The 72,089-nt window shown below is 39.3% G+C and overlaps 6 protein-coding genes across 6 annotated transcripts in view; 4 read left to right on the top strand and 2 right to left on the bottom strand.

The window, feature by feature from the left end:
• Positions 1-8,858, bottom strand: part of itga1 (integrin, alpha 1) — a 65,060-nt gene extending 56,202 nt beyond the window's left edge. Inside the window, exon 1 of the mRNA XM_083568682.1 lies at positions 8,673-8,858. Within this exon, the coding sequence (XP_083424808.1) occupies positions 8,673-8,715 (43 nt within the window). The 5' untranslated portion in view covers positions 8,716-8,858. The remainder of the gene's footprint in view (positions 1-8,672) is intronic.
• Positions 8,859-33,391: 24,533 nt separating this feature from the next.
• Positions 33,392-42,778, bottom strand: LOC310741526 (insulin gene enhancer protein ISL-1-like; the record flags this gene model as incomplete). The annotated part of the gene is made up of 5 exons (XM_083569436.1): positions 33,392-33,855; positions 35,067-35,350; positions 36,484-36,743; positions 38,355-38,547; positions 42,685-42,778. The coding sequence occupies 5 exons, from the start codon at positions 42,776-42,778 to the stop codon at positions 33,673-33,675; spliced, it is 1,014 nt and encodes a 337-aa protein (XP_083425562.1). The 3' UTR covers positions 33,392-33,672.
• Positions 42,687-48,580, top strand: LOC310741212 (Golgi phosphoprotein 3-like). Its single transcript, XM_083568844.1, has 4 exons — positions 42,687-43,135; positions 43,781-43,912; positions 45,448-45,562; positions 45,689-48,580. The coding sequence occupies exons 1-4, from the start codon at positions 42,926-42,928 to the stop codon at positions 46,111-46,113; spliced, it is 882 nt and encodes a 293-aa protein (XP_083424970.1). The 5' UTR covers positions 42,687-42,925; the 3' UTR covers positions 46,114-48,580.
• A 3,281-nt stretch (positions 48,581-51,861) lies between these two features.
• On the top strand, positions 51,862-58,432 carry LOC310741551 (uncharacterized protein; the record flags this gene model as incomplete). The annotated part of the gene is made up of 9 exons (XM_083569473.1): positions 51,862-52,009; positions 52,104-52,159; positions 52,268-54,393; positions 55,099-55,626; positions 56,164-56,502; positions 56,662-57,150; positions 57,208-57,366; positions 57,550-57,915; positions 58,328-58,432. Exons 1-9 carry the CDS (start codon positions 51,993-51,995, stop codon positions 58,430-58,432), a joined length of 4,185 nt encoding a protein of 1,394 aa, XP_083425599.1. The 5' UTR covers positions 51,862-51,992.
• A 3,039-nt stretch (positions 58,433-61,471) lies between these two features.
• LOC310741550 (uncharacterized protein) lies at positions 61,472-64,836 on the top strand (the record flags this gene model as incomplete). The annotated part of the gene is made up of 6 exons (XM_083569472.1): positions 61,472-61,642; positions 61,724-61,779; positions 61,891-63,080; positions 63,288-63,858; positions 64,165-64,746; positions 64,805-64,836. The coding sequence occupies exons 1-6, from the start codon at positions 61,626-61,628 to the stop codon at positions 64,834-64,836; spliced, it is 2,448 nt and encodes an 815-aa protein (XP_083425598.1). The 5' UTR covers positions 61,472-61,625.
• Positions 64,837-70,524: 5,688 nt separating this feature from the next.
• Positions 70,525-72,089, top strand: part of LOC310741549 (uncharacterized protein) — a gene marked incomplete at its 3' end in the record, with an annotated part of 15,153 nt that continues 13,588 nt past the window's right edge. The window contains exons 1-3 of the mRNA XM_083569471.1: positions 70,525-70,686; positions 70,768-70,823; positions 70,935-72,089. The exon at positions 70,935-72,089 is cut by the window's right edge and continues 35 nt beyond it. Of these exons, the coding sequence (XP_083425597.1) occupies positions 70,670-70,686; positions 70,768-70,823; positions 70,935-72,089 (1,228 nt within the window). The 5' untranslated portion in view covers positions 70,525-70,669. The remainder of the gene's footprint in view (positions 70,687-70,767; positions 70,824-70,934) is intronic.

Below are 72,089 nucleotides of genomic sequence, written 5' to 3'. Positions count from 1 at the left end.
GAAATCAGATAAGATATTTTTAAATACCACAACAATATAAAAAAAACTGTCCTGGTGATTCGGCCATGACGTGATGCTCAAATCGTTAACGCCTCATGAAGGGCTGATTGTGATTGCAATGTTTGCGATTACAGGAGAAATAACAAAGATTACAGAAAAATCCAAACAAAAAGGAAAGACAGAAGAAGCTAAGAAGAAGAGAGAGTTTAGAATAAAAGAATAAGGAAAGAAAAGAAAGTAGGAATTGTGAAAAAATCAACAGTAAAATAATTTTGAGTAGAAGAAAGTAAATAAGTACCTAAAAGAAAGAAAAAACAAAAGAAGGAAAGTAAAAAAAAAAAAAACAGTGAAGATTAAAGAAACGAAAAGCATAAGAGAAAGAGTGGATGAATAAATACAGAAAGAAAGAATGAATGAAAGAAACAAAGTGTGGGAGTAAAAGAAAGAAAGTGTGAGAGAAAAACAACAAGTAAATGAAAGTGTGAAAAAAGTGTGAAAGAGCAAAAGAAATAAAAGAGAAGGAAACAAAGAAGAGTAAAAAATAAACAGTGAAAGAAGTGAAGTGATAGAGTGAAAATGTGAAAGAGTGAAAGAAAGTGAAAATTTTTGAGTAAAAGATATTGAAAAGAATTAAAGAAAGAAAGAAAGAAAGAAAGAAAGAAAGAAAGAAAGAAAGAAAGAAAGAAAGAAAGAAAGAAAGAAAGAAAGAAAGATGAAGCAGGTGGTGCGGAAAAAAAGTGTGTAGCGTCAGTGTTGTGTTTTATGTTTATCAAAGATTTTTGGTAAAAGATATTAACTGTTGGTCAGGTAATAAAAAAAATCAATAAAATAAAAAATAAAAAGTCCTACAGGAAAATGCAGCATAAAGAAAAAAAACAGCCAGGGGTCAGAAGCAGAAAAAACAAGAGCTACAGAAACCTGGAAAAAGGGACAAAGAACACGTTTCAGGAAGTCACGCCTTAAATCGACTGCACAAATACACAAGACTTCACGAAGTGCAAGACAAAAAGAAAGCAGAAACAGGCGGAAACAATCAGCAGGCGACGCGACTTTGTTCCTGAATAACCAACATGGGCACATGGCTTCCACCAATCACAGAGCAAGACAACAAGATGCAGCTATCTTAGATTAAATCCAATAACATTAGCAGATTTTAAATATTTGCCAACGCTATCTACCTTGTGTGATCGACTTATTCAAAGTGTTAAGGTTTTAAAACCTTTTTTTACTTTTTATATATATTTGATACTGGTGGACAAATCCCACTGATATTAACAGCAAATGCCCTTATCCAGAGCGACTTATATTTATCACATTCATACAACTAAGCAGCTATGGGGTTAAGGGCCTTCCTCAGGGGCCCAGGAGGGCCAGCTAAGTGTGGGCTGGGCTTTGAACTCACAACATTAATACCCAAAATCCTATGCCTTAACCACTAAGCTACCACCACCCACTGACAACATGGTCCACCATTTAAGGAAACATTGTGACGGTGCCAATAATCATTAGTATTCTGGGATTGGATGCAAACATGATCTCATTAATTAATTATGCATTCATTCCAGCCTTTTCTTTTTAGTAGTAACGTACGCAAGAAAAGGAAAGAAAATTGTGACCAATATGGTAAAGGGACAAAAATGTAATAAATATAAAAGATGAAGATGATATGATAAATATGATAATTATGATTGGACATATAGCCACAGGATCTTAAGCAGATAATAAACTATAAAAATAATATATCTATAAATAATAATAATAATAAATATATAAATAATAGAAAAATATTTAACTTGGTAACATGAGCAACATTTCGATGGTAACATTATTAATTAATTTAGTTAATAAAATTTATTTATTTATTTATTTATTTATTTATTTATTTATAAATAATAATTATATTTACAATATAATTCAGCTCAAATTTATTTGTATATCACTTTTAATAGATATTGTACCAAAGCTGCTTTACAAAACAATAGATTACAAACACATTTACAACACAAGACAAGATTTTTTTAAATGAGTGAGCAACAGTGGCAAAAAAAAAAAAAAAGTTCCTGAGATGGTATGAGGAAGAAACCTTAAGAGGACCAGACTCAAAAGGAAACGCGTCCTCATCTGGGTGTCACACAATGTCCATTCATCATACTTTTATCATTGTTGAGACTATCAGCTGTTTACTGATGCGACTTGAATGAAAAATCCTTGAATACTGTGAATTTGATTATCGCCACCAAGGCTGTTGGGTTCACAGGTCAAAGGTCACTAAGATAAAAAACGTTCACCTTTAGGGCTTGTGTCCTTTTCTTAGCACTAAATTAGCTTTTTAAATCAGTTGTATTCTGACTGCTGGTTTAGCTGTATTGTGATATCTCCAGTATGGCTGTCGCAACGGTTCAGAAGATGCAACTATTACAAAAAAAAATAACAACACTGGCAGCACAGCTAAAGACTGACATTTTGTCAATAAGTAGATTAATGTAGTGTCCTGGAAGTAGCTTAAGGTCGTCATGAACTGTCTTAATGAGTAAAAGCCACTCATAGACACTTAAACAGCTCATCTTTATTCTCTTTATTCTTTAATGACGTGGGCGATAAGCCAAAAGATTTTAAATGTAATTCTGGTACTTTTCTCTGGCACAGTCCCACCTGGTAACGTGTAAAATCTGCTGAGCAAGCACAATCCAGGAAACCATTTATTTCTTAATTCCTCATTACAAGTATTTCCACTAATTCCAGAAAGCACTAGACTCTTATCATGTATATGCTATTATGGAGTGATTTCAGATCGTCACAAAGACCTGGACTGAATCGGTTAGTGACAGAATGGCTTTCATTAGCAACAAAGTATGGGAGAACATGCAGGAACTGTAATGAATGGACGTTCGATGCCACCCAGATGAGGTTCTCTTTTGAGTTTGGTTCTGTTTAAGTTTTCTTCTTCATGGCATCTCAGGTAGTTTTTGCCACATTTGCCATTGGCTCACTAATTATAGGTAAACTTACAATTAGAAACAAATTTAAAACAATATACACTCTTTTATACAACTTTATAACCTCTTTATCTCTTTAAAGCTGCTTTGAGACAATGTCCATTGCTAAATATAAAAATAATCAAAATCGAATTGAATTGAAATTAACTTAAAAACATAGGACAGAGAATAACATTAGAGGGACAGTTGAATAATGTGGCATGAATGGTAGATTTCTAAGGCACAGACCATTTATTGCATTACATTATTAGGAAAGTCTTTGTCTCTCTCTCTCTCTCTCTCTCTCTCTCTCTCTCTCTCTCTCTCTCTCTCTCTCTCTCTCTCTTTCTCTCTCTGTCTCCTCATCTCTTCTACCCCTTTCCTGTTCTATTTTAGGAGCGCATTATGAAATTAGCCATCAAACACAGCATAGTGGGCTTGCTGCCCGCCATAAACGATGGCATGAGGAGATGAGTAAATCAATGAAATGAGGTGGTAAGTGAAGTAAGTGAGGTTAGGGAGTTCAGGTTATAAATTTAGAAGCGAGGCTTTGAAAAGACAACTTTGCAGCCTCGCGTGAATATCAAACCGAACTGATGACCGGAGCTAGGGAACAGAGCTAGCATTCCACACAGGGACCACACGTAAACACAGAAATGCTCAGTTTATCAGAGTGTGGAGATAAACAGAGTGTACACATGACAGATACGTGACAAGACAAATGATCTCAGGCATGCTGGGGTCGTCGGTTTTACAATCGTGCAAAAAGGTTTTAGTGTTTGTATCTGATTCGTTGAACCGAGAAGGGGTAGAAGCATTGCATCAAGATTAGCCCCTACAGTGGTAAAATGCTAAAAATGCTAAATCTTTACACCTTATTGGGCAAACCGGTAACGAATGTTTACTTCACATACTCATTTACAGTGAGAAAGGCTTCTAAATGAAATAACAATACTATTGTTTTCGTTACAGGACACTGTTTTAAATAGTTCCTGAAAGCAGAGCATTAGCATGCTGACTTTCTGGTGGTTTAAAGCGATTAGCTAACAAATTAGCTCATTTACAATGTCAGATTATGTAACTTTGTGACACTTTATGTAGAACTGGTGTTATATTTCTATTATTATTAGTAAAATATCTTTAGCTTTTTAAACACGAGATGAAATACTACTGCAACTCTAATCAGATTCTCTAATCTGCATTAGTACTTCATACAGGAAATATGTAGCAATCGACATGACAAACATAAAAAGTATGAGTCTAAAAAAATACATTAGAATTAAATAAAAAAACTCCTTAGTATAATTCAATATATCTGTTTTTTTTGTTTTTTTTTATGTTTTTGTTCAAACAAAAAAACTGTATAAAAAGCTTGATCCAAGATTTTCTATGAAAATAAAATGTTCAGCTTCAGTCTGCTTGTATTGTATGTGTGTGCTATTGGTTTTTACCACAGCAATTCTTTGTATGTCACACACACACACACACACACACACACACACACACACACACACACACACACACACACACACACACACACACACACACACACACACAAACACACACACACACACACACACACTATATGGCCAAAGGTTTGTGGACACCTGACCATCAGAGCAGCCATATGTGCTTCTTAAACATCTCATTCCAGATTTCTTTCCCCTTTTAATGTTATAATAAGCTTCATTTTTCAGGAAATCCTTCCAGTAGATGTTAGTGAAGAAGTCATTTCCAGATCAACCTAAAGATGTTCAGTGAGGTTGACATCAGGGCTCTGTGTAGGACACTACAGTTCGCCAACCTTTCTCAAACTTGTGGAACCAGGTTTTCAAAGATCTCGCTTTGTGCACAGAGGTCATGGTGCTGGAACTGGTTTGGGCCTAGTAGAGAAATTCATGATGTGCAATTCTATACAGTTGTGTACTTCAGACTTTGTGGCATTTTGGGGAAGAAGTACTGCACTTCAGACCTTTTCACCCAACATCAGTGCCTGATCACTTTAATGCTCTTGTAGATAAATGATCACATGTCTCCACAGCTAAAATCTAGTGGATAGCTTCCTCGAAGAGTATAACTGTAAATGAGTAAATAAGTCTGGAATGGATGTTATATAAGTGCCCACAAACTCTAGAGTTCCTTTAGAGTGTCTGTCTGAAAGAATTCTGAAAAGTAAAAAAAAATGTAGAAATGTATATACAAAGGGTTTTCTATTTATAAAAGGTTTTACCAACTGATTACTTTCCCCTCAAAAATCTAAATATACATAAAAAAATACACAGATCAGGAATAATATTATGAGCACCTGCCTAATATTATGTTGGTCCCAATTGCTTCTGCCAAAACAGTCCTATCACATTCAGCATTGCCATCAATAACTTCTTCAGCAGTTTGATCTACAGGTGCTCGCCTGTTCACGGACCATCCTTCGTTCCCAACATGCATCAATGAGCCTCGGCTGCCCACGACCCTGTCACCGGTTCACCACTGTTCCTTCCTTGGAGCACTTTTGATAGATACTGACCACTGCAGACCAGGAACATCTCACAAGAGCTGCAGTTTTGGAAATGTTCTGACCCCCACAATCAAACCCCTTGTTAAACTCGCTCAAATCCAACTAACAGGTGCCATGATGAAAAAATAATCAATGTTATATATTCACTGGTCATAATGCTATGATGTCATAATGTTATGTCTGATTGGTGTATGCTGACATACCACACATTTTTCATTCATTCTGCACTGGAAGATTTGCAAAATGAAAAGAACTTCAAGGAAAATATCACAACGAATCATAATAGAAATACTTATATTCCAAGTATAATATTTTTTACAGTGGATTGTTGCACCGGCTACTATTTCACTTTCTGTGGAAATGCTCCAACTATCGACCGAGTTGGGAATCGTCCTAATGTCCATGGTTTAGTATTCCACTCAGCATGCTTGATCGGCCCTCCCCAGGACTTTGAGGCTTTTATGCCACTCACCCAGCTTTCATTCACAAAATCATTTAGATTTAAACAGTCAAGCATCAGTAAATATTTTGTGCCTTGTTTCAATCCTTACATCGTTTTTTTCCCCTCACACACGCGAGGCACGCTTAAAAAAGAAAGAAAATGTAAACCAACTGGCAAGGGGAAATGACCGAGCACAAGTTTACACTAATCAGCATTTATAATGGCGAGGAAAAAAGAAAAACTCGAATGACTGCAAGTGAATTGCGTGTTACAATCAGGTCGGTCTGATTGCACACAGAAATTCTCTAACATGCATGCAGTAAACCAGATGTTGGATTTCTGGTTTGAAACCAAAAACCACCTGTTGAGCACTGAAGTGTGAAACCTCAGATATCACCACAGTTTGCAAAGATACATAGCATATAACGCCATACGTATAGAGTGGGTCAAAAGATATAGCCTCTGGTTGATCTGTGTGTGTGTGTGTGTGTGTGTGTGTGTGTGTGTGTGTGTTTTTCCCCCTGCGAATACACATCTAAATCAATTCTCTAACAAAAATCACAAGCCTGCATCACATGCATGACTCCAAACCAGTGAAAGAGAGAAATAAAAAATGAATGAGTGTAATGTAGAGAGAGGAATGTAAGAAAGGAAGAGAAAAGGAAGATAAAGGAGTTAAAGAAAGTAAAAGACTGTGGTCAGTTTGAACAAAAAATTCTTAATACCACGGTGCTGTTGAATTCTGGAATCGGATTGGTCAGGAGGTGACCGTAATTCTGACAGGTTTGCATTATATGTGCTCGTATAACTTTATTTATTTACATATATTCGACATTAAACCTAACTGGATAAAAGGTAAAACGTGGCCTTTAGGAATGAATGATTCATTTCATGCGATGGCAAGTCACTGTGGTGAAAGAGGAAAAGACACTACGGTTATTAGAAAATAATCAACTTGGTGTAGGATGGGAACAGTGACTCTGGTTTTTGTTGTTGCCTCGTTGCTGAATATTTTTTAATAACAACAAGATTCAACAGGTTTCCTTCCCAACTAAAATAATTATTTTGAAACAGCTCAGGATATATTTTAGTCAATCTTCAACATCTTCACGGCAGACAGGTTACACACTGAATAACAAAAATACTAACCTGAATGCTTTATTATTTACCTGAGCTTTATTATATATATGTTACCTAGAAATAGATAGATAGATAGATAGATAGATAGATAGATAGATAGATAGATAGATAGATAGATAGATAGATAGACAGACAGACAGACAGACAGACAGACAGACAGACTGACTGACTGTCAGACAGACAGACAGACAGACAGACAGACAGACAGACAGAGTATATAATGCACAAAAAAGAAGTAAAGTAAATTCTTGATTTCAAATTTATGATCAATAGCAAAAAACATGCATCAGGATCCACGTAACACTCACTAAATTTGTACGCTTTGAAAGAATCACTATAGCACCAAGACATATTTCAGTTTACTTCGTCTTTTTCTGAATCTGAATCTTTTTTTTTGACAGCGCAGCATATTACAAAGCCCGGGAATGCATGCCAATGACTTTTGTAACAGTGTGACACACCCATTATAAAGCATGGAGTATTGATTCGATTAGCTGGGTCCGCTATGCAACTGAAATATTTCTCAATATTTTTATTTAAGTAGTTGTCAGGTTGTTGGGGATTGAGCTGTGAAAATGATGCACCAAAGAATGAAAATCCACAAAAACACTTTTTCCTATTCAAATTCAGAGAAAAGAAGGTGATTGTGTCCACCATGCGAATGCATTTCGGCATTTACGACTCCCACATCAACTCTGACCTCAACTTTAAAAGGGCAGATTACACCATTGTAACAGTTTGGAGGAAATTCTAATTGGGTTTGACCACTATAATATAACATTCTTTCCATATCTGCCACTATGCAGCTAATACATTCCCCTGTGATCATTCATTCTACACCAACCCGTGTCCATTCATCTTCTTAATCCAAGGTCACAATGCATCTGGACGCCATCCAAGAGAGACAGGTGGCAAAATTCACTCCAGATAATAAGCCTGAACACTCACACACATTCCCACAATCATTCACACCTTTTCGAAAAATCGGGTTCCGACTACCATGTTTTTGCAAAGTAGAAGGAGAACCTGGAGGAAACCAAGGATCATCCCAAACTCTAAATTCAATTGATGCATCAAACTTTGGTTATGTTACTAATTCCATGGTAAATGAATGCAATACAATCCCAACCCTTAAGATTCATTATAAAGACAAAGTGGATGCTCTGCTTTGGAATGAGAATGAAATAGTGTGTGTGCTGCAGGTGTACAATGGTCAGGTGTTTTAGAAGCATGTTCTGCAAAGATACCTTCTAACCCATGCACACACATGTAAGGATTTGTCATACGCACAAATAGCTCATGCAATAGTAAGGAAAAGTGCAAAGCACGTGCATAATCAAAATGAAATACATGTAAAAACAAAAAACAACAAGGGCATCTTCAAGACCGTGAAACTGTAACGTGTAGAAGAAGGAATCAAAGTGCATTGGAAACTTATAAGCGCACGCGCTTCATTTGACGGGGTTCATCATCGCCTCGTTAGGAGCGGTGCCGCGCGTGCGTTGCCGCAGAGACGCGGCTTTAAAAAAGAAAACAGGCAAAGTGACGAAACTAAACGAATAAACAAATAAACAAATATCTAGACATATGCGTTACTTACCAAGCAGTGCTGCAAATCTCAGAAATTGCTCTCCGGTGCGCATTGTCCGGCTGTCTCGTGCACCTCGACTTGTCTCGCGCGCGTAAGAAAAAAAGATTCCTGATTAACGGGCAGGAAGATCCGCGCGCGCGCGTACGCGTGGGTGTGTGTGTGCGCGTGCGTATGCGTGTGTGCGTGTTTGTACTATAGAAGGATGTCTTGGGAGTAAATACCGAACTCAATCGTCGGACCGCGGTGCAGTTCGGGGCGGTATCGCCCCCTGGTTTTGCAATAAAGTACTTGCAAAATGTAAAAAAAAAAAAAAAACTAACAAAAAAAAAAAAAACAGGATACATCTGTGTGCTGAGAAACATGTTCTCTTTAATAAGTGACAATTCTGTGCATCTAATGATGGTTCCACATGAACAGCTTAAAAGTTCTGCATGCATGAACAGTTCTGCATTTAAGGACCCATCACGAAACACCTCAGCAATGATGGAACTATAATGAATGGACATTTGGTGCCACCCAGATAAAGATGGGTTTCCATTTGAGTCTGGTTCATTTCAAGGTTTCTTACTCGTATCATCTCAGAGAGATTTTCCCTGCCACTGTTGCAACTTGGTCACTTTTAGGCATGTAAACTCATTTTATAACCAATTTATGTCCGTAAAGCTGCTTTGGGAAAATATCCATTGTTTAAAGTGCTTTACAAAGGAATTGCATTAATATTTATATAACTGTCTGCAATCATTCGATTATTTTCTTTTAACTTTATCCTCTATGGTTGCTGGGTGTAAGACAGGACATAATACACCCTCAACAGGACAGTCGTCCCTCACGGTGGTGGATGAAGTATGTAAAAGCATGTACTTGAGTTAAAGAAGATACACTAGTTAAAATACGACTAAAAGTGCTCCCTTTTCCCTAGGGCAAAAAGACCAAAGAAAGTGTCCTTTAAATGTAATTAAGTACCCAGAATACTATTTATTATGGCTATATTGCTTATTCAACCCAGTTTATGTGAAAAGACTCTAATGTTACTCTTAGCGCACCGATCTATCAATAGTATATATATAAATGAGTTAAGCACTGATTGATATCTATTAAAATGATCATGAGCCCCAAACCTTCTTTTCATTACTTCAGATAATAAGTAAATAATTGGATACCACAAGCGGCAATTTCGAAACAGAGCGCACGCTTTACCCTGATTGGTGGATTGCTGTGCGTTTGACCAGTTAAGTTTTTATCCGCTCATAAATCAAAATGAACGACCGATTTCGCAAAATGTAGTTGAGTAAAAAGTAAAATATTTAACTTTGAAAGTTTAAGTTTCCCTAAATGCAAATATTTAAGTAAAGTACAAATACGTGTTAAAGCTACTTAAGTACAATTACAAATTACATTTAATTTGTGTTACCGTGTCCACCACTGGTAACCATTAACTTTTATATTTTCTCATCAAATCTAAAGAAACACACATTTTGGATGTCTGAAAATGGGAAATGTTTTCATGTGTTTTTCTAGTTTTCAAATAAACACTGTGGCCCATGTGGAAATACAACACTGTGAAAAGTTTGTTTTGTCTGATATGAAGGTTTTATATTGTGTAGCATGGCACTTTAACATCCTCTCACAAAAAAAAAAGCCGGTAGGTTTGAACTGTGTCCTGACACACAACTTTGACCTAAACACATCACAATGCTGACAGACACGTTTTGAAGTTGAGCGATAGCAGCAGTGTGTTAAACTTTACCACATGAAAGACCAAACACCCCAGTACCGATCCTCTCCTCCGTCACTGGAAGTCATTTGTTATTTTGACACGGACCCCGACGGAGGCCCCCTTCTCCAGCAGCTACTCACTCCATCATGGGTCAAACTTAGAGGAGATCTGCCTTCCATGTGTTCAGTGATCAGGTGTTCAAGTCTTCTGGGTCAAAACCATGGATGACTTTTTGGAAATTCACCCAGCTCAGGTTCACTAATAGAAACAATAAACATTGGCAAAAATCATATTTATACCACATCACTTTTCACTTCTCCTTTCTGACTGATGAGATAGTACTAATTTATATATATATATATATATATATATATATATATATATATATATATATATATATATATATACACACACACACACACACCCTGGTTTCAGTTGTCACTTAATTCACAGCTGTAAATTATTGTGGTCTATAGTAACAGCCGACTGTACGTTGTATGGTGGACGCGCCACATAATCTAAGAAGGTAACTTAAGTAGTGTTTAACAAAAACTTTTATTTATTTAGCATTTATAGAAGGAGTCTTGAGTGTTTTTGTACCAATAAATATTTTAGATACATTTTCTTCTTTTAGTTGACCAGTCATGCTGTATTTGAGCTACAAAGCTTATGTAGCTAAAGAACAACCATCTCAGAAACATATTTATATACACACAATTTTAAATAGGCTTGTGGAACAATGTTTTAATCTACATAACATTCAGCTTTTGTATTGTAGGTGTTGGATGTGAACAATCCGTCCAAGATGGCCGCCTTATAGTGCTACATATAAGGTGTCATATTACACTGTAAAATTATGTACATAAATTACAATAAGTGCTACTGGAAAGTGGTAGCTCAGTGGTTAAGGCTTCGTTATTGATCGGAAAGTCAGGGGTTCAAGCCCCAGTATTGCCAAGCTGATGGGGTTTAACCCTCTGTGCTCCAAGGGTGGCTGAATCATTGCTGACCCTGTGCTCTGACCCCAGATTCCTAACTCTGTTAGGATATGCAAAGAAAGATCTAGTGTATGGAAACTAGGTGGTCTGTGATCTTGCCACAGTGGTAGAAACCACAGGCCACATTATTAAGTACATTTAGCAATGGCCATTACCACATAGCAGAATATAAATAAATATAAAATACTGTATCTTACAAAAGTGAGTACACACCTCACATTTCAGCAACCATTTTAGAATATCTTCTTATGGAAAACTACTTTAGTGTAGTCAATGTACCATGTGTACTCACTTTTGTAAGATACTGTACATCTTAAATTTATACATATATTCAACACTGGTGGAAACAAACTCCCTGAGATGAGCAAAATAGAAAGCTTTATCATTCCAAGTTTTGATAATGTCCATGAAATAAATCTATACTTTACAGTAAAGGGAGGTAAAAAAGGATTAAGCCACATTAGCAAGTTGAAGAACTAGATGTAGTATGAGGGAAATATTTATGAAAATATTTGGGGCATATCATAGGCTGCAATTACTTTTGAGATAATTTAACCTCATTGCTTGAATGTTAGAAAATTAGAAAATGCCACACTGCTAAAAGGTCCTGGTTTGACATACATTTAAACTTTGTTTCTTGAAAAAAACACAAAATGGGAGAAATAAAGGGATAGTATGATGCATGTAGAGAACAGTAGAGTTTCAAGTCATATAAAGAGTACGAAGATAGGATTCATGCATATCCCTAATCCTTTGTGACACACATACACAACACATCTGAACATCTCAGGAACTGGCTGAGAGACAGTTTACACTCAGGTTTCCTGTGTTGTCCACTCCCTACATCACTGCAGGAAGTCTGTGATTAGTCACACCCATCTGACATATAATGAGAGGTTATCACTAAAAGTGATAAAAGTTATTACAATATGCCATGTTCTAATGCATCATCTGTTCTAAAGTAACAAACTCTACAGGCACAGTTATTTGAAAGGATTTTCCAGTGTCACAGGACAGTCATGGACAGTCACAACGTGACATACAAGGGTGGTAGCTTAGTAGTTAAGGCTCTGGGTTACTGATCAGAAGATTAAGGGTTCAAACCCCAGTATTGACGTGCAGCCACTCTTGGGCTCTAAACAAGGCCCTTAACCCTCTGTGCTCCAGGGGTGCTGTATCATGGCTGCCCTGCATGCTGACCCCAGTTCCTTTACTAAAAATCAATGTACAGTACATGTGACAAATAAAGGCTAAAAAAAGGATAAAATACTTGAAACAAGAGAAAACCAGAAGCTGGAGAGAAAACATCTGCTGAAATATTTAAAACATGTAAAATAATACTACAGCATTTTTAACCTAATCCATTACTTCTGAAACTGGATTTTAACCTAAAACCTAAAACAGGAAAACTATTTACTCAAAAAAATCACTATAAAATACATCCAATAAGAATGTTGTTGAATTCTGCCAATCCGGTTTTATTGAAAGCGTTCACAATTTGTTAAGTGAAAAAGTATATCTTCTGACATATAACTTCTGAGATGCCAAACATCACACCAGGAAGTAAACAAGAGATATACAGGAAGGAGGAAACCAGCTTCTGAAAACACAAAAGGGACTGGCTGGGACTGGGTTTTACTGATTGATACATGAAGATCTCAAGAACTAAACACTAGACAACTAACATTTTATGCTGTGGTCTGGATTCATCCTTTTTAAAAAAATGCACAGTTTCTCAGGTAACATAGTGCAGAGTGTATATACTGTATACCTCAACATGGAACTCTACAGTCCCATGACAACATGTCCCCTACTGTCAAATGTACCTGATTGCTAATCATCCATACCTGAGAGCAATCACACCTCACAAAAGAAACTCTAAAATTCAGCAGCTCAACAAAATTCAATAATGCTTTTTTTTTTTTTTTTTACTGCTGACTTACGATGCTTATCTTTGTTGTTTGCTGTTCTTGTTTTCGATTTTCTGGATTTTGGCCCGTCTGTGTGGCTTGCAAATTGCCAGAACTTTGCATAATACTTGGATTATGATTTAGTTCAATTTATTGGATTTGATCGACAGTGTTGCATTTAATATATTACCCTCTCTTCTGTCTCCATTTGGCACCTTCTGTAACAATCACGTGACAAAAATAAAGTAAGTAACAATGACTGCTTTTTTATGAAAAGTCATCAATACAAAGTTCTTCTGTTTGATCACCTTTATCTTGATATCCTGTATCATGGTCTTCAAATATTAGAACATTTGTATCAAAATCCCTAATTAGTTCTAAGTATCAATGAATACAGATTTAAAACCCTGAGTTTCAAAGTATATTATGAAATATCTGTAAAATCCTCATTGACCTCACCGACAAACACTTCCTATTGACGTATTTAGACTCCCAATAGAAAAAAGTGATAAAATCCCCCCAGAAAAATGTAATTAAAGTTAAACACACATTACTATATGTGTTTCAGGAACTAGTATGTTTGCTTGTTCTGGATCCATCAAGATCTTTGCACCCCTTCTCTTCCCTCCCCCCGTCCCCCAACCCCTAAACCTATTATCTGATTTCTTAGATAGTGCCTTTAAGCTGTTTTTAAAATAATAAACCACTCTTAATGTAAAAGAATAAGATGGAAGATGCAGCACAGGAAGTTGGCTCATGACAAAATAATATGTTTAGTCATCTCAAGAGTGGTGTCTGTACTTTTGTTTGTCTGTATCTGGGTTTCGTTTTCACCTTTGTAGATTCAAATGGTGTGACAGAAAAATGTCAAAACATCTGCTTGTGTAGACTGTGAGCTACGAAAATTTGCGCAATCACATAAACTTGATTAGTGAGTCAGTGTGTGCTGGGATTTTTAGGAAGGAGTAAACAGGAAATAGTTTGCAAGATGAATCGAATGCAGTGACCATGATGGGAGATAATTCGGTTAAAGGCACTTAAACTGAACTTTCTGTTTGATGGTGAGTGCATAAAGCATTATTTACTTGATTTTGCTTTACAGGGGACAGTCACTGCTCAGTAAAATGCAAACATAGGCAGTAACATTTCTTTAAATAATACCATATGCTTATGAACAATAAGTAGTGACTTTGTATTATACTTGGTAATGGACCTTCTAAGGACTCCAACATTTAGATCAAACACAGTGACTATACACCGATCAGGCATAACATTATAACCACCTGCCTAATATATCCTGCTCTATCGAGCATTAACAGCATTAACTTCTTCAGCAATTTGAGCTACAGAAGCTTTTCTGTTGGATCGGACCAGCCTTCAGTGTTATTCAATTCACCGGTCATAATAACTTTCAGCACCAAACACCAACATTTATCATCAAAAACTATCATCGATCAAACACAGTCACCATCAAGCACCAATGTTCACCATCAAGCACCAATGTTCACCATAAAACAGAAACAAACACTATTAAAAAACTTACATTCTCCATTAATTTACCCACATTTACCATTCAATATTCACTATAAACACTGACAAACATAATTTAAGGCTATTTTTCTTTATCAAACATTTGCATTCACTATTAAACCTTTGGCACTGAACACAAGCACTCACTATCAAACATGAACATTTACTATTAAACACTAACATTCACCATCAAAAACTAATATTGAGATCAAACACCAGCATTACTATCAAACTCTAACATTTTTAATGAAACACCAACACTCACAATCATACTCCAGTATTCACTATCAAACACCAGCACTCACTATCAAACATGCACAATCAAACATTAACATTCATTATCAAACACCAGGATTACTATTGAACAATGAAATTTGCAATTAAACACCAACACTTCCAATTATACACCAATATTTACTATTAAACACTAATATTCACTATCAAACACCAGCAAGCATTATCAAACACTAACATTCACTATCAAATGCCAACTCTTAACACCATGAAGTGCCATTTAACACTAAAACTCATAATCGAACCTTAATACTCACTATCAAACATGAACATTCACTATTAAAGACCAACATTCACTATCAAACAGCAACATTCACAGCAAACATCCAGCCTCACTATGAAACCTCAACACTCACTATCAAACACTAACATCCTCCCATCAAACAACAATACTCACTATAAAACACTAACATTCCCCATCAAACACTAACACTTACTATCAAACACTAACATTCCCCATCAAACACCAATACTCACTAATAAACCTCAACACTTACTATCAGACACCAACATTCTCTATCAAACAATAACATTCTTCACTAAACACTAACATTAACCATCAAGCCTAAACACTCACTATCAAAAGCCTACATTCTCCATCAAACACTAACACTCACTATAAGGCACGAACATTCACTACCAAACCTCAACACTAACAGCCCAAACACCAGCATTCCCCATCAAACACCAACTCTCACGATCAAACACAAGCATTCTTTATCTAACAGTGGTAATCATTGCAAACCAACATTCATCAGAAAACACAGTCATGAGATTAGTTAGTAATAAAGTGGAAATTCAACCACGTCATAATGCCTGATGAACTGATATTTCATGTCAGTATTGATGTTTAAGTAGAAATGGTGGAGAATGTTGTTGATGTGGGAAGTTGTTGCTCACACACCAGTTGTTGGTGTTGTTGGAGGAGTTGTTGAAGAATATGGGTGGTCTGTGTCTGTGGTAATGTGGAAATAAATGCCTATACTATGCAACAGTGCTGTTCTACTCTATATCAAAATAATCATTCATCTGAAAAATAAATTATTTGTTGGCCGAGTATTTCCTCTGAGGAAAGCTCTCTGAGTCAAAGAAAGTGCAGACATTTTGTAATTTGTTGTAATCTGAATAATTCAAGCTTTAATTCAATTTTAGAATGTCATTAAGGTCACTGCATAGTGCCCCTGAGGAATTCAGGTAGCGCTGCCTGGGTTTGTTTACAGTGGTGTGAAAAACTGTTTGCCCTCTTCCTGATTTCTTATTTTTTTGCATGTTTGTCACACTTTTTTAAACTAATTTAAATATTAGTGAAAGATAACACAAGTGAACACAACATGCAGTTTATAAATGAAGGTTTTTATTATTAAGGGAAAACAAAATCTACATGGCCCTGTGTGAAAAAATGTTTGCCCCCTAAAGAAAATAACTGGTTGGGTCACCCTTAGCAGCAACAACTGCAATCAAGCGTTTGCGATAACTTACAATAAGTCTGTTACAGCGCTGTTGAGGAATTTTCGTCCACTCATCTATGCAGAATTGTTGTAATTCAGTCACAGTGGAGTTTTTTTTAATCTTTTACTAATAGTGAAATTAGTTTGACGATCTGAAACATTGAAGTGTGACAAACTAAGAAATCGAAACACTGATTTTCACCCCACTGCATGTCCCTGACTTTGTTGTGCACTTGTTCAGCATTTGTGTGTGATTTGAAACAAATTAGATTCTGCTAAATGTGATGATTTGAGTGACGGATAATAGCCATGTAACTTACAATCGTTGTGTCTGACTAAGTGAGTGTTATTATACAACTGCAGACTGTTACGTCTGGGTCATATCTCTGTACTAAAACACCGATCTCACTTTGATCCAATGATGGACTGATAGACAGCTAAAAAGTGGAGCATGTATATTTTTTAATCTGTGGTTTACTAACAGATCAGGGTGATTGCGAATTAAATACCACATATTTGAAATGAGAACCACCTGACTGAGAGCTGTGAGAATATACTTTTCTTGCTATATTTTTGTGGTTAAACTATTAAAAATTAACATTAACATTATAAACACAGTCCTGGTTTGAATCAGAATGCTGGGTCAGGTAGTTTATAAAGGACAGACATGGAGAAGAATATTTCTGGTTCCTTTTCACGTATTTATTTAAACAATCCTACCAGGATTGTGAAACACGTAAAATGGTGCAAGGTGGGATGACCAGTATTAACATTTATTCATCATAATATACATACAATTCAAATACACAAACTAAACTTTCTTTTCGGCTTCTCCCGTTAGGGGTCGCCACAGCGGATCCTCCGCACGTTTGATTTGGCACATGTTTTACGCTGGATGCCCTTCCTAACGCAACCCTCCCCAATTTATCCGGGCTTGGGACCGGCACTAAGAGTGGCTGGGGATGGTTCCCTGACCGGGAATCGAACCCGGGTCGCAGCGATGGGAGCGGTGCATCTTAACCACTAGACCACCAGGGGACCTACAATTCCAATACAATACAATTCAAATACACAAAACATAAAATATTTACAAACTAAAAACAGCAGAGTATGAAGTACGGTTGAACCTCGATTCTCACGACCTTGACACTCGCAACCTCAATAGTTCACGACTTTTCATTTGGAACCGGAGTAACTCGCGAAAAAACTGATAGTTTGTGAGAAACTGTGAATCTCTCGAAAGTGCGGAGTTTGTACTAATAAATTACATAAATTTTTTTTGAAAAACTATATTATTGTTTTATTCATTTAAAGTAGTAAATAAAACATTTATTCACAGTTCTTGTTAAGTTTACAGTAACCCCCGTGAGTATCGAGTTTGCACAGTACATTATTTCTGTACTTGAATAAAAAGTACAAATCAAATTGCTTTTGAATAGAGTTAAGTCCTCATTAAAAGGTAAAAGTAGTAATCAATGAAAATATATACTTTCGGAAAAGTATTGGGACAGATGACTTTTCTGGCCATATGTGGTTCTTCCCTAAACTGTAACCACAAAATTGGAGGCACACAATTATACAGGACGCCTGTGGATACGACAGCATTACATTTTCCCTTCACTTAAATTGGGAGACCCAAACCTACTCCATCATGATAATGCTCCTGTGCACATAGACAGCTACATAGAGATATGGTTCACATGGTTTGGAGTGGAATATCCTGAGGGGCCCACTTATAGAGCTCTGACCTCAACCCTCTCTAACACCTTTGGGATTAATTGGAATGCTGACTGCACCCCAGGCCTCCTCACCTACATCAGTACCTGGATTTACTGACACCCTTGTGGCTAAATGAATCTCCACAAATCTCCAAAAGCACAATTCGAAATCGAGTGGAACATCTTCCCAGAAAAGTGGAGGCTATAACAACAGTAAATGGGAACTAAATGTGGAATGGAATGTTCAAAAGCATCCCAATCCCAATCTTTGTTCAGTGTCCATTCTAATGAACGCCAGACCTTTTAAAGGAGAGAATTTTTAATCGTTTCAGACACACAGTGAAAGAACCTTTAGTTCACATACACTCACACCAGAAATATGAAGTTATGCTTGTGGTCTCCAAGCAGTTTATCTTTGGATGGATTTCATTTATGTATTTAAGTCAAGTCAAGAAGCTTTTATTGCCATTTTAACCATATATAGCTGACGCAGTACACAGTGAAATGAGACAACTTTCCCCTAGAACCCTGGTGCTACATAAAAAAACATAAAGCTACATAACAAAAAAAACAAAGCTAAGGACTAAAGTAAGTCCTCGCCACGTAAAATTGCATTGGTGGAACCTGGTGCAAACAGTGCAAGACAAGACAAAAGACACAACACAAGATAGTGTAGGAAAAATACACAAAACTTAAAATAGCACCATTAGTAAACCTAGTTGTACATAAACACAAAATGTAACCACAAAAGGTTTTGCCAAAAACAATAGCAGCAGCCAAATGAATGTGCAAAAAAAAAAACAACAACAGTATGTAAATGGTTATGTAATGATAAAATAATATAATATGGGTGGTACTGAAGACATGGATGTGTGAAATGAGTATGAGTGTGTGAGTTCAGATTTATAGCAGCTCAGTAACACACAGTTGATTTTCAGTTCAGTTCAATTTAAAGTAGTAAGGAATTGCATGTTTTTCTTAAATGTATTGGAGTAAAACATATTATGCATTCAAATGTACTGAAGTAAAAGATTCTCAAAAATTTAACATTCTGATAAAGTACAGAAAACCAAGTAAAAATGCTTCTGTTCCCTAATTGTTTCCCACTGTACCTTCTGAAAGAAATTCTTACCTATAAATATATCTTTAGAGATCTATTATAACAAAATTCTGTGAATTTCACATCACAATATACTCGATTCCCACCTCCCATTGTATATATGGCTAAAGATTTTTTTTGTGGTACAGTGGGTAACAACTAGATGACTAATTGCATGCTGTGACGTTTAACAGTGTTTACTGCTAACATGTCCTCTCTGATAAGTCACTCAACAGTTCATCTAACATGTTAAACATGCCTTGATCTGACCTCCATGACCCATTGGATTGTAGAGTCCTGAGTTCAGAAAAGCTGAGATTGTAGTTAGGATTAACACTAGGTTTCAATTAATGCTTTCATCTGATTGGTTAGAAAAAGTTCATTGTTTTGTATAAAAGCATGGACTGTCTTTTGTTATTTCACTTTTTTAAAATAAAATATGCAGACAATTCCAGCATTGTTAGGACACTTTAAGGGAGAAAAAAATCAGACAGACAGTAGGGGGTCTTATCTTATATCTTCCTAGCTATGTTATTCAGCTCACTCCTATGTTTTTATACCAGCTACTCATACCTAAATTGGAACAACTTAGAGTAAACAGTTCTTAGCATTCCGTTTACGGATAAAAACATCGTCACACAGTATAATTATCCTGAGTAATAGTGCCAGACTCCGGTCAAGATGCAACTCATCACCAGACCCTTCACCCTATATAACATTTTTGTACTTCCATGACTTATTGATGTTTTCAGATTTAGTTTCAGATTAGCCTCTTGCTCACGATGCCTCACCTCAGCACTGGTCTCCAAACTGCCTTAACACACCACAAGTCAAGTCAAGTTTATTTCTATAGCGCTTTTTACAACAGACATTTTAACAGTTTTTAACAGTTTAACAGTTAAGGTGAACAATGTGCTGATGAGCAGCCGTGGCGACTGTGGCAAGAAAAACTCCCTTAGATGTTATGAGGAAGAAACCTTAAAAGGAACCCATCCTCATTTGAGTGATAGCAAGAGTATGAATATAGTCTTTAAAACAATACAAAGGAGAGTGAGAACTAACATGAGCACTGGAATGTAAGATTATAACTAATGTCCTTTCTACAGTCTTATACAGTCATTTGAGATTATGGAACCAGGAGCTACTAAGCAACTCATAAAATAGCTCAACATTTGAGATCATTACAGATCCAACACCAGCTTTTTCATGCCAAAGCCTTTAAACACTCAAATAGGTTCAATGTCCAAACTCCACATGAGGTGGAATCCAAATGGCGCTGGTTCGTCTCTAAATGGTTCAGGATGTTTGCGAGGTCGGCATCTACTTCTTTAAAGGTTCACAATCTTCATGAGGTGGGACGTGATTGGAGCTGGCGCAACCTCAGGATGCCTCGGGATGGGTAGAGAAAAAGAAGCAGTGGAGAGGAATTAGCGTAGCTGCTGTTCATAATATTAACAAGCACAAGTTGATAATATGCATGTGATTAGATGTACTGGAGCACAAGGTTATGATATGTGATGTGTGTTATGTGTAGGCCTTGCTAAAAAGATACGTTACGTATGATTCTACATTTTCAGATTACTTTTCATGATCTTACCATAATTTATTCAAATGTTTTACAATTAGCAATTGAACTGTCAAATATTTTTGTTAGAGTCTAATTTGGGTTTATCATACATCGTTACTTAGACCTTGTTTTGGGCAGATAGTCGACTTATAAAGCTAGCCAGCTTATTACTTGCTGGTATGTTACATACAAACTTTTTCCTAGTTTGTGTCAAACCAACTCTAGTTAGCAGTATACTTACACTGTTAGATTGTAATGCTAGTTAATATGCTATGTACTTTGTTTGCTTGTGATCATTTGTGGCTACCCAACCATCTAATGCAAGCTAGTGTGTTATGTACCCTGCACCTTTATGTTACATGAGCTAGCTAAGTTTGCCAATTGAGCTAACATTGTGAGATAACTAACCAAGCTATACACTCTGCCTGACAAGATTTATGATAGCTAGTCATAGCATAGCAATAGGTATTATATATATATATATATATATATATATATATATATATATATATATATATATATATATATATATATATATATATATATATATATATATATATATATATATATATATATAGCTGGTAGTACACATGTACTATGTACTATAACTTGAAGAATTTCTCTTAAGAGGACATTATTTTTTCTTATCGAGGAAGTGAAGGATGGAAGGAATGAATTAATTTATGAAGAAATAAAGTAAATGAAGAAATAAATAACTATCTTGTGTGCTTTCTAAATGCAGAAATTTGTTAAAGGATGCTGAAATAAGTAGAACAGTTAAGTGGAACAGAAAATTAAATGTTAAAAAACAAAATAATAACAACAAACACACTCATATACACACATCTGTATTAACCAAATGGGGTCTAAAAAAAATTTAAACTATTACATTTTTTTTTTAGATTTTCTTTTTAAATTGATATTGAATTAATTTACTTAAATGTATTTATTCTATTTTATTTGTCCGTAATTACACAATTTAATTAATATAATAAAAAAGTGTATTGCATTAGTTTGATTTATTCTATATTTCTTAAAAAAAAAATTTATTTAAACCAAGCAGGCATTTTATTTAAAACAGTTTTACACAATGTAAACCAATGATGGTCACAAATATGCTTATATTTATCTGTTAGAAAAAAATGTGTGTGTGTGTTTGTGCACATTTTGTTTTGCTCTAAGTTTGTGACGTGCAGTACAACTCTAGCGTGTGGACATTCGGACATGCGACCACATGTTTCTCTAGGTTCTCCTGTTTCCTCCCACTGCTTTAAAACATGACATTAGATGACCCCACTACACGTATTCTCTCCTCCCAGGTTCTATATAAATAAAGTGTGTGGTTACTTCATAAGATGACTTCAGCAGGTTCAGTAACAATCCTCTGAATGTAACATGACCTTGGTCACTGCCGTCGCATTGCATCAGCCTCGATGTTGTGCAGCGTGAAACCCAAAGCAACAGGATGGAGCTTCCGGCTATTGTGCAGTCAGTCAGCAGCTACTCGTGTGTAGCTTTTTTGATACACTCCCGTTTTCAACACCATTTTATATAACAGCAGTGAGTTAAAAAACCTTGTGAATTCATGCTGTTGACAGCGAAACGTGAACACGCAGAACAGATATGATCGGCTTTTACAGCAGTTAACGTTGTAATTACACTTCTGCTGGGAAAAAGGGATGCCTTGGATAAGATTAACACGATGGAAAGTTGACTACAGTGTATTAAATCCAGTACTGGAACATAGGCTTTGATTCCACTGCCTTATATAGCCACTGTGCTGCAGTAGTGCTTCCCAAGGAGAAGTGTGCTCTGGTTCCAGGCTTGGTATGTTTGTTCCCTTTATTTGGATAGGCTTCTGTATTCACATTTAAATAATAGCCAGCCATGTTTAGTGGAAAAGTGTTCACGGTGCTGTTTATAATCGCTATATAAGGGAGGATGTGTTCACCATATGGCTATGAGGAGAATGTAACACATGGACATGTGCCTTTTTGTGGTTGATATAATGCCCTTTAACTGGCTGACATAATAGAAGATGTGTCATGAGCTGTTCATGAGCAATTCCATTAAATCACTTTTATTTAATAAACTATTTAACTATTTATTAAGTTCTTAATGGGAATACTGAGATTCAGCAAAAGATCTGCTCTTAAATCATGCAAATGGCTCAGGTCCCTTGAGACATGCCTCTAAATCTGTCTCAGTGAGGGAGGTGTTGCCTCTGTGTCTGTCACAATAAAGAAGGCATTGTGTCTGTATCGATCTCACACAAAAAAAAGGTGTGGCCTTTGAATCAGTCTCAATGAAGGAGGCGTGTCTTCTCTATCTATCTATTTCAGTGTGGAAGGTATGGCCTTTGTATCTGTCTTAGAGATCGGTTTTAATGAAGGCGTGACCTTAGTACCTGTCTTAGTGAAGGAGGTGTGTCTTCTGTATCTGTCTTCAGTGAAGGCGTGGCCTATGTACATGTCCTACTTAAGGAGGTGTGTCCTCTGTATCTGTATGTTTCATTGAAGGTGTGGCATTTGTCCCTGTCCTTCTGTCAGTAAAGGAGGTGTATCCTCCCTAGCTATCTGTTTCTGTGGAGGTGTGACTCTTTGTACCTGTCTCTATAAAGGAGGTGTGGTTTCTGTATCTATCTGTCTCTACAAAGGTGGTGTGGCATCTGTACATGTCTGTTCCAGTGAAGGCGTGGACTTTGTAACTGTGTCCACTGTATCTAACTGCATCCATGATGGAGGTGTGGCCTCTGTATCTATCTGTTCTTATGAAGGGGTGTGGCCTCTGTATATATATATATATATATATATATATATATATATATATATATATATATATATATATATATATATATATATATCTTTATGAAGGGGGTGTAACCGCTTTATCTATCTGTCTCTATAAAATGGGTGTGGCCTCTGTATCTATATGTTTTAATTAAAGAGGTGTAGCTTCTGTATCTATCTGTCTCTATTAAGAAGGTGTTGCATCTGTATCTATCTGTCTCTATGAAGGAGGTGTCGCATCTCTATCTATTTAACTTGATGAAGGAGGTGTTCCCTTTATATAGTATCTATATTTCTCTATGAAGAATGTGTCGCCTTTCTGTGTTTTAGTAAAGGGGTGGAAGGGAGGAAGCAGACTCTGAGTGTCTCTATCGCAGTGAAGAAGGTGTTATATCAGTATCTGTCTATGAACATGAAGAAGGTGTGGCCTCTGTATCTGTCTGTCAAAATAAAGAAGTTGTGGTCTCTGTATCTTTCTAGTAGATATAACCTCAGCAGAAGCCATAACCTTTGTACCTGTCAATCTCTTTCAAAAAGGATCTGTAATGTCAGTCACAGTGAAGGAGGTGTGGCCTAAATGCTTGCTAGTTCCAATGACGGAGGCATTATGCATGCATTCATTATGCATGCATTCAACTTTGTTGACTTTACCATCATTGCTCCAGTGCAGAACTAAAGAAGAAGCAGACAGTTTTGTTTTGGTTAATAGACTGCATTTGGTCTAAGGGGGAGGTTGTGTACATTTCTATTTGAGCGACCTCATCATTTAAAGGGATCTTCATCGTCTTTGTTTTACAAGCGCCTCACCAAAAATAATGTGGAATGTCATACCACATTACAAACACTATTAAGAACAAGTGCACTGTTTTTATGAGCATTCTGAGTTTGACATAACCTTTTTGCCTTGTGTGTATGAACGATAGAATGTAAATCTATCCCTTAGTCTCAAACTGTGATGTCCGTTAAAAGACGTGGTCCTGCTCATGAACCCACTGCTGGGGGTTATACATGAACCTGGAGAGAGGCAGGAAATGGCTCTAATATGACAGGAGCAGGAGAACATAAGGTCTTTGATCCCTTTTGAGGTGATTTACACATCCACCCAAGCCTTCCTGGGTTGGAGATTGATTTCAGTAGAGTGTCTGCAAAGATGCTTAGCCAGCAGGGTGATTTTTAAATACCTAGAGGCTCGTGGCACACGGATGTAATATTGTTGATAGGTCTTTACTTATCAGTTGTGCTGAATGGTGGGAAATTCGCAGATGTTTTAGTGTTCTGACTAGAATGTCATTTAATTAAATGTAATTACACTTTTAAAGCTGTAATATGTGGATCTTTTGGGATTTATAGGAAGATTCACTGATTCGCATTTGATGCATCAATTTTTACTTAAAGCATTATTTTATTTCCATTGCATTGTATTGCATTGAATCGCAGAGGGTTGAATTGAATTAAAATCGGATCGCTCTGCATTGTAATGGGGTGAATCGTTTCACATCACATCGGTAGCTGCTTTATATGTATGTGTTATGTATCGTATCGTTGGCTATGCATCGAGATGCGAATCGCATTGGCCTCGGTTATGAAAATGCACAACCCTATTATATTTATAGAGAGTTTTCTGACAGATGCTAATCTGCAGCTTTCAGTCAATAAGCACACACTGTACCTTACTGAATCTAATCACACTGAATATCTCAGGAACGAATGAGAGATAAAACGTCAAAGCAATGCCATGTATTTGAGTCGATACAACTCTTTTGATTAATGGGGCTTTTTGTTTAGAAAGTGGAGCTTGTGTGCTGCTATGTGTCTTGTCCACTTGGATTGGGCACAACTATGTTACTGAAATGGTAATGCAGATGAAGCACTTGGCTGTGAGCATGTATGTGTGTGTGTGTGTGTGTGTGTGTGTGTGTGTGTGTGTGTGTATATGAGCATGTGCATGTCAGACTGTTTACACATGGAATATTTCTATAACTTCAGGCTTGTTCCTTAGGGGGACTCTGAAGATGGTCCATCCTTCATTCCCTGGTTTCCGCTCTCGTGCACACAGTTGTGTCCAAATCAGATTGGACTCTAAATGCCCTCATTAGTCCTCCTTCAAACGACAATGCAATTTAGATTAATTACGCTTCAGAAAGAAGAGCGGGACAAAAATGCATCCTGGCTCATTAAGGTTTCGGATGATGTTCGCATTTACTGTATATATTGGTTCGGATGCTTTTATCCAAAGCAGCTTCGAATTGAGCTGAGTGACAGGAAACGACTGACGCCGCATTGGCAGCTTCTGAGCAGAAGTGCAGAGCACGGACCTGCTGATCCACCAGGATCTTTCTTAGTTCAAATATACATAGCACAGGACCCTTCTGGTTTCTTGGTCTTTTGGTTTAATAGTTGAATAATTAAAAACTATACCAACTGTCACTGCAGCTGCAGTCAGTTTCAGCCAAAATAGCCAAAACGCTATTTTCTAGTAGACCTCTTGTGGGCACCTAAAAATTCATGTTTTTCTGTCATCGCTTTACTCACTAGAGATAGTATGATTCACTGATTCGCATCGGTGCATCGGCATAAAAGTTAACAATGTCACGTAAAATACAGATTAACATCTTAATGCTTCTGTTAGAGATGATTTATGAGGGGCAGTGCAGCTGTGGCTACAGTGAAAAGAGACTTGTTGAATTGTGTTTATTGGGCTTTTTGCTTTAGTAATAACATTCATTCTTACTGTATGAAATTCCTGTTTGTAATGCAGATGTGTTATACTGCTTTTCTATATAATCTGTATAGCAGTATAAAGATAGTAGGAAGAAATAAAGCTTGGGAGGACGTAACAGAGATCGCTGGTGCCTGAGTGTACAGGTATCTTGTTATTATCCAGCCTGGCATCAAACAATCCACTGTATATGAATGATATGATAATAATATCTAATTGCTCAAGAGGTCCTTGAATTTCTCATCTGAAACGATCTACTGGAAAATCACTATATCGGTTCTCCTAATCAGTTGCTCATTTCCAATGCTTTAGGAACCCTTATGCTTCTTCCCAGCTCTGACATGGCCTTACAGAGCCTGTTTCTTCTCAAAGTCATGTTTCACACACGTTTCTCAAACAATTTTTTTTTCCTGAACAGACCATGTATTTTTGCTGCACTAAATATGCAAAGTCATGCTCCTGACTGATGTAAGGTTTTACAGACTCAAAACATTGTTTGGAAACTTATGTTACACCAGTATATTAGACCCTGCTACACACACACACACACACACACACACACACACACACACACACACACACACACACACACACACACACACACACACACACACACACACACATACTTGAGAGAGAAATTGGGAAACCTTATTCTTAAGAGTTTATTAGAATAGATTAAATCCTGGTGTTACCTCAGCCATCATGGCCAGGCAAGCATAACTGCCTCATTAACTGACTCAGTGTTTCATCTCCTTTGTTATTATTCTTTCAGGAAAACCCTAAACATCTGTCCTCCAGTTTTTGAAAGCAAGCAGCTTCCCAAGATTGTGTTGTACTTTTGGGAATTTAGAAATCTGGGAATATTGTGTATTTTTAGATTCTGGCTAACGACAAGCACTTTTTCTCACAAGACTCATAAACTCTCTCAAGTGAGGTTTCTCTGTGAGAATGGCCAGACATGTGTGTGTGTGTGTGTGTGTGTGTGTGTGTGTGTGTGTGTGTGTGTGTGTGTGTGTGTGTGTGTCTGATGTATAAGTTTAGCTGTTGGCTCCTCTGCAATTAAGATGTCATGAAAGAATGAAGGATGGGCAGATCCTCTCTGTGCCTCTCCTCATCACTTCCTGTCCATTTTTTACTTAGGTTTTTTTAATGTCCTGTCTTATAAAGCAATAAATCAGAACTTGCAGCTCGGCATTACATCACAGGCCAGTCTCACTGAGGCTTTATCTGTCCCAGCTCAGAAACGTTTCAATGCAGAATGTCCAAATCTCTTTTCTGCCATCTAGTGGTCTTTGACTTTAATTACACCCATTCTGCTTTTCTTTCTTTCTTTCTTTCTTTCTTTCTTTCTTTCTTTCTTTCTTTCTTTCTTTCTTTCTTTCTTTCTTTCTTTCTTTGCTTCTTACACAGTCATATATATATATATATATATATATATATATATATATATATATATATATATATATATATATATATATTTATTTATCTATTCTTTATTTTTTTTAAATTCTTTATTGGTTTCTAAACATATTTTAGTTTGTTTGATTGTTTGTTTGTTTGTTTGTTTGTTTGTTTCTTTCTTTTAATTTCATGTGCCTTTTAGATTCATAGGTCAACATATTTATGCCATAATGAAAGCCTATAATGTTTGCCATTTTTTTTCAGGAGATCTAGGAATATACTGACGGGTGGGTGGATCCTATCTGAAATGTCATTTAAACAAGTTTAATATTTATAGTCCATTTCATCCATCCTTAAGGAACAGTTTTCCCTCTCTAAAAGGAAGATTGCAGATTTTACAAATGTTACAGGTACTATAAAGAACTCAAAAAACATCTCAGATCATTCATTTTTAACAATCTTTAATGCAAAACAACGTCCATGAGATCATCTGCGATGCTAACGCCTGATTATTAGCCTTATTTTCACCACCTTTTGTCTCTCAATAAATAGCATTAGCATACACTTGGGATTAGCATACACTGAACATTAGCATCCTCTTCAAGCATCCTGAATTCAATTAGACTCAAGTGTCCCATTCACATCCACACATTCCCGTCTATTCATCTTTTCTTCATGTTTCCACTCAAAACATGCTCGGTCTCACCTCAGGGCCACGACTGATGCCCCCTCAGTGTTTTTGCCTATTGACATACTAAAGAGGAGATCTCATACTCACCTCACAAGTGTTTTAAGTGAAGGAGAGCGCTTCATCAACCTACACAGTGTTGCACATCCTTGAAGTGTGTGAGATAATGCTTGTTATTAGCCCGAGGATAAATGCTAATTAGATGTTTTTAAAGCATCAAGGTTTAATAAACACAAGAAAAACAACCCTCTGATCATTTGAGTGTTTGAGGCACATGAAGTGTGGAATTGTGTGCGGTGTGTGTGTGTGTGTGTGTGTGTGTGTATGTGTGTGTGTTGCATGAAGGTGTATTTTACATATGAATCACAGACAAGCATCAGAGCACTAGTGTAACTGGCTGTGCTGTAAAACACAAAATATTAGCCTCGCTGTCAACTTTCTTTTAACCATTCCGTATTTCAGCACCATGCAATTGCGGCTGGACTGCAGCTAATTGGTACCAAATTCACCATACAACAAAACAATGACAATGACAGCTGAAGCCCATGTCCAACCTCTGTAAGCGTTTTTAAGAGAGCAAACAGCTGTTTCATGTAATGGCCTGTCCAGTCACTGCAACTCAATCCTAATGAACTGCTTCATTGTAACGTCAGAAAGAAATCTAGTGAAGAACCAGCTAGTGAAGAAGACCTTTGGTAAGTTTTACAGGAGACATAGCAAAGTATTTCAGCTCAATGTTTGTAGAAACGAACTGCCCAGATGCCAAGAGTGTGCAAAGCTGTTATTCATGCTAAAGGAGGATTTTTCAATGAAAACAAAATGGAACATCTGTACATTTATGTATTTGTTTGGTCGAAGTAAATCTTAATACTGTTACTATAAAAAAAGCTCTGTTTGTTGCATATAAACCATAAAAGACTAGGAACACAAAATGGGATTATGTAAATACATTTGATAGAATTTTTTTTTAGTAACATTATTTATCATAACTAATACATGTTTCAGGCAAAAGTTTATTCTCATTTAATTTTATATTTATATATAATATACAGTACCCACCAAAAGTTTGGACACACCTTCTCATTCAAAGAGTTTTCTTTATTTTCATGGCTATGAAAACAGTAGATTCACACTGAAGGCATCAAAACTATGAATTAACACATGTGGAATTATATATGGAATTATATACATAACAAAAAAGTGTGAAACAACTAAAAAATGTCATATTCTAGGTTCTTCAAAGTAGCCACCTTTTGCTTTGATTACTGCTTTGCACACTCTTGGCATTCTCTTGATGAGCTTCAAGAGGTAGTCACCTGAAATGGTCTTCCAACAGTCTTGAAGGAGTTCCCCGAGAGATGCTTGGCACTTGTTGGCCCTTTTGCCTTTACTCTGCGGTCCAGCTCACCCCTAAACCATCTTGATTGGGTTCAGGTCCGGTGACTGTGGAGGCCAGGTCATCTGGCGCAGCACCCCATCACTCTCCTTCTTGGTCAAATAGCCCTTGATGCCTTCAGTGTGACTCTACAATTTCCATAGTCATGAAAATAAAGAAAACTCTTTGAATGAGAAGGTGTGTCCAAACTTTTGGTCTGTACTGTATATAATTTTATATACACAAAAAAGTTAAATAAATACTTAATAGCTAATTAAAAATCTAACCTGAGCCCCTTCCGACCGGAGATTTCAAAATCGAAATACAAATGTGAAGAGTGAAGTTTGGAATGAGATGTTTAACCAGCACATAAGGGTGTGACCATCAGGTGCTCACAAACTTCTGGACATGTTGTGGATGTGTACCCCAAAATATTGAACACAAAACTATTGTTTACCTCTGTTAAGTGTTAGCATTGAAGTTATTGTGTAATATTTCTTTAATATTTAAAATATATCAGGTTATATTAGGCAGCAAATAAACAATTTGCCCTCAAAGTTGATGTGTAAGAAGCAGGAAAAATGGGCAAGCGTAAGGATTTGAGCGAGTTTGACGAAGAAATTGTGACGTCTAGACGTCTGGGTCAGAGCATCTTCAAAACTGCAGCTCTTGTGGGCTGTTCCCAGTCTGCAGTGGTCAGTTTCTATCAAAAGTGGTCCAAGGAAGGAACAATTACAATTACTGGCTTTTTTTTTTTTTTATTTGAGGTTGCTATTAGATTATGATTACAAGTTCTTGATGCAGTTGTTGGCCTTTAGAAGAACAACCGATTTTTCCTTTGCTCTTCATTTTTCTGTTAATAAGAATATCAGTATGAAATTTGTATAACTGTACAAAACGATGTGACCCACAGGTGCTCGTGTAGAGCAGCCTCACAGTGAGCAGATCATGTTCTGGATTTAGGGCTTATATTTAATTTATATTTATATTTGTTTTTTAAATGAAAATACAATTGAATCTTCATTGATCTTTATTTTTTGTTATTTTACAAATTTCACAGGATTTTGCAAACTTCCACATACAGTATGTAAACTTGTCCTTGACCACTTGTCAAACCCAACTGTATTTCTCAGAATTAAGAGTTGTATTGACTTTTAAGATGATTTTATCTAAATGGAAAATTTTTTTTTTGTAAAGTTTAGTGCTGAAACACGATGCTACGCGATCAATAGCCACTAATATTATTAGCCCGCATGTCAGTATTAGCATTCAGTGCTCATTTCGGCTCAAGTGTCTCAAAGATAATGCTATAAAAGATTTTTTTTTGTGAACGAAAGAGAAGACGTGCATTCATTTGACACTAACAAAGCCTTTGTGAATTCGCAATCACGCTCTCAAATCACCATTTTAATTGGAACCTCTTAAAAAAGGAGGCTATAATTAATATTTGTGTTACTCTTTTGAGCAACTTCACAAACCTCCTACACTGGGTTCAAAGATGAAAGCTGCGAGAGCAAAAAGCACACATTTGATACATTCATTATTTTCTTTTCGGGTGAGGATGAATTGCCCCTGGTTGAAGCGCTGAGCCTCTTTTCATTATTGGATTTCGAGAACAAAAGCTCGGTGGATATAAGGAGCCGAACTGTAATTGAACTGTATTCACACACACACACACACACACACACACACACACACACACACACACACACACACACACACACACACACACACAACCACTGACATACTGGAAAGACATTTTGCACAGTCCTATGAGGAAAAGGTGATACACAGAGAAAAAAAAACTTAAATGCAAGATACATTGATACATTGTTGACATTATTAAAATGATTTTATTTATATTTATACCATTTAGCAGATGCCCTCATCCAGAGGAACATAGAAAAGTGCTTTAAAATCTCTATCAATAAATACATTTGTCCTGTTTCATTAGGACACAGACAAAGTATACCATCAGTCTAAAACTCTGTTGGGAGGAAATATAGTGAGAAAGGGATTTCCTTTTTTTTTTATTAGAAGTGCTATTGTAAATAGCTTAGCTGTGCACCTCGGTGCAAGAAGAGGAAGGTAAAGAACATACTCAAGACTCAAGAGAACCAGGATTTAAATGGACCTTGAAACACTATAAGAAGCATAGTACAGTGAAGAGTGAGATGAGTGCTGTGAGGTAAAGCGTTACTGCCGCATTTTTCAGCTTTGTAGGAAAGCATCAGTGTTTTAAATCTGATGCAGGCAGCTACAGAAGCCCAGTGGAGTTATATGGGTGATGAAGGTTTAAACAAGTTGTAAGGCTGCATTCTGGATCAGTTGCAAATGACAAATGTCTTTCTGTAAATCTGTAAACCTGCCAGGAGTGAGTTGCAGTTGTCTAGTGTTGAGATGACGAGGGTCTGAACAAGCACCAGAGTGGCCTGTGTGGATGGAAATGCAACAAACAATCTCCTGATGTTCTAAAGGAGAAAACAGCATTAACATACTAGATTATATATATATATATCGGGGGGGGGGATGTTGGTGGGTGAGTGAGGGTGTGGAGTGGAAATTGTAAGGATGAGATATAATGTAAAGCAATTTCAGCAAATATAGCATTTATTACAATATTGATTACAATCATTATTATTATGTGGGGCCTAAAGCAATAACAACAACAACAACAACATATTGAATGCTTAAGAATGCAAATATAAATAAATAAATAAATAAATAAATAAATAAATGAGAAAATACAATTAGCACTAACTATTTGTACAAATAATGAAAATACAAAGCTACAAATATTAAACACTATTTGTTAAATAATAATAATAATAATAAAAGAACAGAGAAATGTAACAGTATTTCTACAGTGGTGCTTTTAATGAGAAAAAAGGAAATATTTCTATGTATTTCGAGGATAATTGGATTTATTTTACTATATTAAAAAAATTCAGAAACAGTCTACAGGAGCAGCTGATAAAAAAAGAAGATATTTTTCAGTAATCCAATTTGTTTGGAAAATCCAATCATATTTGCTTTTTAGTTGATGTAAATTGTGTAAATGTATAAAGAGTCTAATTTATTAATGTGAACCGTAATTGACAAGGTTCAAATAATTAAGTTAGAAATGACTTCCTGCAATATGCATTTCCTGACTTCGTTCTATATGGATTTAAAATCACGTATTCATTTAGCGAAAGAGAAATTTTATGAAACTTGTTTTCCAAAGAAAGCAATCAAAACTAGTTTTATAAAATAAAACACATTAAACTAACCATTCAAATGGGACAAAAACAATGTCACTCTGTAAAAGAGAAAAATGGCTTAATAGCATTAATGGAATCTAATTTAGTGGTTGTATTTTGGCGCTCTCTTTGTTCACACTTTTGTGCATGTTTGTGAGCATCACTACTAATAAATCAGCTGTGTTGTGAATGTGATAATAAACGCTGATTATCATTTATCACCATCACATGAATACAGAGCAAATTTGAATTTAACTGACTGAAGTTTGGTGTATAAAGACATTTTTGCACAATACTACTCTACTATACGATATTTCTTAAGACATTTCTACATCATTATTATTTACAATATGATTTTACGTTCGTGTTTTCTTTCTTTTTAAACCGTGGAAAATTTTATTCACTTTAAATAAATAAATACATTCCTGAAAATGTAAAAAAAACAACAACACTAGTTCACATTTCTATCCTACTTATGCACTTTACTCTCTTCAGTGTTCACTGGCAGTGAAAGTTAGGGTTGATGGGTGAGAGCCACCGGTTCCTGATCAAATGTGTGATCATTGTCTGAATGCAAGAGACTCATTAGGAGCTTCCAAGATGGCTGGAAACTCTGCAGGTCCAGAGGATGCATCAGTGAGTCTAAGTCCAGGATCTCAGGAGTGATGGCCAACAACGGATCATCTGCCATAGCGATCTATGAATATAATTCAATAAAAGACTGATAATGCTTCTGTTTATTGCAAAGTCCTGAGAATCCAAGACGTCCCAAAATGATTACTAATAGTGCTAAAGCCACAGTGCTGGTGAATGTTCGATTCTGCTTGACTACTTGAGGTTGAATTTGAACTGGAGCTCAAACAGTATTTCACAGCTCTGGAAATTTGCTCTGAGGAGACAAATATTTCGCAATCCAACCTCAGCACAATCTGAGGTAAAAACCGAAACCCCACCCGAGACATGCTTATAATATGTTTCTTTCCAAAAGAAAACATAGAGGGGCCATGGATTATAGAATTTTGTGAATAAAGAGTTAAAAAAAAAAATCCCTAGGAATATATATTTTTTAGAAATATAGGACCTTACTGAATAAATACAGTTATGGAAGCATAAGGCCCTGGGAATGTAGAATCCTAGGAATGTAATGTGAGTCTGGAGCATGTAAAGCCATGTAAATATAAGACCCTTGGAATATATAAAGTGATGGGAATATAAAATCATGAGAATATATAGTGTCCTGGAAGTATAACATTTCAGGAATATGGAGTTCTGGGTGAAAAGTCCCTAAGAATATAGATTCTTGGGAATGCACGGCCCTGGGAAGATACATTTATGTGTATGCATAGAGCCCCTGGAATATAGAATCCTGGGACTATAAAGGCTGGGACTCCCTGGAGTATAAAGTTTTGGGGATAAAAAGTGTAGGGATAATAAATCCCTGGCAATAAAGAATCTTAGGAATGTAGGACCATGTGAAAGTAGGACCCTTGGAATATAAAGTCATAGGAACACCAGGTTCTGACAATATAGGATCTTGGAAACATAGGGCCCTGGAAGTATAGAGGCCTGTGAGTATACATTATTCTGAATAAAGAGTGTAGGGAACATAATCTCTGGGAATATTGAATTATAGGAATGTAGGGCCATGTGAAAGTAGGACCTCTGGAATATAAAGCAACAGGAACACAAGATCCTAAAAAGTGAGTCTTGGGAACATAGGGACCTGAGACTAAATAGTCTGGTAAATGTAGGAAACTGGAACTAGAGTTTTGGACACATAAAGCCCTCAGATATATGCAGTCCTGGGAATACAATGCTGATTCCTTATTCATTTCAAAAGACTTGAGTATTTATATTAAATCAGTAAGAATTTGAAAGAAATTCGGTGCACCCTCTGCGTTTGTCTACCTTTTCTCGGCTCTTGTGCTGCATCTGTCTCTCCAGGATGCCCTTCTTTTTGTCTTTGCATCGTTTGTTCTGGAACCAGACGCGAATAACGCGTGAACTCAAGCCTGTCAGCTCCATCAGCTGTTCCTTCACCATAGCGTCCGGACGCGGGTTTGCACTATAGCACGTGCGCAGGACATGGAGCTGAGACTGGCTGAGTGCCGTCCTCACACGTGCGGTCTTCTCAGGCTTGATTGGTGCAACGGGCCAGCCCGAGTCAAATTCTTCACCTGACTGGGAAATGTCTGCATGCAGGTGGAAAATACACAGTAAGAAATATAAGTACATTCACTGACCAAAATGTGAATGATTTAGGAGTTCATTCTGGGGACACATTGAGCGCAAGGTGCACCCCATTTCCAAATCTACCCAAGGGTAAGGAGACTGAAGAATATAGAGGAAACATGCAAAACTCGTCATTTCAAGTATCTTAGTATCATTCAATTATTATAACATTTTCTAGCTACATATAACTATATAAACATGTGCTTATTTAGTACATGTAGACACAACCTAAAATTTGTTTGCATCTGAAGCTTGAATTTCAGGGGACATGAATGCAAATAGAATGAAGGGAATTATATCATTTCCATATACAGTATATACTGTATATATATATATATATATATATATATATATATATATATATATATATATATATATATATATATATATATACATAACCTGTCTGCAAAGGGCATTGGGCATTATCAAATATACCCTTTACCCCAACCATGGACTATTCACCCTTTTCCCAACGCCAGACGCTACAGATACCTCAGATCCCGCACATACAGTCTGAAAAATAGCTTTTTTTTCCTTGTGGCTGTTACTGTACTAACAAGCTGATCATATAATGTAAACAAAGACACTACTACACTGTTGCTTTCTGTCTGTATTGCACTGCTTCATCCACTATGCATCTTCGCACCATCCATAACATGTGTTTCTCATTGCACTATTGTATATTCCACCCGTTTTTTTTATTCTGTATCATTCTGTGTTTATCATATTGTGTTAGTTGAGCATGTTATTTTCTTGAGATGTTTTGTCCTTTGCATTATCTTTAAACAGTTATACTGTATATTACTTTATATACCATATCTTATTACCTATTGCACCTTCTGTACATTATTCACTCTCACCCCTGTACATATGAACCCAAACCCTCATTTACCATATTGCTATTTATTGTAAATAGGCCACTTATGCGCTTCTGGTTAGATGCAGAACTCTGTATTGCAGATGCATTGGCTCTGTACATGTACTCTGCCACATTGAAAATAAAGTAATCTAAATATGATTTTTCTACAGATTTCTGAATATAACACTGCAGATTTTAGTGTGTTGGTTTCTCCTCCTGATTCTCCATGTTTACCTGTGACTTCATTACACCTGTCCAGGTCAGGCATATGTGCTGAGTCATGTGTAAATGTTATTAATCTGTGCCTGGAGTTTTGATGACCAGTGCAGTGTAGAAAACCATCCTGGATGGTAAACTCATCTCCGGGCAGCAGCTGCCGGTCACAGCGTTCACACCGGAAACAGTGCACGTGATAGACGTTAACTCCTGCACGCAGGACGTAATCGCGACTGCTGAAGGGCTTTAGACATTTTGCACATTTGGTGGTGTATAATCTGAAAAAGCAAACGAACACATGACTTAATCGATGTTTAAATTGATACTGTTGCAACTTCTTCATTTAGCATTTTTGTTATTCAGAGGAAGCACAACTTGCTACAGATGTATAACACACACACACACACACACACACACACACACACACACACACACACACACACACACACATCCTGAATTCAGCTGCATAGATGTTATTAAGTGTATAGTTTGCCCCAAATCAATCTTTAACCATTTTGTTTTTGATAGATGTTCAGCCTTTCATTTAATATCACAAGCAGCCGTCACTGCACAGAAACATTCAAGAGCTTACTTATATTACCCATAAATCACTGTAAAAATATGTGACACAAATTACATTTCTTCAGTTACTGCAGTTTTTGCACAGACTGAATCAGTCTGAGATAAAATTGTAACCACAGGTTGGGAAAGTCTTTACGACTTTTGATTAAAAAAAACTAGTAGTAGTAACGGAAACATGGGGTCTTGGGAATTTAGAATCCTAAGAGTATAGAGTTTTGGGAATGAAGAGTCTTGGAAACATAAAGTTCTTGGAAACATAAAGTTCTTTGAATTATTATAACAGAATTATTAGAATTATAGAACTAAGAAATATAGGACCCTGGGAATATACAGTCATGAAAGCGTAGTGCCCTTGGAAAATAGATCTTGGAATATAGAGTCTAAAAAATATGTTTAGGACCCTCGGGTTTAGGATTCGGAAGTCCTAAGAGTATAAAATCTTGGGTATATAGAGTCTTGAGAGTGAAAGACCCTGTGAGTGTCATAACCTGGGATTATAGTATCCTGGCAGGATAATGTCTTGGGAATAAACAGTCAATGGAAAATAGGGCCATGGGAATACAGATTCTTAGAAACAAAGGGCTCTGGAAATCTAAACTCTCAGGGTTACAGGACCACAGAAATGTAGGTCAGGTGTATTTAACTCTCACAAATAACAGCAAGTCAGTTTACAAAAACATGATTGCATATTGAAAGAAAACATAAAGTTTATCAATAACATATAAAGTAGCTAGTGGTCATACGTGTTAAGTGTCTGTGTCCTTCATCAGGCTTGTCGATATACATATGTACAGCACTAAATCTTAATACACTCTAATTCTTAATTATATAAACAGCTTTTCATTATATCCATGTTTAGTGTATGAGCTAGTTATTAAATTTGATTTGTCTCATTTGCAGCGGATGATGGAAATTCCCATTGAGTCACCAACATGAAGTGATTCTCTCGGCTCGCAATTGACTCCCTGTTGTTCTTTAGTTGTTTTTTAAGATTTGTGATATTTAATGTTTTGCCTAATTGCTAAAATTGTTTAACGAAATCCAAGATCAAATTTTCGACATAACATTATTACTTTAGTTAAATCAACGAGGCGCTAACAAGGTGTATTTATACTGCAAATGCAATGTAAAGTATACATTAGTGTTTTTATATGGTAAAATGATACTATAAGTGTGGCTAGATTGCTGATTTGTGTTCACCCAAAAGATCCTGCGAAGAGGCACAGCTTGGCAAACAACACACTTATTTATTGTCTCATGATGACCGTGATCATGCAAACTTGAAGCAATAAAAAAGGATGAAAAACCTGATGTAATCGCTTTTACACAGCGTCTTTCCATCTTTAACGAAGCAGGTGTGAGACTCGTCCAGGTTTTGCTGGCACTCTACGCACTTCAGACACGCCACGTGCCAACGCATGTCAGGAAACACACTCAACACAAATCGGTCGCGGATCTGAAGCCCACAGCCAACGCAGAGTGAAGGCAGGCCCTTTTCTGCTGCGTAGAACAAAGAAGGTCCTGTTCATAATTTGCTGTAATATGCACATTCGTTCTATAGTGCAATTCAAGTTTTCAATCTGATTGGTCAGAAGGTGTTTATACATTTTTCTCAATCAGTAGCTCTTACAATAGTTTTGGCTGTAGGGCAAATCACACGTTTAATTATTAATATAAATGCACTAAAAGTTACAGTTCCCATAATAAAATGAATACGCAGGGACTTTTGAGATTGTCCATATAATAATGTATACATTATACTGTATATACAATGTATAATGTATATAAATAAAAATGTATAATCACGAATAAGATATGAACAAGTTTCCTGTGTCCGAATTATCATCGTTTGTGGTTACACAGTAATTCGACAAGCTGTGTTTTTGTCTATTTAATTCAATTCATTTTTATTTGTATCGCACTTTTAAAAATGGACAGCTTTATACAGATAAAGAGTTTATAAAGTTGTTTAAAAGAACATACAGTATAAGTTTAGTGCCTACAAATCTGTTCCTTATCATTTAAAGTTTATCCCTTGAGCGAGCCAGTGGCAAGGAAAACCTCCCTGAGATGATATGAGGAAGAGACCTGTAACCCGAAATGTAACCCGACTCAAAAAGGGAATCCTCATATGGGTGAGCCTGAATGTCCATTAAATACAATTCCATCATTGTTGAGGTGTAGTGTTGTGATATGTGCTAAAATGCAGTCCTGAGCCATCCCTGCGTTTCTCAGCAAATTTATGGATCTTGGATGCCTCATTAGCTATGATATAGAGTTTACACGAGAGGCTGGTGATGGAACGACGTTAAAATTGGAACGACTAGTTAAAATTGGAACTAGCTCGTATCATGGATGTTTGTGGTATAAGAGAAATACCGATAGGGTGGTAATGGCCTGATATTGATTATCCTACTTTTTAGGTTACTACCACAAAATGTTTGATTATTTATATATTGTATGATTATTCTTTACGCCATTACATTAAATGTATATTACTGATTATCATACACACATTATTTTTGGTCAAATGGTGGACAATATTTGAATCAGAGATTAAATATGTCAAAAACATTCAAAATGGAAGAATATAATTTGCCTTAGACATATTTCGTTTTAATTAGTCTAATGGTCATAATTAGTAACAATAGCTGTGCACGATAAATAGTGCATAATGATCACTTACCTTTTTGTAACTCTTCCATTGCTGGAGTAAATGTAAGTATCCCCTCTGACCACAAATCACCTCTCAGTATCCTCCTGTGTCCCTTTCAGCACTGGTTGGCCACTACAACAAGCCCCTCTAAGTACCGCTTGCTTTTGATTGATGTGACGCTGAATTATCCTGCCACATAGACGACTGATTGGTTGCCACACAGCTGTTCAAATCCAATCTACACTCACTGACAGCTGTCTTCTTTTTTGAAAATCTAACAGGTGCAGATTAGAGCGCCTACCTTTTGTATGAGCAGTTCAAGTGAGAACAGCCTTTAGGTTCTTAAAGCAGCAATTTGTACTATGTATAATGCTAATCTGGAGGTCGTAGATTTAGTTGTTACATTTAGAACATCGAGCCACCGGACATGTCTTGGTTGATTTGGGATATGGGGTACATTTATTTTATTTTGCCGTGAAGAATTTTTTAGCGCCATTAGGAATTATATTACTAAACGTTCCACCAACAGAACACATTTGGCCCAAGTCAAGTACTTCGAAAACCACAGATCTAGATGACCTCGAAACATAACATGTAGTACAAAATGAACATCTATTGTACACTTAGTCTAGAGTGTATCAAAAATATGATTATTTACAGATTGTAAAGTCAGTCACATGCACACATAAAAAGCAGGTGTAAAGCAACAGCACGATAACATGGCCTGCTGTAGACATTGTCACCTTATCAGTTTTGTTTGAAGATAACCAGGTCTTTGTCCTAGGCGGAAAAAGATTAGCATACGAAGCATTACGGATTAAACTAATTAAATGTGTAAGTTTATACATGTTCTAACTTGGTTTAAATGGATGGTTTTGAGTTTCCACAATGTAACAAGAAAATAAAATCATGGCTCTAATGTAGAACTACAAATTTAGAAAAGTCGGCTTGGGGTAAACTCATTTGTACATGATTTTATGTTTTAGAACACGGCTGTATTGTAAAAAAAAGAACATTTTCTCTAGTGCTGTTTTCAGCTGTGTGATATATTTAGGTTAGGTTTCTATATCAATGTGACATAAAGCTTAGGAATACATAGAAGTGAGTATATTTTAGATGATTAAATAAATAAAATGAAAGGCAGGCCTTATATATTAGCTATATTATTCTCAGTGCTTTAAAGATAAACATTTAATAATTGAGTACCAAACATCTAAACTTACAGCAAATGTGAAATGGCCTGATTATAGCCTTTGTGGATTTGTTGATGATAAATTTTTCTGAATTTGACTACCAAGAATGCAGCCACAAGCACACAGCAGATTAAAGATTAAAAATGTATCACGAGCATTAATTAACTCTTATTCTTATTGCTATTATCGGGATTAATTCTGCTTTGGGGTGCCGCTTACTGCTCAATGGTGCCTGGTTTTCTTCTTAAATAGATATGGGATTGTGTCTGCACAGGATCTTTCTGGGTTCTTCAGTATCCTCAGACCTCTCTGTACTATGACTGTATAAAAAAAAAAAAAAAAAAAAAAAAAAAGGTCCCTTGAAGTAAGGGAGTTCGTGAAATGATGCAAACCTTGAAGTTTCATGCAGGACAATTGTTTTATTGAACAGGGCAGGGGCATGTGTGCCAGGGGCAACAGTGTGCATATTAGATTACAATTATACTGTACATATTATGTGATTTAAGATTCATTTAATTAATACATATATAATGAAACTGTAACTCAACTCACCGTGATGCAGAATCAGTGTGAGCTTAATTTATCTGTAAAAAAAAAAATAGGACTGAAACAAGTGTGGGAAATTGTCATAGGTCTGGAAGGGTCTTTTTTAAATAAAAAAAAAAAAAACACCATGCCCACTATGAAAGCCAATAAAATGCTAATAAAATAAAAATAAAAACATTTTTAATCTTCCTGTGTGGCCCATTACAAAATGATCCACTGCGCTATACTGGACTGTGGTTGTGGGCCCCTGGTCTAGGGTCAATGTCCTCGTCACACCCAGTATTCTCAGGATCGATGGGACCCTGACCAGCATCTACTGAAGAGAAATGAATGTTTAAACCTTGGGCAATTTTAATTAGGCCCATAATACAGTTGCCATCATGATTATTGCTCCTTGTGTCTCCTAGGGCAGTGGTGGTTCAGTGGTTATGGCTTTGGGTTACTGATCTTCAGTTTTGCCAAGCTGCCACTGTTGCCTTTGAGCAAGGCCTTTAACCCTTTGTGCTCCAGGGCTGCTGTACCATGGCTGACCCCGGACTCTTACTCCATAAGTATATGTCAAAATGGGTAAGTGGTAGCTGAGTGATTAAGTCTCTGGGATACTGTTTGGAAAGTTGGGGGTTCAATCCTCAGTATCGCCATGGTGCTACTCAAGAGCAAGGCTTTTAACCTTCTGTGCTCCAGTGATATTGCATTATAACTGAACCTGTTTCCTTAATGTACATCGCTGAGGTATACAAAGAAAGAATTTCACTGTGTGCTGGAAAGTACGTGTGATGAGTGAAAATGCCCCTTTACCACTTTAAACTACATTCAATTTGGCCTGATCCTGATCTACTACATTTTGAGGAAAAAGAGGAAGCTTTCACAAATAAAAAAATTATTCACAGAAAGGATCTAATAATTATGAGATATTAAGTCATAATTATGAGATCCTTTCTGTAAATTCTTTTTTCTAGGAGATCTAGGAGGCCATGATCTCATAGTAATGAGATATTGAGTCATAATTATGAGATACTAAGTCATAATTATGAGATCCTTTCTGTGAATTCTTTTTTCTAAGAGATCTAGGAGATCAGGATCTCATAATTATGTTAATTTTTTTTCTTTGTAAATGCAATGTGCTTCCTGCTTTTCACTGTCTCTAGTTGGAAATGTTATCTAATGAGGAAAAGGAATCCTAATCTGTAGATATAATCTCCTGTACTGTGGTCTTTGGTGCAGAGTAAATAATCTGCCCACTTCCGTGATCTATGTCGTCATCCCGGATATCTATGTCGTCATCAGAGCCGCCATATTGGATCCGGAAGTCAGACAGCCGGATGCATGTAAACATCCACGTCAACGAGCAGCTGAAGTTTCAGGAAACGGGATTAAATTGACAGAATTATTTTCTTATTTTCTGCCTCCAAACGTACGCGTTATCGTGCAGTAGCTGCGGCGACGTGCTGGGTATAGAAATAGCGGACTGTGAGCGGGAGTAATGACTTCGCTGGCGCAGAGGAGCACCTCGGGCCTGGTGCAGCGGCGGACAGAGGCCTCGCGTAACGCCGCCGACAAGGAGAAGAGCTCCGTCGGCGACGAGCACGAAGAGCGCCGCGAGGACGAGGACGAGAACGAGTGCGGAGACTCGAAGGAGACGCGGCTGACGCTGATGGAGGAAGTGCTGCTTCTGGGACTGAAAGACAGAGAGGTGCGGGACACACACACACACACACACACACACACACACACACACACACACACCTCAATAATCCATAATTAATAACTGTACTAAGAAATGGTATCAGTAAAACCTTTTAAAAAAGTAGTTTAAAACCATAAATAGAGCTACAGAGATGAGCATTTCCGGTTCTGTCAAATAATGATGATCATCATCATCATCATCATCATCTCATAATTCTTAGTAATAATCACTAGATCTAATCGTATCTAGTTTATTTTATGTAATCTCATTTAATCTGTGTGGGTCTAAGAATCTAATCTTAAACCCACACAGCCTTTGGTGATATTTCATATTTCACACACATCTGAGATTATTAAATATATTCTCAAGGATATCTTACAATATTTCATCTTTAGAAGCATTAAATAGGTGGATGTGTTCCTGAGGCACGGAGTGTAAACTTGTATGTATTTAGGGTTACTCGAGTGTTATATGTAATATTGAACAAAAAAAACAGTCAAATTCAGATATTCAAAGAGGATAAAGAAGTTTCTTTGTGAGTTGAAGTCCAATTGACTGACTGTGATTCCAGCAACTAGTGTGTGTGTGTGTGTGTGTGTGTGTGTGTGTGTGTGTGTGTGTGTGTGTGTGTGTGTGTGTTTGATGTCACAGGGTTACACCTCATTCTGGAATGACTGCATATCTTCAGGCCTGAGGGGCTGCATGCTAATCGAGCTCAGCCTCCGAGGACGACTTCAACTCGAACCCTGCGGTATGAGGAGGAAAAGCCTGCTGGCCAGAAAGGTGTGTGTACGTCAGACTGTTGTTCTGGTACACCCTTAAAAAAAAAAGTGTTTAAACATGTTCATTGTTACTTTTGCCATTATAGAATAGCTCACAAAACATGTTTCCTCAACGAAATTCTTTATTGTGGTAAGACTGTTGGTTGTGTGCGACGGCAAACGGACATATGCGCCTGATGACGCCTTTGCGTGTTTGGCCGGTTTCTCTTGCTCTGTTTGTGTTATGCCTGTCTGAGTAGTGGAGGGACGGGAGGGAGGGGAAGGGCACACACACACACACACACACACACACACACACACACACACACACACGCCGAAACATCACCGGTCGTACTTTCGTCGCGAAGGCACTGATTCTGGTCCAGAAGGGTTGAGTTTGCGGTGATCGTCACCCATGCGTTTGAACATCATCCGACCCTAGGTGACGTGATCTTTTGCAAACGTACAAATTCCGAGAGGCAACACGTGCACGTGGCCAGATTGTGGAGTTTATGTAACTTGGTAACGTCCATCCCTGGAATGTTTAACTCGTAGTTCTTCAGCTGTGAATAACCAGTGGTTTTGGAATATTGTTAAACTGTAGTTCTGGAATATTGGTAACCCATATTTATAGAATATTGGAAAGATGTTGCTCTGGAATATTTAACTTCTACAGCTACAGCTGAATCGATAGATCTGGAATACAGGAGATCCACAGTCACAGATCCATGTTTAACCTAAAGCCCTGCAGCTGTAACTCCAGTTGTAGTTGTGGAATTTTGGTAACCCACTGTTTTAGATATTGAGAACATGTTTGCACAGTTGTAACTGTAGTTCTGGAATAATACAGGTAGTCCTCTACTTACGATGGAGATACGTTACGATGACCCTATCGTAAGTAGTAGATGGTACTATTTCAGTATTTCCTGTTTCATGCTGATTTATTAAATAAAATTTTCAGGGCGGGGCATCTCACAGGGCGAGATCGTACATCATACATCGTACGCTGCTGCCTGTTGCGCGAAATGTAAATATTTGTATCGCTCTCATGATAGTGAGTTCGAAAAAACGCAAGTCGAACATTCGTAACTCGGGGACCGTCTGTATTCATTTGTAATTCTGGAAAGTTGTTCATCTGCAGCTCTGGAATAGTGTCAACTTGAAATTCTTCATCTATGACTGACTAGAAGATCTAGAATGATGATAATCTGTAATCCTGGAATATCGTTAACTCCTTCTTATAGAATATTGGGAACGTGTTTCTCTTCAGTTGTAACCGTAGCTGTAGTTCTGGAAAGCTGCAGCTCTGGAATACGTATACACTTATACACCAGTAGCTATGGACCGTTGTTCAGCTTTCGTTCTGGAATTTATTGCTCACCTGTACCCTTGAGATATTGTTAATGGAATCATGTTAATCTCTGGTTGGAGCTCAGGTTTAAACCTGTATGCCAAGTATAGACAGCAGAATCCTCTTGATGGTGAATCCATTAAACAGTGTCACTTCACAGTTTCCTAATGCATTCATTTGAGTTGATTTCCCCCCTGTGTGTTTAGGTGCTGTGTAAATCGGACACACCCACAGGAGATGTGCTGTTAGACGAGGCGCTGAAACACGTGAAGGAAACGCAGCCGCCTGAGACGGTGCAGAACTGGATAGAGCTGCTTAGCGGTGAGAGGGGACACACACTTAACTACACAAACCTGTTTAATCTGATTGATCGAAAGGTGAAGTTGTCAGAAGTCTTCTGATTCTAATCTGTCAATTATCTTTGTATACTTCCTTTGCCTTTTCCAGGGGAGACGTGGAATCCCATGAAGCTCCACTATCAACTTCGCAACGTTCGTGAGCGCCTGGCGAAGAACCTGGTGGAGAAGGGCGTGCTGAGCACGGAGAAGCAGAACTTCCTGCTGTTCGACATGACCACTCACCCGCTGAGCAACAGCACGGTGAAGCAGCGCCTCGTCAAGAAGCTCCAGGAAGCCATGCTCGACAAGTGGGTGAGGGAGCCACAGCGCATGGACAAACGTCTGCTCGCGCTCATCCTCCTCGCGCACTCCTCCGACGTGCTGGAGAACGCTTTCGCACCGCTGCTGGACGAGCAGTACGAGCTTGCCACAAAGCGGGTCCGCACGCTGATCGAGCTCGAACCGGAGGCCGAGGCCACCAAATCCGGCTCCAATGAGCTGCTCTGGGCCGTCGTGGCCGCTTTCACCAAATAAGAGGAAGAGAGTGGACTTTATATCTGAAGAACATGCAAGAGAGAATGAGAGACCGTGGCTGCTCGCACCGAACGAAAGGGAACGAGAGAAAACTCATAACCCTCGGATGTATAGCTCGGGGTAAACTGGAGGTGGTGGGACTATAATAATAGTGGAATTCCTAATAATGAAGGACAATTATTCTAATGATGATTATAATAACATTTCTTGATGAAACCAATCTCCGCGACATGGAGATTTTGTGTAATTCAGAAAACAAATGATCGTTTCTCTGTGAGAGTTTTTTTTTTTTTCTTCACTTGACCATGTCTTTCACTTGAGGACAACTCGGTCCGCCTGTACACAGGTGTCCACCAATGCGCGTTTAGCAAGGAACAATTCAGCCGTCTGGTTATAAAATCACTGCCCTCGTGTCCACCTTATAATAAAACAAGTGGTTCGGTGAGAAAAACAAAAACTAAAAAAAACCACGTACACTGTACACAATCGCACAGCTTTCCTTTACGAGCAACAAGACTTTACGCTCGGCCAGTCGCTAACGTCTACTAATTCAAATCTATCTCAAAGTATCTCTTTTTTTTTTTTCTTCCCCCAGAAACATTTGCCACAGAAATGTATGCACGTATTGCTGATCAAGGTGAAATCGGATATTATTATTATTATTATTATTATTATTATTATTATTACATCCCGTTATCGCGACTGAGAATTGATCCTCGTGCAAGCCTAAAAAAGACCATCTTTTGTTTCCAAGTATATTTATTTAACACATCTGATCCTTAAAAAGGTCATTTTTAATGTTTTTCATTTATTTTTTAAATGACCAGACGTCTGCAGAGCTGGTGTGTGATTTATTATGTTTATTAGCAGTTCCCTGTCAGCTTGAATCCTTTGAGTACTTTGGCGTCTCCCCGTATTGAAAGTTATTCTGACACACAAATGTTTCGCAAATGTTATATATTTTTTTCCACTCAGTTAGTTTTCTAGCTAGTACATAATTCAGGGTTTCCCCCAAAGAGAGGAAAAGTACGCGTGTCCAGTGCGCATGAGCGATATAATGCACATCATATGTATTTCCAAACTTGATATTTGCACACTTCTTAAAGCAGCCCAGTTGTGTGTGTGTGTGTGTGTTTTTTTTTCTGTCCAGCGGGTGGCAGTATAATTGAGCCATTTCCCCTTACAGTTCTGTAGTAAGACAGAATCGGAGCCAGTGAACAAATGTAGTGCTTGAGTAGTCAGTTTCTCCTAATTTACAAGTAATAATAAAGGAGATCACAGGAGCCCACACTCGCAGGACAGGTAGGGGATAGTGTGTGCTGCAAAACTCCTGATTTATAAATATTTATCATTAAATAGGCCTAATTACTTCATTTGATTTCCTCTAATCACTTTATTTTTCAAGGTGAACAGAATCATAATGCACAAATACGTTATGTAGAAGAAGAAATGTAATGGCCCACAAGAGGATTTTGCAGTAATCAGACATCGTTTAAGTGCCACCTTAAAAAAGAAATCTTAAGAATAAAGCGCACCAGTGTTTAATTCCTTTTTTTTTTTTTTTATGTTCTCATCCTCATAGGTCTCTTAAGAAACAACATATCCTCATTGAATAGCACGCAGACGTAAGCATCGATATCTTTCAGAATGGCAATTTCCTCAATGCCTGTCTGATTTATTTTAGATTTTTTTGAAATATTAAGTGTCCTACAGAATTGCTTCAGTGTCTGTTTACTGTTTGTGCTGATGAGTTAAAATAGGATTGAATTAATTTTATGCAAAACAGCTAAACGTTTCTTGCAATTCTGTCATTTTTCTTAAAATGTTACCACTTTAATTTCGTATCGCTACGACATTATTCTCAAAATGTTTTGCCTTTATTCTTCGTAGTGCTGCAACTTTGCTCTCTCAGTGCTATGACTTTAATCTCGTAATCAGATTTTTTTAAAGGTGGCACTAAAATGCTGCAAATTTCAAATGTTCTCAAAATTAAACCTTGTTTCTATGTACAAGCTCAGACACACTAATGCAACTCGGTACCCCGTTTTCTTGCCCTATCAAAAGGTTGTCATCTTATTTTTTTGCTATTATATTTTTCAACACTATAATATAATTGTCTGACTGTTGGATTAGAACCTTCTTAAAATCGCTAGATCATTACCAAATTTCACATTTTCTGGCCCAGTCCACTGACATTCATCTGTCCTTATTCCATTTTAAAGCTCATCTTTTGTTGCACGAAACACGACGTTGATAGATTTTTTTTCTGTGGAACGAGAACGGATCAGTTCATCCCTACTCCTTTTCCAAGTCCCAAACTGAATGAGAAGATGTTTTGGGCTGTTAATTAACTACGGTGTAGAAGTAGTTTTGCTGCGAAATTGTGGAAAATTGTGTATTTGTACAAATGCTTTTTACCTTGTAATAAAGGACCATCCTATAAGTGCCTGAACTGGACGGAAACAAACGTTGTCCTGATGCTTTTATTTGATTCCGGAGTAAATATGACATGCTCCCACACAGTATTGCGTTCGCCTGAGCATACGATGCAAGAAAATCATAGCCGGTTTCAAAAACTTGGAATGTTTACTGAGGCCACTGTATGTTTAGAATTTATTTAATTTTAATGTCTGTGACATAAATAAATAAAAAGGGGTTTTCACAGGCAATAAGAGCGGGATAAAACACTGGGATGTGATGGTGTAGGAAAATAAGCAAAGAAAGAGAATTTTTACTTGTCACATGTACAATACAGCAGAGTAAAATTCTTTTTTCAGTTATCCTACCTATTTTAGGAAGCTGGGGTCCAGTGTTGTGCTAGTTACTAAAAAATAGTAACTAGTTACAGTTACTCGTTACTTTGTTCAAAAAGTAACTTTGTTACTTTGTTGATTACTAACACCAAAAACTAATGCGTTACTGGTAAAAGTAACTTTTTAGTTACTTTTTTAAAGAACCTTCTTTAATGTTCCCATTAATGCCCTTTAATGCGTTATGGTCTATACAAACACAAAACTGACTTAAACACAGAGTAATTTTTACACACTATTTTATTTAAGTCAGAGCAGCACAAACTGAATATATCACAAGGATTTCTGAAATAAATAACAAAACAAGCTGAATAATATTTTCACAATCAAAAACTAAAGTGGCTTCTGCATCATAAAAGCTGTTGTGTTGAACTCTTAAAATGTTCCTTTCACAGCTAAAGTATGAAAATTATCAACAATGTAGAACAGAACACCGGGTTAGCTTCTAGCTTCATTGAGGCATGGAGTTTCTGGAGGTGCTGCTATCGCAGTAGATACGACCTTCGAGCTAGAAAGACACAGCTTACATTTGACTAAAAAGTTTTTGTCTTTATGCTCAACTAAAGTGAAATAATGAGCATATTTTCACTTTGAGAAACTCGTCTTGCTCTCGCCTCGACTTGCCATTACTGCCGCACAGACCTGAATAAATGGAGACATGCCCACAGTGCGTCTTCTTCGTGTTTACAGTGGTTCATCCTAAAATCCGACAATGCGTCTCTGCTGTAAACAGGTTAGACTGTAGGCTACACTTCAGCCCAAATTCCTTCATTTATAAAAGTAACGGGTAACGCACCATACGGTAATGGTAACGGAGTTACTTTATTTAAAAAAAGTAATGCGTTACAGTATTAGTTACTCCCAAAAGTAACTTCGTTACGGTAACGCCTTACTAGTATATACTAGTATATAGTAACGCGTTACTGCCCAACACTGCTGGGGTCAGACATTACACACCACCCCTGGAATACAAAGAGTTAAGGGCCCTGCTCAAGGGCCCAAGAGTGGAAGCTTTGCAAACCCAAGGCTTAAAACCTTAAACTTCTGATAAGTTACTCAGAGCCTTAACCACTGAGCCACCACCCTCCCTATGTGATGTACTGATAACGCTCCAAAGACCAGACAAATCCAAGGTCACGAACCCAGTTGTGCTAGTTTAGAAATCCAAAGAAAGGGCTCTGGGTCATAGGCTAGTCATTTTATTACCAATTAGGTTCAGTTCAATGTAAAAGTAGCAATCAATGGAGATTCATGTAACACAATATCATAAATGATATACAGCGGGTACGGAAAGTATTCAGACCCCCTTAAATTATTTACTCTTTATTATATTGCAGCCATTTGCTAAAATCATTTAAGTTCATTTTTCTTCATCATTAATGTACAAATAGCACCCCATATTGACAGAAAAACACAGAATTTTTGACATTGTTGCAGATTTATTAAAAAAGAAAAACTGAAATATCACATGGTCCTAAGTATTCAGACCCTTTGCTGTGACACTCATATATTTAACCCAGGTGCTATCCATTTCTTCTGATCTTCCTTGAGATGGTTCTACACCTTCATTTGAGTCCACAATGCATGTCAGAGCAAATGAGAATCATGAGGTCAAAGGAACTGCCTGAAGAGCTCAGAGACAGAATTGTGGCAAGGAACAGATCTGGCCAAGGCTACAAATGATTTTAGCAAATGGCTGCAATATAACAAAGAGTTAAGAATTTAAGGGGGTCTGAATACTTTCCGTACCCACTGTAAATGGGAATAGGGACATCCGAAGCAAGCCATACATAAAAATGTGTACTACTGTAAAGCCGTGCTACTCTCAAGCGTGACTGTGCATCGATGTTCTTAATACCATTAACACCAGAGACGTGCAGTCGTAAGAAGCTGTGGTTCACCTGTTATAGTCCAATGAAAATATGAATGTAACATATCTGTGTAAAAGTAATTTTGGCTTGCAGCTACCGATAAAACTGCAATTAAAAAAGCACCCTTCACCCCGTCCCCCGCAATGATAAGGCAGTGCGAGAGCCCAAGTATTGATTGTATAACATTGAATAACATTGGCCTATTCAAACCAAGTTATTGAGAATTTAATCATTTCATCTCTTTGGGGATCATGTGTGTAAATCTGGTTCTGTCTGTCCAGTGCCTTACTGACCCTTGACGTTACTGCATGTCACTGATAAACACTTCCATTAAATGAGCCCAATTAAAAAAGATTGAATGGCAGTGATGCAGGAACAGCAGCATGAGCAGCATGATTCTCTAAACAGCATAAAATTTAACTGCTTTAGTTCCTTAGTCTTCAAGTGTCTCATATTTCTCTACCTAACATTGTGGCAATTATTTAAATATATATATCTATCAGCATTCTTCTACTGATTTTCCTCTGCATATGACCAAACCATCTCAATCATGCCTCCCTCACCTTGTCTCCAAAACGTCCTACATGCGTGGCCCCTCTAAAAAAATTATTTCTAATCCTGTCTATTACCTGGTCTCCAGTGGAAAGTTTTGGCATGATCCATCTCTGGATGAACAGCAGGGGTGGCTTTTTTATTTGTAAAATCCCAGTGCTAATTCTTAACACTTGCTGACATGCACATTCTTTTGGTTCTTTGATTTATTTTGTGTAGCATTTGTTAGGAAAAAGTAACACAATTAATGAAACTTAATTTTCATTTTATCTGTCTGAAAAAACTGCTTCATAATAAATGGAAATTGTTTCTAATTAATTTGTCCATTCACTTAAGTTTATAAAAAAGTGTTAAAAAAATTTGTGAGAAACACAGACAATTTGTGTTTTCTTTCTCCATCTGTAATTTTGGCTGTAGCATTCTATTTTGTGCATGTACCCAAGACCTACCAATTGAATTCACCCTTGAAGTCATGTGATAGGGAGTAGTTAATTTTTGTCAGCTGACTTGAATTAGGTGCTTAAAAGGCCGGCCTTCCTGCTACTGAGCAGGTTGTATTTTGAGATCTTTTTAGTTTTTGTGAGTCAGCAGTAAAGTGGGAGCACGGCAGGCCTGAAGCCTTTGGGAAGTCACATGTTTAGCCATTATGTGGTGCTGCAAAAGGTAATGCTGCATTTTGATATGCTAACTTGTTTATTTTGCAGTAGTATTTGATTGTAAATGTTTTTTTTTTTTTTATTAACTTTTTGTCTTACAGGCTCTGGTTACTCTTAATTGCTTTACTTCACATACTGGATGTAAGGGCACTTGGAGGTAAGCTATTTTAAAACTTGTGTTGACTTTTTTTTTTGTTTTTTTTAAGTGATATTTCATAGACTTATTAAAAGAGAGAAAAGCCTGAGTTATATTTCTTTTAACTAGTGTGGAACAGAAGGCCTGCACAGGATTGGTACAGTGTTGATGTAAAGATGGGTCTTGATCAGACTCAGGAAACTGCTTCCTTTCCTGATGGAGGCCATGCTTCCACAGCCAGGAGGGATGAAAGTAAAGCCAATGCTGGAGCTTTGCAAAATAGTGTAGTCTCTCATGCAGGCTTATCTTCATCAGATGCCCTGGGAACTGGATTTTCTGGTCAGTCAGAGAATATATTTAACACCCTTCAAGGCTTCCAAACTCAGAATGTTGGTTCATGTGCTCAATTAACATCTGAACAGGATGTTCCAACCCCTGAGATTCAGACCAGCCATGGGGTTCAGTCTTTTGGCCTGTCAAACCATCCATCAATTGGGCATCAATCTGGTCACGCTAAAAATTCACCCTTCTACCAACAAAGTAACTCTCAACAGAATGAACTGTCTCAAGGGCTGCCAAGCCCATGTGGTGGTAGTCAAACAGGCCCTGCCCCTGCCATTATTGTGACTCAGCAGACCTCAGAAAATGCAATGTCCAGTGGTTCAATGCTTGGTACATCAAGCTTTACCAACGGTTATCAAACCCAAGGCTTGACTGGCTATGGACTGTTTCAAGGGCTTGTGAGCCAGTTTGGAAGTTCCCAGACAAAGAGAGGCACAAATCAACTGAGTTCTGCTCCTGCTGTAACTGTGACCCAACAGTCTGCTGAGAGTGGACAATCCATTAGCCCCCCTGTTTCAGTGTCCTCCAGTTTGAGTGGTTCTCAAAGACCCTCTGCCCATTGGCTTTCCCTAGGCCTTTCCAGCCCATATAGTGGTTTCCAGACACAGCCAGGCACAAATCAACTGGGCTCTGTTCCTGCTTCAACTGTGACCCAGCAGGCAACTGACGGTTCTACAACAGGAAGCTCTCCTAGTGGTTCTCAAAGCTCAACTAGATATGGACTGTTTCAAGGCCTTTCCAGCCCTTATGGTGGTTTCCAGACACAGCCAGGCACAAATCAACTAGGCTCTGTTCCTGCTTCAACTGTGACCCAGCAGGTAACTGACAGTGCTACAACCGGAGGCTCCTCTAGTTTCAGCATCCCAAGCTCATCTATTGGTTCTCAAAGCTTAACTGGCTATGGACAGTTTCAAGGCCTTTCCAGCCCTAATAGTGGTTCCCAGACACAGCCAGGCACAAATCAACTAGGCTCTGTTCCTGCTTCAACTGTGACCCAGCAGGTAACTGACAGTGCTACAACCGGAGGCTCCTCTAGTTTCAGCATCCCAAGCTCACCTATTGGTTCTCAAAGCTCAACTGGCTATAGTTCTCAAAGCTCAACTGGCTATGGACTGTTTCAAGGACTTGTGAACCAGTTTGGTAGTTTCCAGACACAGCCAGGCACAAATCAACTGAGTTCTGCTCCTGCTTCAACTGTGACCCAGCAGGTAACTGACAGTGCTACAACAGGAGGCTCCTCTAGTTTCAGCATCCCAAGCTCTCCTAGTGGTTCTCAAAGCCCCTCTGCCTATTGGCTTTCCCTAGGCCTTTCCAGCCCATATAGTGGTTTCCAGACACAGCCAGGCACAAATCAACTGGGCTCTGTTCCTGCTTCAACTGTGACCCAGCAGGCAACTGACGGTTCTACAACAGGAAGCTCTCCTAGTGGTTCTCAAAGCTCAACTAGATATGGACTGTTTCAAGGCCTTTCCAGCCCTTATGGTGGTTTCCAGACACAGCCAGGCACAAATCAACTAGGCTCTGTTCCTGCTTCCACTGTGACCCAGCAGGTAACTGACAGTGCTACAACAGGAGGCTCCTCCAGTTTCAGCATCCCAAGCTCACCTATTGGTTCTCAAAGCTCAACTGGCTATGGACTGTTTCAAGGCCTTTCCAGCCCTTATGGTGGTTCCCAGACACAGCCAGGCACAAATCAACTGGGCTCTGCACCTGCTTTAACTGTGACCCAACAGTCTGCTGAGAGTGGACAATCCATTAGCCCCCCTGTTTCAGTGTCCTCCAGTTTGAGTGGTTCTCAAAGACCCTCTGCCTATTGGCTTTCCCTAGGCCTTTCCAGCCCATATGGTGGTTCCCAGACACAGCAAGGCACAAATCAACTGAGTTCTGCTCCTGCTTTAACTGTGACCCAGCAGGTAACTGACAGTGCTACAACCGGAGGCTCTCCTAGTGGTTCTCAAAGCTCAACTGGCTATGAACTGTTTCAAGGACTTTCCAGCACTTATGGTGGTTTTCAGACACAGCCAGGCACAAATCAACTGGGCTCTGCTCAATCAACTGTGACCCAGCAGGTAACTGATGGTTCTACAACAGAAGGCTCCTCTAGTTTCAGCATCCCAAGCTCATCTATTGGTTCTCAAAGCTTAACTGGCTATGGACTGTTTCAAGGTCTTTCCAGCCCTAATAGTGGTTCCCAGACACAGCCAGGCACAAATCAACTAGGCTCTGTTCCTGCTTCCACTGTGACCCAGCAGGTAACTGATGGTGCTACAACAGGAGGCTCTCCTAGTGGTTCTCAAAGCTCAACTGGCTATTGGCTTTCCCTAGGCCTTTCCAGCCCATATGATGGTTTCCAGGCACAGCCAGGCACAAATCAACTAGGCTCTGTTCCTGCTTCAACTGTGACCCAGCAGGTAACTGACAGTGCTACAACAGGAGGCTCTTCTAGTTTCAGCATCCCAAGCTCACCTATTGGTTCTCAAAGCTTAACTGGCTATGGTTCTCAAAGCTCAACTGGCTATGGACTGTTTCAAGGCCTTTCCAGCCCTTATGGTGGTTCCCAGACACAGCCAGGCACAAATCAACTGAGTTCTGCTCCTGCTGTAACTGTGACCCAACAGTCTGCTGAGAGTGGACAATCCATTAGCCCCCCTGTTTCAGTTTCCTCCAGTTTGAGTGGTTCTCAAAGCCCCTCTGCCTATTGGCTTTCCCTTGGCCTTTCCAGCCCATATGGTGGTTTCCAGACACAGCCAGGCACAAATCAACTGAGTTCTGCTCCTGCTTCAACTGTGACCCAGCAGGTAACTGACAGTGCTACAACAGGAGGCTCTTCTAGTTTCAGCATCCCAAGCTCACCTATTGGTTCTCAAAGCTCAACTGGCTATAGTTCTCAAAGCTCAACTGGCTATGGACTGTTTCAAGGACTTGTGAACCAGTTTGGTAGTTCCCAGACACAGCCAGGCACAAATCAACTGAGTTCTGCACCTGCTTCAACTTTGACCCAGCAGGTAACTGACGGTTCTACAACAGGAGGCTCTCCTAGTGGTTCTCAAAGCTCAACTGGCTATGGACTGTTTCAAGGCCTTTCCAGCCCTTATGGTGGTTCCCAGACACAGCCAGGCACAAATCAACTGAGTTCTGCTCCTGCTGTAACTGTGACCCAACAGTCTGCTGAGAGTGGACAATCCATTAGCCCCCCTGTTTCAGTGTCCTCCAGTTTGAGTGGTTCTCAAAGACCCTCTGCCTATTGGCTTTCCCTAGGCCTTTCCAGCCCATATGGTGGTTCCCAGACACAGCAAGGCACAAATCAACTGAGTTCTGCTCCTGCTTTAACTGTGACCCAGCAGGTAACTGACAGTGCTACAACCGGAGGCTCTCCTAGTGGTTCTCAAAGCTCAACTGGCTATGAACTGTTTCAAGGACTTTCCAGCCCTTATGGTGGTTCCCAGACACAGCCAGGCACAAATCAACTGAGTTCTGCTCCTGCTGTAACTGTGACCCAACAGTCTGCTGAGAGTGGACAATCCATTAGCCCCCCTGTTTCAGTGTCCTCCAGTTTGAGTGGTTCTCAAAGACCCTCTGCCTATTGGCTTTCCCTAGGCCTTTCCAGCCCATATGGTGGTTCCCAGACACAGCAAGGCACAAATCAACTGAGTTCTGCTCCTGCTTTAACTGTGACCCAGCAGGTAACTGACAGTGCTACAACCGGAGGCTCTCCTAGTGGTTCTCAAAGCTCAACTGGCTATGAACTGTTTCAAGGACTTTCCAGCACTTATGGTGGTTTTCAGACACAGCCAGGCACAAATCAACTGGGCTCTGCTCAATCAACTGTGACCCAGCAGGTAACTGATGGTTCTACAACAGAAGGCTCCTCTAGTTTCAGCATCCCAAGCTCATCTATTGGTTCTCAAAGCTTAACTGGCTATGGACTGTTTCAAGGTCTTTCCAGCCCTAATAGTGGTTCCCAGACACAGCCAGGCACAAATCAACTAGGCTCTGTTCCTGCTTCCACTGTGACCCAGCAGGTAACTGATGGTGCTACAACAGGAGGCTCTCCTAGTGGTTCTCAAAGCTCAACTGGCTATTGGCTTTCCCTAGGCCTTTCCAGCCCATATGATGGTTTCCAGGCACAGCCAGGCACAAATCAACTGAGTTCTGCTCCTGCTTCAACTGTGACCCAGCAGGTAACTGACAGTGCTACAACAGGAAGCTCTTCTAGTTTCAGCATCCCAAGCTCACCTATTGGTTCTCAAAGCTTAACTGGCTATGGTTCTCAAAGCTCAACTGGCTATGGACTGTTTCAAGGACTTGCAAACCAGTTTGGTACTTCCCAGACACAGCCAGGCACAAATCAACTGGGCTCTGCTCCTGTTTCAACTGTGACCCAGCAGGTAACTGACGGTTCTACAACAGGAGGCTCTCCTAGTGGTTCTCAAAGCTCAACTGGCTATGGACTGTTTCAAGGCCTTTCCAGCCCTTATGGTGGTTCCCAGACACAGCCAGGCACAAATCAACTGAGTTCTGCTCCTGCTGTAACTGTGACCCAACAGTCTGCTGAGAGTGGACAATCCATTAGCCCCCCTGTTTCAGTGTCCTCCAGTTTGAGTGGTTCTCAAAGCCCCTCTGCCTATTGGCTTTCCCTAGGCCTTTCCAGCCCATATGGTGGTTTCCAGGCACAGCCAGGCACAAATCAACTGGGCTCTGCTCCTGCTTCAACTGTGACCCAGCAGGTAACTGACGGTTCTACAACAGGAGGCTCTCCTAGTGCTTCTCAAAGCTCAAATGGCTATGGACTGTTTCAAGGCCTTTCCAGCCCTTATGGTGGTTCCCAGACACAGCCAGGCACAAATCAACTGAGTTCTGCTCCTGCTGTAACTGTGACCCAACAGGTAACTGACAGTGCTACAACAGGAGGCTCTTCTAGTTTCAGCATCCCAAGCTCACCTATTGGTTCTCAAAGCTCAACTGTCTATGGACTGTTTCAAGGACTTGTGAACCAGTTTGGTAGTTCCCAGACACAGCAAGGCACAAATCAACTGAGTTCTGCTCCTGCTTCAACTGTGACCCAGCAGGTAACTGACAGTGCTACAACAGGAAGCTCTTCTAGTTTCAGCATCCCAAGCTCACCTATTGGTTCTCAAAGCTTAACTGGCTATGGTTCTCAAAGCTCAACTGGCTATGGACTGTTTCAAGGACTTGCAAACCAGTTTGGTACTTCCCAGACACAGCCAGGCACAAATCAACTGGGCTCTGCTCCTGTTTTAACTGTGACCCAGCAGGTAACTGACGGTTCTACAACAGGAGGCTCTCCTAGTGGTTCTCAAAGCTCAACTGGCTATGGACTGTTTCAAGGCCTTTCCAGCCCTTATGGTGGTTCCCAGACACAGCCAGGCACAAATCAACTGAGTTCTGCTCCTGCTGTAACTGTGACCCAACAGGTAACTGACAGTGCTACAACAGGAGGCTCTTCTAGTTTCAGCATCCCAAGCTCACCTATTGGTTCTCAAAGCTCAACTGTCTATGGACTGTTTCAAGGACTTGTGAACCAGTTTGGTAGTTCCCAGACACAGCAAGGCACAAATCAACTGAGTTCTGCTCCTGCTTCAACTGTGACCCAGCAGGTAACTGACAGTGCTACAACAGGAAGCTCTTCTAGTTTCAGCATCCCAAGCTCACCTATTGGTTCTCAAAGCTTAACTGGCTATGGTTCTCAAAGCTCAACTGGCTATGGACTGTTTCAAGGACTTGCAAACCAGTTTGGTACTTCCCAGACACAGCCAGGCACAAATCAACTGGGCTCTGCTCCTGTTTTAACTGTGACCCAGCAGGTAACTGACGGTTCTACAACAGGAGGCTCTCCTAGTGGTTCTCAAAGCTCAACTGGCTATGGACTGTTTCAAGGCCTTTCCAGCCCTTATGGTGGTTCCCAGACACAGCCAGGCACAAATCAACTGAGTTCTGCTCCTGCTGTAACTGTGACCCAACAGTCTGCTGAGAGTGGACAATCCATTAGCCCCCCTGTTTCAGTGTCCTCCAGTTTGAGTGGTTCTCAAAGCCCCTCTGCCTATTGGCTTTCCCTAGGCCTTTCCAGCCCATATGGTGGTTTCCAGGCACAGCCAGGCACAAATCAACTGAGTTCTGCTCCTGCTTCAACTGTGACCCAGCAGGTAACTGATGGTTCTTCAACAGGAGGCTCTTCTAGTTTCAGCATCCCAAGCTCATCTATTGGTTCTCAAAGCTCAACTGGCTATGGACTGTTTCAAGGACTTTCCAGCCCTTATGGTGGTTCCCAGACACAGCCAGGCACAAATCAACTGGGCTCTGCTCCTGCTTCAACTGTGACCCAGCAGGTAACTGACAGTGCTACAACAGGAGGCTCTTCTAGTTTCAGCATCCCAAGCTCACCTATTGGTTCTCAAAGCTCAACTGGCTATGGACTGTCACAGCAAGGCACAAATCATTTGGGCTCTGTTACTGCTTTAACTAGTAGCTCTGCTTCCAGTGCATCTCAAAGCCAAACTTTATCTCAAGGACAGACCAATAATGTACAGCAACTGGGGACCTTCAATCAGATGCTTCCTGCTTTTTGGTTTGGCCACCAGTCTTGTAAAAAATAACATGTTCAGTGGTTCGTCCAATATTTCCAAGCTTCCCTCACATTAAAAACTTCATGCTCTATCATGCCTCACTGTTGCATTGTTTAACTTTAAAGCAAAATGGAGCTGGAATTTGTACAATGTTTGCCATGTCATTGATCAAATAAAGCATTTTGATGGAAATCTCTTTTTCCTCTCGTGTTTGATTTTAAAAATGCCTGTTAACTCTGACCTTTAAAATTTGGATTACCATTATGGTTTATTTTAAGCTCCTGAAAGTAAGGTATTACGAAGTTGTTCTCTTAATTATTTAATTTTGTACACGTTAAGTGTGCTTGTGAAGCATGTCTTTGCGTTAACAACCTTAAACTCCCTTTTCCAAAGGGGAAAGATCATCTGAGCAATGCCAATCATGAAAAAAAGCAAATAAATTTAAGGGCCTTGAGGATGTGGTCATTGACCAGGTAAGGGTCAGGAAATGATTTAAAGAATTTCTCCAACATCTCCACCAGATGGCACTCTGGTCATCTGGGTGTAAGAGTTAACATGGAATTATGGGGTGCGGTGGAAGGCAAAACTAATTTTGAAGTAAATCACAATAGGAAGCCTAACAGATTAGGCATTAAAGTGAATATCAATTAGCAACAAAATAGAACAGCCAATTAAAGCTGATATGATCTACAAAGAAGGCAAATGCCAAGTGTTTCATACCTTTTGAAAACATGAGAGGCACTGACAAGTGAAAGCAAAGATGAATAGCAGAGCCAGGGGGGTATATCATGGATTTTTAAATGACTGTGCAAATTCTGTTTTTATAGGAAACTCCTATTTTTAATCGGCACAAATGTGTACAAGATATTTTTTAGCATTATGTACCATAATATTCAAATGCAATACAGTAAGCCCCCTCTTTACCCAAGTTCCAGTCTGGTGCCCCCAGAATTGCATTTGCCACATAACCGAATTAGGCTGATTTTCACGGTCTCTCGCGGCTAGCACGATAGACCAAAATACTTGTAGGGAAAAGTTTATTTTTTATGGAGTTATGTTAAAAAAAAATTTAATTAAAAATATAATTATAAAATGAAGTAAACTGTTAACACAGTACAGAAAATAAAGAATGCTGTGACTTGTATCTTTAACTCTTTAACTAATCTTTAACTTTGATGTCATAGGACACTTCAACCAATAAACAAGCAGAGAAAGTACGCATAGGCTTCTACAGAACTGTATACTGTACAGTACATGTACTCTCTATAAATGTGATAGTGTACTGTATTTCTACACATTTACACAAAATATATTTCGCTATATTCTTTCAAATGTTTGCTGTTGGTGTTTAAAGTGTGTGGAAGGATGATTTATGGTTTAAACAATAAAATAAAATTTTAGGAATCGCGGTTTTGGAACCTAAATACCATGATTAACGGGGGATTACTTTATACAATTAAGCAGAATCATGTTTGATTAAGTTGCACTTAGTCAATATATTAATATTGTCAATACAGATACAATACTGATATGCATTGGTCAAATTATTCCAAGTTCCATTACAGATTCACCAGGCTGTTTAATATATTCAAATTAAATCAAATCTAATTTTATTTGTCACATACACATACATACTGAGTACGACATGCATGAGGAAATAGAATGAGAAGAAGAAAAAAAAGAAAAAGAAGGTAGATAAAAAGTATAAACTATATAAAGATATGTGGAAAAAAGTGTATAAACAAGGATTACAGTACTGTTATTTATACCAATATTACACAGTTTAGGAATAGAATTATAATTGGCCTTTTTCTCAGTATCTTTAAGTCTTAAAAGAACAGATACATGCATGCATTGTACACCAGCTGTGTACAGTAAAAGTCATCATAGCCCAGTTTCAAGCATTAAAGAAGTCCAGCTATAATGTAAGTGGAAGAGGAGATGCAGCCAGTAAAGAGACAAAGAAAGGAAATTTGGATTCATTCACTGAAAATATGCATTCTACCTATTTACAGTTTGTCTGCAACATTTGTCTGTTCTCCAATTAATTGTAATGCTAATGAGTGGTGTGTGATTTATCCTCTTTTGCACAGATTAATACTGTTGTTGTATTCCTGTCTACCACACTAAACGGTTTGTACACTACTGGTGTCATTATTAAGGCAAACTACTTATTGCTCATTATGTGGTTTGGAACATGATTGGCCCTGAAGTCTCTAAGGAGTATTGTTCAATAAGTACCTTGCATTTGTATTTTTTTACCTGAGAGGATGATTTGTAATAAAAGGGTGAAAGGAAAAGTTTATAGGACTGTGGTTAGACCTGCGATGTTGTATGGTTTAAAAACAGTGAGTAAAAGATAGGAGGTGGAGCTGGAGGTAGCAGAGCTGAAGATGCTGAGATTTAATTGTTGTCAGCTGACTTGAATTAGGTGCTTAAAAGGCCGGCCTTCGGGCTACTGAGCAGGTTGTATTTTGAGATCTTTTTAGTTTTTGTGAGTCAGCAGTAAAGTGGGAGCACGGCAGGCCTGAAGCCTTTGGGAAGTCACATGTTTAGCCATTATGTGGTGCTGCAAAAGGTAATGCTGCATTTTGATATGCTAACTTGTTTATTTTGCAGTAGTATTTGATTGTAAATGTTTTTTTTTTTTGTCTTACAGGCTCTGGTTACTCTTAAGTGCTTTACTTCACATACTGGATGTAAGGGCACTTGGAGGTAAGCCATTTTAAAACTTGTGTTGACTTTTTTTTGTTTGTTTTTTTTAAGTGATATTTCATAGACTTGTTAAAAGAGAGGAAAAACCTGAGTTATATTTCTTTTAACTAGTGTGGAACAGAAGGCCTGCACAGGATTGGTACAGTGTTGATGTAAAGATGGGTCTTGATCAGACTCAGGAAACTGCTTCCTTTCCTGATGGAGGCCATGCTTCCACAGCCAGGAGGGATGAAAGTAAAGCCAATGCTGGAGCTTTGCAAAATAGTGTAGTCTCTCATGCAGGCTTATCTTCATCAGATGCCCTGGGAACTGGATTTTCTGGTCAGTCAGAGAATATATTTAACACCCTTCAAGGCTTCCAAACTCAGAATGTTGGTTCATGTGCTCAATCCACATCTGATCAGGATGTTCCAACCCCTGAGATTCAGACCAGCCATGGGGTTCAATCTTTAGGTGTGTCAAACCATCCATCAATTGGGCATCAATCTGGTCATGCTAAAAATTCACCCTTCTACCAACAAAGTAACTCTCAACAGAATAAACTGTCTCAAGGGCTGCCAAGCCCATGTGGTGGTAGTCAAACAGGCCCTGCCCCTGCCTTTATTGTGACTCAGCAGACCTCAGAAAATGCAATGTCCAGTGGTTCAATGCTTGGTACATCAAGCTTTACCAATGGTTATCAAACCCAAGGCTTGACTGGCTATGGACTGTTTCAAGGACTTGTGAACCAGTTTGGTAGTTCCCAGACACAGCCAGGCACAAATCAACTGGGCTCTGCACCTGCTTTAACCGTGACCCAACAGTCTGCTGAGAGTGGACAATCCATTAGCCCCCCTGTTTCAGTGTCCTCCAGTTTGAGTGGTTCTCAAAGCCCCTCTGCCTATTGGCTTTCCCTAGGCCTTTCTGGCCCATATGGTGGTTCTCAGACACAGCCAGCCACAAATGAACTGGGTTCTGCTCCTGCTTCAACTGTGACCCAGCAGGTAACTGACAGTGCTACAACAGGAGGCTCCCCTAGTGGTTCTCAAAGCTCAACTGGCTATGGACTGTTTCAAGGCCTTTCCAGCCCATATGTTAGTTCCCAGACACAGCCAGGCACAAATCAACTGAGTTCTGCTCCTGCTTTAACTGTGACCCAGCAGGTAACTGATGGTACTACAACAGGAGGCTCTCCTAGTGGTTCTCAAAGCTCAACTGGCTATGGACTGTTTCAAGGACTTGTGAACCAGTTTGGTAGTTCCCAGACACAGCCAGGCACAAATCAACTGAGTTCTGCTCCTGCTTTAACTGTGACCCAGCAGGTAACTGACAGTGCTACAACAGGAGGCTCTTCTAGTTTCAGCATCCCAAGCTCACCTATTGGTTCTCAAAGCTCAACTGGCTATGGTTCTCAAAGCTCAACTGGCTATGGACTGTTTCAAGGACTTTCCAGCCCTTATGGTGGTTCCCAGACACAGCCAGGCACAAATCAACTGAGTACTGCTTCTGCTTCAACTGTGACCCAACAGTCTGCTGAGAGTGGACAGTCCATTAGCCCCCCTGTTTCAGTGTCCTCCAGTTTGAGTGGTTCTCAAAGCCCCTCTGCCTATTGGCTTTCCCTAGGCCTTTCCAGCCCATATGTTAGTTCCCAGACACAGCCAGGCACAAATCAACTGAGTTCTGCTCCTGCTTCAACTGTGACCCACCAGGTAACTGACAGTGCTACAACAGGAGGCTCTTCTAGTTTCAGCATCCCAGGCTCATCTATTGGTTCTCAAAGCTCAACTGGCTATGGACTGTTTCAAGGCCTTTCCAGCCCTTATGGTGGTTCCCAGACACAGCCAGGCACAAATCAACGGAGTTCTGCTCCTGCTTTAACTGTGACCCAGCAGGTAACTGACGGTTCTACAACAGGAGGCTCTGCTAGTGGTTCTCAAAGCTCAACTGGCTATGGACTGTTTCAAGGACTTGTGAACCAGTTTGGTAGTTCCCAGACACAGCCAGGCACAAATCAACTGAGTTCTGTTCCTGCTTCCACTGTGACCCAGCAGGTAACTGACAGTGCTACAACAGGAGGCTCCTCCAGTTTCAGCATCCCAAGCTCTCCTAGTGGTTCTCAAAGCCCCTCTGCCTATTGGCTTTCCCTTGGCCTTTCCAGCCCATATGGTGATTTCCAGACACAGCCAGGCACAAATCAACTGAGTTCTGCTCCTGCTTCAACTGTGACCCAGCAGGTAACTGACAGTGCTACAACAGGAGGCTCTTCTAGTTTCAGCATCCCAAGCTCATCTATTGGTTCTCAAAGCTCAACTGGCTATGGACTGTCACAGCAAGGCACAAATTATTTGGGCTCTGTTCCTGCTTCCACTGTGACCCAGCAGGTAACTGACGGTTCTACAACAGGAGGCTCTCCTAGTGGTTCTCAAAGCTCAACTGGCTATGGACTGTTTCAAGGACTTGTGAACCAGTTTGGTAGTTCCCAGACACAGCCAGGCACAAATCAACTGAGTTCTGCTCCTGCTTTAACTGTGACCCAGCAGGTAACTGACAGTGCTACAACAGGAGGCTCTTCTAGTTTCAGCATCCCAAGCTCACCTATTGGTTCTCAAAGTTTAACTGGCTATGGACTGTTTCAAGGACTTTCCAGCCCTTATGGTGGTACCCAGACACAGCCAGGCACAAATCAACTGAGTACTGCTCCTGCTTCAACTGTGACCCAACAGTCTGCTGAGAGTGGACAGTCCATTAGCCCCCCTGTTTCAGTGTCCTCCAGTTTGAGTGGTTCTCAAAGCCCCTCTGCCTATTGGCTTTCCCTTGGCCTTTCCAGCCCATATGGTGGTTTCCAGACACAGCCAGGCACAAATCAACTGAGTTCTGCTCCTGCTTCAACTGTGACCCAGCAGGTAACTGACAGTGCTACAACAGGAAGCTCTTCTAGTTTCAGCATCCCAAGCTCACCTATTGGTTCTCAAAGCTCAACTGGCTATAGTTCTCAAAGCTCAACTGGCTATGGACTGTTTCAAGGACTTGTGAACCAGTTTGGTAGTTCCCAGACACAGCCAGGCACAAATCAACTGAGTTCTGCACCTGCTTCCACTGGGACCCAGCAGGTAACTGACAGTGCTACAACAGGAGGCTCCTCCAGTTTCAGCATCCCAAGCTCTCCTAGTGGTTCTCAAAGCCCCTCTGCCTATTGGCTTTCACTTGGCCTTTCCAGCCCATATGGTGGTTTCCAGACACAGCCAGGCACAAATCAACTGAGTTCTGCACCTGCTTCAACTGTGACCCAGCAGGTAACTGACGGTTCTACAACAGGAGGCTCTCCTAGTGGTTCTCAAAGCTCAACTGGCTATGGACTGTTTCAAGGCCTTTCCAGCCCTTATGGTGGTTCCCAGACACAGCCAGGCACAAATCAACTGAGTTCTGCTCCTGCTGTAACTGTGACCCAACAGTCTGCTGAGAGTGGACAATCCATTAGCCCCCCTGTTTCAGTGTCCTCCAGTTTGAGTGGTTCTCAAAGACCCTCTGCCTATTGGCTTTCCCTAGGCCTTTCCAGCCCATATGGTGGTTCCCAGACACAGCAAGGCACAAATCAACTGAGTTCTGCTCCTGCTTTAACTGTGACCCAGCAGGTAACTGACAGTGCTACAACCGGAGGCTCTCCTAGTGGTTCTCAAAGCTCAACTGGCTATGAACTGTTTCAAGGACTTGCAAACCAGTTTGGTACTTCCCAGACACAGCCAGGCACAAATCAACTGGGCTCTGCTCCTGCTTCAACTGTGACCCAGCAGGTAACTGACGGTTCTACAACAGGAGGCTCTCCTAGTGGTTCTCAAAGCTCAACTGGCTATGGACTGTTTCAAGGCCTTTCCAGCCCTTATGGTGGTTCCCAGACACAGCCAGGCACAAATCAACTGAGTTCTGCTCCTGCTGTAACTGTGACCCAACAGTCTGCTGAGAGTGGACAATCCATTAGCCCCCCTGTTTCAGTGTCCTCCAGTTTGAGTGGTTCTCAAAGACCCTCTGCCTATTGGCTTTCCCTAGGCCTTTCCCGCCCATATGGTGGTTCCCAGACACAGCAAGGCACAAATCAACTGAGTTCTGCTCCTGCTTTAACTGTGACCCAGCAGGTAACTGACAGTGCTACAACCGGAGGCTCTCCTAGTGGTTCTCAAAGCTCAACTGGCTATGAACTGTTTCAAGGACTTTCCAGCACTTATGGTGGTTTTCAGACACAGCCAGGCACAAATCAACTGGGCTCTGCTCAATCAACTGTGACCCAGCAGGTAACTGATGGTTCTACAACAGAAGGCTCCTCTAGTTTCAGCATCCCAAGCTCATCTATTGGTTCTCAAAGCTTAACTGGCTATGGACTGTTTCAAGGTCTTTCCAGCCCTAATAGTGGTTCCCAGACACAGCCAGGCACAAATCAACTAGGCTCTGTTCCTGCTTCCACTGTGACCCAGCAGGTAACTGATGGTGCTACAACAGGAGGCTCTCCTAGTGGTTCTCAAAGCTCAACTGGCTATTGGCTTTCCCTAGGCCTTTCCAGCCCATATGATGGTTTCCAGGCACAGCCAGGCACAAATCAACTAGGCTCTGTTCCTGCTTCAACTGTGACCCAGCAGGTAACTGACAGTGCTACAACAGGAGGCTCTTCTAGTTTCAGCATCCCAAGCTCACCTATTGGTTCTCAAAGCTCAACTGTCTATGGACTGTTTCAAGGACTTGTGAACCAGTTTGGTAGTTCCCAGACACAGCAAGGCACAAATCAACTGAGTTCTGCTCCTGCTTCAACTGTGACCCAGCAGGTAACTGACAGTGCTACAACAGGAAGCTCTTCTAGTTTCAGCATCCCAAGCTCACCTATTGGTTCTCAAAGCTTAACTGGCTATGGTTCTCAAAGCTCAACTGGCTATGGACTGTTTCAAGGACTTGCAAACCAGTTTGGTACTTCCCAGACACAGCCAGGCACAAATCAACTGGGCTCTGCTCCTGTTTCAACTGTGACCCAGCAGGTAACTGACGGTTCTACAACAGGAGGCTCTCCTAGTGGTTCTCAAAGCTCAACTGGCTATGGACTGTTTCAAGGCCTTTCCAGCCCTTATGGTGGTTCCCAGACACAGCCAGGCACAAATCAACTGAGTTCTGCTCCTGCTGTAACTGTGACCCAACAGTCTGCTGAGAGTGGACAATCCATTAGCCCCCCTGTTTCAGTGTCCTCCAGTTTGAGTGGTTCTCAAAGCCCCTCTGCCTATTGGCTTTCCCTAGGCCTTTCCAGCCCATATGGTGGTTTCCAGGCACAGCCAGGCACAAATCAACTGAGTTCTGCTCCTGCTTCAACTGTGACCCAGCAGGTAACCGACAGTGCTACAACAGGAGGCTCTTCTAGTTTCAGCATCCCAAGCTCACCTATTGGTTCTCAAAGCTCAACTGGCTATGGTTCTCAAAGCTCAACTGGCTATGGTTCTCAAAGCTCAACTGGCTATGGACTGTTTCAAGGACTTGCAAACCAGTTTGGTAGTTCCCAGACACAGCCAGGCACAAATCAACTGGGCTCTGCTCCTGCTTCAACTGTGACCCAGCAGGTAACTGACGGTTCTACAACAGGAGGCTCTCCTAGTGGTTCTCAAAGCTCAAATGGCTATGGACTGTTTCAAGGCCTTTCCAGCCCTTATGGTGGTTCCCAGACACAGCCAGGCACAAATCAACTGGGCTCTGCTCCTGCTTCAACTGTGACCCAGCAGGTAACTGACAGTGCTACAACAGGAGGCTCCTCCAGTTTCAGCATCCCAAGCTCTCCTAGTGGTTCTCAAAGCCCCTCTGCCTATTGGCTTTCACTTGGCCTTTCCAGCCCATATGGTGGTTTCCAGACACAGCCAGGCACAAATCAACTGAGTTCTGCTCCTGCTTCAACTGTGACCCAGCAGGTAACTGATGGTTCTTCAACAGGAGGCTCTTCTAGTTTCAGCATCCCAAGCTCATCTATTGGTTCTCAAAGCTCAACTGGCTATGGACTGTTTCAAGGACTTTCCAGCCCTTATGGTGGTTCCCAGACACAGCCAGGCACAAATCAACTGGGCTCTGCTCCTGCTTCAACTGTGACCCAGCAGGTAACTGACAGTGCTACAACAGGAGGCTCTTCTAGTTTCAGCATCCCAAGCTCACCTATTGGTTCTCAAAGCTCAACTGGCTATGGACTGTCACAGCAAGGCACAAATAATTTGGGCTCTGTTACTGCTTTAACTAGTAGCTCTGCTTCCAGTGCATCTCAAAGCCAAACTTTGTCTCAAGGACAGAGCCATAATGTACAGCAACTGGGGACCTTCAATCAGATGCTTCCTGCTTTTTGGTTTGGCCACCAGTCTTGTAAAAAATAACATGTTCAGTGGTTCGTCCAATATTTCCAAGCTTCCCTCACATTAAAAACTTCATGCTCTATCATGCCTCACTGTTGCATTGTTTAACTTTAAAGCAAAATGGAGCTGGAATTTGTACAATGTTTGCCATGTCATTGATCAAATAAAGCATTTTGATGGAAATCTCTTTTTCCTCTCGTGTTTGATTTTAAAAATGCCTGTTAACTCTGACCTTTAAAATTTGGATTACCATTATGGTTTATTTTAAGCTCCTGAAAGTAAGGTATTACGAAGTTGTTCTCTTAATTATTTAATTTTGTACACGTTAAGTGTGCTTGTGAAGCATGTCTTTGCGTTAACAACCTTAAACTCCCTTTTCCAAAGGGGAAAGATCATCTGAGCAATGCCAATCATGAAAAAAAGCAAATAAATTTAAGGGCCTTGAGGATGTGGTCATTGACCAGGTAAGGGTCAGGAAATGATTTAAAGAATTTCTCCAACATCTCCACCAGATGGCACTCTGGTCATCTGGGTGTAAGAGTTAACATGGAATTATGGGGTGCGGTGGAAGGCAAAACTAATTTTGAAGTAAATCACAATAGGAAGCCTAACAGATTAGGCATTAAAGTGAATATCAATTAGCAACAAAATAGAACAGCCAATTAAAGCTGATATGATCTACAAAGAAGGCAAATGCCAAGTGTTTCATACCTTTTGAAAACATGAGAGGCACTGACAAGTGAAAGCAAAGATGAATAGCAGAGCCAGGGGGGTATATCATGGATTTTTAAATGACTGTGCAAATTCTGTTTTTATAGGAAACTCCTATTTTTAATCGGCACAAATGTGTACAAGATATTTTTTAGCATTATGTACCATAATATTCAAATGCAATACAGTAAGCCCCCTCTTTACCCAAGTTCCAGTCTGGTGCCCCCAGAATTGCATTTGCCACATAACCGAATTAGGCTGATTTTCACGGTCTCTCGCGGCTAGCACGATAGACCAAAATACTTGTAGGGAAAAGTTTATTTTTTATGGAGTTATGTTAAAAAAAAATTTAATTAAAAATATAATTATAAAATGAAGTAAACTGTTAACACAGTACAGAAAATAAAGAATGCTGTGACTTGTATCTTTAACTCTTTAACTAATCTTTAACTTTGATGTCATAGGACACTTCAACCAATAAACAAGCAGAGAAAGTACGCATAGGCTTCTACAGAACTGTATACTGTACAGTACATGTACTCTCTATAAATGTGATAGTGTACTGTATTTCTACACATTTACACAAAATATATTTCGCTATATTCTTTCAAATGTTTGCTGTTGGTGTTTAAAGTGTGTGGAAGGATGATTTATGGTTTAAACAATAAAATAAAATTTTAGGAATCGCGGTTTTGGAACCTAAATACCATGATTAACGGGGGATTACTTTATACAATTAAGCAGAATCATGTTTGATTAAGTTGCACTTAGTCAATATATTAATATTGTCAATACAGATACAATACTGATATGCATTGGTCAAATTATTCCAAGTTCCATTACAGATTCACCAGGCTGTTTAATATATTCAAATTAAATCAAATCTAATTTTATTTGTCACATACACATACATACTGAGTACGACATGCATGAGGAAATAGAATGAGAAGAAGAAAAAAAAGAAAAAGAAGGTAGATAAAAAGTATAAACTATATAAAGATATGTGGAAAAAAGTGTATAAACAAGGATTACAGTACTGTTATTTATACCAATATTACACAGTTTAGGAATAGAATTATAATTGGCCTTTTTCTCAGTATCTTTAAGTCTTAAAAGAACAGATACATGCATGCATTGTACACCAGCTGTGTACAGTAAAAGTCATCATAGCCCAGTTTCAAGCATTAAAGAAGTCCAGCTATAATGTAAGTGGAAGAGGAGATGCAGCCAGTAAAGAGACAAAGAAAGGAAATTTGGATTCATTCACTGAAAATATGCATTCTACCTATTTACAGTTTGTCTGCAACATTTGTCTGTTCTCCAATTAATTGTAATGCTAATGAGTGGTGTGTGATTTATCCTCTTTTGCACAGATTAATACTGTTGTTGTATTCCTGTCTACCACACTAAACGGTTTGTACACTACTGGTGTCATTATTAAGGCAAACTACTTATTGCTCATTATGTGGTTTGGAACATGATTGGCCCTGAAGTCTCTAAGGAGTATTGTTCAATAAGTACCTTGCATTTGTATTTTTTTACCTGAGAGGATGATTTGTAATAAAAGGGTGAAAGGAAAAGTTTATAGGACTGTGGTTAGACCTGCGATGTTGTATGGTTTAAAAACAGTGAGTAAAAGATAGGAGGTGGAGCTGGAGGTAGCAGAGCTGAAGATGCTGAGATTTAATTGTTGTCAGCTGACTTGAATTAGGTGCTTAAAAGGCCGGCCTTCGGGCTACTGAGCAGGTTGTATTTTGAGATCTTTTTAGTTTTTGTGAGTCAGCAGTAAAGTGGGAGCACGGCAGGCCTGAAGCCTTTGGGAAGTCACATGTTTAGCCATTATGTGGTGCTGCAAAAGGTAATGCTGCATTTTGATATGCTAACTTGTTTATTTTGCAGTAGTATTTGATTGTAAATGTTTTTTTTTTTTGTCTTACAGGCTCTGGTTACTCTTAAGTGCTTTACTTCACATACTGGATGTAAGGGCACTTGGAGGTAAGCCATTTTAAAACTTGTGTTGACTTTTTTTTGTTTGTTTTTTTTAAGTGATATTTCATAGACTTGTTAAAAGAGAGGAAAAACCTGAGTTATATTTCTTTTAACTAGTGTGGAACAGAAGGCCTGCACAGGATTGGTACAGTGTTGATGTAAAGATGGGTCTTGATCAGACTCAGGAAACTGCTTCCTTTCCTGATGGAGGCCATGCTTCCACAGCCAGGAGGGATGAAAGTAAAGCCAATGCTGGAGCTTTGCAAAATAGTGTAGTCTCTCATGCAGGCTTATCTTCATCAGATGCCCTGGGAACTGGATTTTCTGGTCAGTCAGAGAATATATTTAACACCCTTCAAGGCTTCCAAACTCAGAATGTTGGTTCATGTGCTCAATCCACATCTGATCAGGATGTTCCAACCCCTGAGATTCAGACCAGCCATGGGGTTCAATCTTTAGGTGTGTCAAACCATCCATCAATTGGGCATCAATCTGGTCATGCTAAAAATTCACCCTTCTACCAACAAAGTAACTCTCAACAGAATAAACTGTCTCAAGGGCTGCCAAGCCCATGTGGTGGTAGTCAAACAGGCCCTGCCCCTGCCTTTATTGTGACTCAGCAGACCTCAGAAAATGCAATGTCCAGTGGTTCAATGCTTGGTACATCAAGCTTTACCAATGGTTATCAAACCCAAGGCTTGACTGGCTATGGACTGTTTCAAGGACTTGTGAACCAGTTTGGTAGTTCCCAGACACAGCCAGGCACAAATCAACTGGGCTCTGCACCTGCTTTAACCGTGACCCAACAGTCTGCTGAGAGTGGACAATCCATTAGCCCCCCTGTTTCAGTGTCCTCCAGTTTGAGTGGTTCTCAAAGCCCCTCTGCCTATTGGCTTTCCCTAGGCCTTTCTGGCCCATATGGTGGTTCTCAGACACAGCCAGCCACAAATGAACTGGGTTCTGCTCCTGCTTCAACTGTGACCCAGCAGGTAACTGACAGTGCTACAACAGGAGGCTCCCCTAGTGGTTCTCAAAGCTCAACTGGCTATGGACTGTTTCAAGGCCTTTCCAGCCCATATGTTAGTTCCCAGACACAGCCAGGCACAAATCAACTGAGTTCTGCTCCTGCTTTAACTGTGACCCAGCAGGTAACTGATGGTACTACAACAGGAGGCTCTCCTAGTGGTTCTCAAAGCTCAACTGGCTATGGACTGTTTCAAGGACTTGTGAACCAGTTTGGTAGTTCCCAGACACAGCCAGGCACAAATCAAC

Source organism: Silurus aristotelis (genome assembly GCF_946808225.1).
Source record: "Silurus aristotelis genome assembly, chromosome: 18".
Lineage (NCBI taxonomy): Eukaryota > Metazoa > Chordata > Actinopteri > Siluriformes > Siluridae > Silurus > Silurus aristotelis.
The sequence above is the reverse complement of the archived record's forward strand: the minus strand, read 5'-3'. Positions and strand labels throughout refer to the sequence as shown.

Excerpts from the sequence above, each read along its gene's own strand:
- LOC310741212 (XM_083568844.1), top strand. The coding sequence starts at position 42,926 with ATGACTTCGCTGGCGCAGAGGAGCACCTCGGGCCTGGTGCAGCGGCGG. Across the intron at positions 43,136-43,780 it reads TGGGACTGAAAGACAGAGAG|GGTTACACCTCATTCTGGAA; the intron begins GTGCGGGACACA and ends TTGATGTCACAG. Across the intron at positions 45,563-45,688 it reads CTGGATAGAGCTGCTTAGCG|GGGAGACGTGGAATCCCATG; the intron begins GTGAGAGGGGAC and ends TGCCTTTTCCAG.